The 69,440-nt window shown below is 38.3% G+C and overlaps 1 protein-coding gene across 2 annotated transcripts; it reads right to left on the reverse strand.

Annotated features, from left to right (window-relative positions):
- Positions 1-23,135: 23,135 nt before the first annotated feature.
- LOC106637010 (ovarian-specific serine/threonine-protein kinase Lok) lies at positions 23,136-27,186 on the reverse strand. 2 transcript variants are annotated; one of them, XM_014349629.2, is made up of 8 exons: positions 27,130-27,186; positions 26,910-27,030; positions 26,265-26,814; positions 25,055-25,333; positions 24,705-24,970; positions 24,396-24,599; positions 23,979-24,317; positions 23,138-23,874 (listed from the first exon to the last, which is right to left on the reverse strand). In XM_014349629.2, exons 3-8 carry the CDS (start codon positions 26,632-26,634, stop codon positions 23,671-23,673), a joined length of 1,662 nt encoding a protein of 553 aa, XP_014205115.2. In that variant the 5' UTR covers positions 26,635-26,814; positions 26,910-27,030; positions 27,130-27,186; the 3' UTR covers positions 23,138-23,670. The 2 variants fall into 2 exon arrangements, with proteins under 2 accessions (XP_023248646.2, XP_014205115.2); XM_023392878.2 differs by lacking the exons at positions 26,910-27,030; positions 27,130-27,186 and having other exon boundaries at positions 23,136-23,874; positions 25,055-25,377; positions 26,279-26,870.
- Between the last annotated feature and the right edge of the window lie 42,254 nt (positions 27,187-69,440).

Raw genomic sequence — 69,440 nt, forward strand, 5'->3', positions numbered from 1 at the left:
ACTGGTAGGTTTAATAGATGTTTTTTTTTTTAATATTTATTGTTGCAGTTGATGATTTCGGTATTTTTGATGATAGTATTGGAAGACGTAATTCCGGCGCTGTTTTAACAGATTCTCCCGCTTTCATGACGGCAATTCGCTGTTTTGACTGCTGAATATCCCTCAGAATATTTACTTCGGAAACTTTTGGCGCCAAGGAGTTTGTACCACGAAACTTAGACATTGTGGGAATACTGAAAAAATCATCAGTGCCAGTCAAACATCTTACAATTGTATTCTATACAATGTATAATACACAATATAGTACTATGTAATATTCTATACAATGTTTTTTCATAAAAATATATATACAAGCTAGTAAATGTTATTATTATGCAAAATAATCCATTACAAGATTAGAATCCAATGGCGAGAGATGTAAATCTCAATATGATATTAATTTGTAAGTATTCAACAACATATCTTTCATGTTAATAATAGTATAAGGAATAGAAACGCTGATAACAACATCATAGATACTAGACAGAAACAACAATTGCCTATACTTTTTATATTGAAGCAAATAGTACAAACTTTTTACTTGATAAGTTGAATATCAAGAACTAATAATTTTGATGTACTACAATACGACTGCATAAAATTGAATGTGACAACAAATACTATTCAAGATTGTCAATATTTGCCTCGAGCACAATTTCATAACAGCGCCACCAAACGGGAGACTCAAGAATGATTGACTTTGACGACCATACCAGTGCTCTCAAATTAATGTGACTGGCAAACTTTAGGGAAATTCAAATTGGCTACATGGCGCAACCCACAAATACCCAAATAACTCCACAGAACTTTATGCACAATAAAGGGAGGAACTAACCGAATGTGTCACAAACTAATGCTAAAGCACTGTCAACGTAGGACTTGTGTACTGAACTTTTTTGTATAAAAATGAACATCTCCTGGTGCATTTACTTTGTGGTTCATGGTTGTGAAACATATGAAAACGTATCGTCAACTAGCAGATGGCTCTTAACTATAGCTATACGAATATGTGGAAAAGCTTTCAGTAACTATTTTATTGCATATTATGCGTTTTACAGCCATTTATAACAAAAAAATGCTCTGGGTTCTGCTTATTATTACAAAAAAGATTCAATACGCTACACAGGCTAAAATTTAATAAAAAATTTAAGTAATTCAATAAAATTGTTTCGAAGCTCTATGGTAATATGAATTTGTGCAAGTATTTGACCGGTCTATAAATACAACTTATAATTACCTAAATACAATTTTACATAAAAAAAAATTTAATACTACCAAATACGAATAAACATTATCGTATGACTTAATCAATTATTAACGTGTGAAGATAAAAACTTAACAACAACATAATTTTGTGGAAGACACTTTGAAGAGGGAAGTTCCTCCCAATATGGCATTCTGAAACATTTGCTTTCGATTTCAGTGAATTCGATCATAGTTGAATCTATTGACAAAGAAGAACAATGAAAGATACCAACATGAGACGAAGAACAATTAGTTTCGAAAAAATCATTTTTTTCAAAATTTTTCACAAGGCAAAAGAGATTACCATTATGCAGCTGTAAAAAATTTTATATAACACAAATGGTCTCATTACGAAGAATAACTGTATTATCTTGTTTGTTTATCGAAAGATACAATTTTCCGCATTGTAATTTTGAAAACTGACGAAAATTTTGAAAAGGACCTTGAGGGAGAGGCCCAGAATGATGTTCACCAGATAGTTTAAGGGAATTATCTTGTTTTTTTATTGAATTCACTTTCTTTTGCTCAGCATTTCTTCTCTCAATTTGTTGTAAGTGTTGGTTAGGTTTTCGACACATTTTTCGGAAGTATGTCATATTATTTTCATAAGGGAATGCTGAAATCGAATCTAAATGCCCAAATGATTTAACATCTTCTACTAAATGTAAAATAGCATGAATATTATAAGATAAAAATGTCGAACCGTAAATTTCTTCAGCTCTATCGACAAATATTCGATTGCACTCTTCTGCCAGCACTATATCATCATTTGTCATATAAGGATTCGTAAAAATTCTTATCGCTGTATTTAATAAAAGAAAATGTATGTATACCGTAGGATTTACGATTCCGCGAAAAATAGATGGTCCGCTGTACAATAAAATTTGACGATGTTCAGTAGCCTTATAAGATCCATGTTTATCTGCTCTTTCGGGTTTTCTTGCAAAATCTCTAGGACAATACTCTTTCACCTGTTGCATTCTATCAGATAACATCTTCACATAGTTTTTTGGAATTTGAGTCGACTTTTCATATTTACCATCAACAATAGCCTGAAAAATTTTTTCCATTACACCTAAACAAACCAAGTGCATGTAATCGAATACTACATTTGAGATCAGACTAATTGGAAGTTTGGAAATCGGCGATTCTTTGTCTTTATGATGTTCACCATCTAATTTTAATAAATATTCTGCATCAGTTCTGGGCCTCTGATGAATCCCCTTATAAATCATTACCCCTGGTCCTAAATATTCTCCAGTTATCCAACATTTCGAACAAGGTGCATAAGAATTATGCCCTGCATGACATAAAATAAAAGCACGAGCGGGCGCATCAGCAATGAAACAACGCAACTGGATCGATCTCGTAATACCAAGAAATTCAATACCACCTTTTTCTAAACATTGTAAAACTTCATCAACAAATGGCTTAATAACATCTTCAGCATTAGATGGTTTATGAGAACCTTTATAAATACCTACTACTTCGAGAGCTTCATGAAAAACATTTGCTACTCTTATTTGGACTGGCCACATAATAATTTTGCTGGCTTTATCAAGAGAAGCCTCGTCAGTGCTGAAATCTATCATAAGGACATCAGGAATGGATTCAGGAGGTACTGACCGAAGAATCTGAATAACTCCCTCTTTAAAACCTAAATGTAAGTATTCACCTTCAGTTAATTGAACAATCGATGAAGAATGTTTTGGAGTGCCTAACAATGTTCTTGGGTCTATATGAAAACTTTCAAAACAAGGATGTGTTCTGAGAACTCGTAAAACTGCTCTAGATTGTTCGTAATTCATATTCGTATCTATCATTGCATGACCAAGACGAGTTTCAAAAATTTTTAAGTCATCCTGAGGCTCGCTGTCACATAAAGAACTTGAATCAGATTCTCGAAGAGTACCTGGATCAAAGAGAGAACCATTTGATATATCTTCATCAACCAAATTAGAAAAATCTACGTCAGGGTCACCAATGGAATCTCTATCCCTATTTTTTGTCATTTATGTCATTTAAATGTGTTGGCGCATCTAAACTAGGATCAGAATTATTAAAGTCAGACGAAACATTATTTTGTACTGTAGAATCATTTGAGACATAATGGCAACTAGTTTCTTGTAATGCATCATTTTTTGCGTTTAAAAATATACGTTTCATGCGTGATTTGTGCCATGGAGTACACTGACTCAAGGGCTTTCGTGAACGATACGATTTTAATCGAAACATTATGATTCACATAAAAGAATAAACGAATTTACTTGTAACGTACCCGGTGCAGGGCTTCCTCGTCAAGAAAGATGATAGATGAGACGTCTGCAATGTTTTTTAAGAAGACATCGAAACTTAAAAATTATTTACATAATAATTAACTGCGATCTTGCATAAAAATATTCGATATGGTTCGTCAGGTATATTAGCGAAATATATTAAAAGGAGGTTTGGGAGTATCATTCAGAGAGGCGAGGAACGAGAAGTCCCCCCGGCCCACACAGGTATACCCCCTTTACTGTGCACGGCCTCCTCTTGCACTCAACAAACTTGAATATTTACGACTGTAATAGGTTATATTTTTGAAAAATGCCTGGTGAGTCATGTTTTTTTTTTTTGAGCATCTTCCTTTTGTACTAAGGAATCTATAAACCCGTTTTTTCATTTTAATACATTTATAATATATCCAAATTTTAATGAAAAGGCAACTTAACCTCGTTCTCTAATAAGAGACCGTGTTGAACTTACAATATTGAAAAAATTTTTTTCTCAAAAATTTCCCTGGTGAAAAATCTGAACGAATTCAGGTATACTCCTGATATGCTCAAATATAGCATACATTTTTTTTGGCACGATTCTACATTTTAAATTTTCTCCCAAACCTCCTTAAATACGTATTTTTTCGTTTCCACATTAAAAAAACTGACGAAGACAGAATGCTTGTCACCCTTCATGAGAACAGTTAAAGACTTCATAGCTCAATATTTAAAATTTAGCAAATAAGATGATCAATTTCACTAGCTCAAGAAAAAACATTGCTATTATTAAAATTTCAGGTAACATTTAACGCTCTATGTTTTCAGGTTATTAACATTTTTTTATTATTACAAGATTTATAATTAATTATAATGTTTTTATCATAAAAAACTTATATTGTCATTTTAATATAACATATTTTGATGTAAATATCAAAATAATGGATGTTAAAAAAAAAAAAAAATTCAAACGGAATGCTGGTGAAACTATTTAAAAATAATGATCGGCTAATGTAGCATGAGACAACAAAAAAATTATACAAAGACACATAGAGGCACGACACTAATCACACGAACACCGATACAACATATATTTATTATATAGATACTTAAATTCGAAGTGTTTATTTTTCGCGGTTTTGTTACATGACAAAATTAACAAAATCAATTACATTACATTGATACTAGGTTCATGACTTAAGAATTCTTGATAACCTGGTATACAGGTACAGATTCATTCAAAAACAACAAGCTCGTATAGAATAATTAAGAATAGTATCAAAATATGAATGTATTATCTCAAACAAAGAAAGAAAAATCTTAAAACTTATTTTATTTGCAACTCTTGTACATTACGACAACATTCTCTACGATGCTTTCAAACTACTAATGTGCGAAAAACGACCTATGTGCTCGTCTCGATAACATTAAAACTCCATATAGGTTACGCTAATAGTATATACATAATTATAATTAATTTATCTAAAAACGAGAAAATGCCTTTTAGAAAAACAAATTTTATTGAATGCAGATGTACGCGAGCTGATTAATGCAGCTTGAAAGCAATCATAACCTCAAAAATTAGAGAGTACGTGCAAATTTGCATTTAATGTGTTTGATTGTGAAAAAACTTACTTCTTTTTTGGGACTGTGACTTCCTAGCTGCAATGTTTCGAATTGACGATGGTTTTTCACTGTACAACCTTAATAATTGTAATCACAAATGAAAAATATCTGGATCATGCATGTGCATGAAAAATACTTGATCATCCGCCTCGCGTGGGAAAGATTGTTTCCACACGAAATATAATTATATATTTACGGCCTAAGGTACAACGTTAAGTTTATCTGGAGCACGGCGTACCTGCAGAATGCGCTCACAGGCTACCGTACGGCGTACTTTGTTTTTGCTGCAGACTGACTGCACAGCGTGCTAATACACGATGTGACGGCACCATGACCACAAACTGACAGCACAGCGTGCGGTCACCACTAGTGCACGCCTTGCTCTCCACGTGATGCTATCTGGGATACCGAAGCAGAAACTGTCGTTATTATGTGGGTCGGTGCTGTAGGAAACAGTTACCATGTGTTACAGATCAGCTGAATCTATTACCATATGCATCGACGTAGTACGTAAACCAACTAAAATGTCAAAAAAAGCCTACCCAGATAGCATCACGTGGAGAGCAAGGCGTGCACTAGTGGTGACCGCACGCTGTGCTGTCAGTTTGTGGTCATGGTGCCGTCACATCGTGTATTAGCACGCTGTGCAGTCAGTCTGCAGCAAAAACAAAGTACGCCGTACGGTAGCCTGTGAGCGCATTCTGCAGGTACGCCGTGCTCCAGATAAACTTAACGTTGTACCTTAGGCCGTAAATATATAATTATATTTCGTGTGGAAACAATCTTTCCCACGCGAGGCGGATGATCAAGTATTTTTCATGCACATGCATGATCCAGATATTTTTCATTTGTGATTACAATTATTAAGGTTGTACAGTGAAAAACCATCGTCAATTCGAAACATTGCAGCTAGGAAGTCACAGTCCCAAAAAAGAAGTAAGTTTTTTCACAATCAAACACATTAAATGCAAATTTGCACGTACTCTCTAATTTTTGAGGTTATGATTGCTTTCAAGCTGCATTAATCAGCTCGCGTACATCTGCATTCAATAAAATTTGTTTTTCTAAAAGGCATTTTCTCGTTTTTAGATAAATTAATTATAATTATGTATATACTATTAGCGTAACCTATATGGAGTTTTAATGTTATCGAGACGAGCACATAGGTCGTTTTTCGCACATTAGTAGTTTGAAAGCATCGTAGAGAATGTTGTCGTAATGTACAAGAGTTGCAAATAAAATAAGTTTTAAGATTTTTCTTTCTTTGTTTGAGATAATACATTCATATTTTGATACTATTCTTAATTATTCTATACGAGCTTGTTGTTTTTGAATGAATCTGTACCTGTATACCAGGTTATCAAGAATTCTTAAGTCATGAACCTAGTATCAATGTAATGTAATTGATTTTGTTAATTTTGTCATGTAACAAAACCGCGAAAAATAAACACTTCGAATTTAAGTATCTATATAATAAATATATGTTGTATCGGTGTTCGTGTGATTAGTGTCGTGCCTCTATGTGTCTTTGTATAATTTTTTTGTTGTCTCATGCTACATTAGCCGATCATTATTTTTAAATAGTTTCACCAGCATTCCGTTTGAATTTTTTTTTTTTTTTAACATCCATTATTTTGATATTTACATCAAAATATGTTATATTAAAATGACAATATAAGTTTTTTATGATAAAAACATTATAATTAATTATAAATCTTGTAATAATAAAAAAATGTTAATAACCTGAAAACATAGAGCGTTAAATGTTACCTGAAATTTTAATAATAGCAATGTTTTTTCTTGAGCTAGTGAAATTGATCATCTTATTTGCTAAATTTTAAATATTGAGCTATGAAGTCTTTAACTGTTCTCATGAAGGGTGACAAGCATTCTGTCTTCGTCAGTTTTTTTAATGTGGAAACGAAAAAATACGTATTTAAGGAGGTTTGGGAGAAAATTTAAAATGTAGAATCGTGCCAAAAAAAATGTATGCTATATTTGAGCATATCAGGAGTATACCTGAATTCGTTCAGATTTTTCACCAGGGAAATTTTTGAGAAAAAAATTTTTTCAATATTGTAAGTTCAACACGGTCTCTTATTAGAGAACGAGGTTAAGTTGCCTTTTCATTAAAATTTGGATATATTATAAATGTATTAAAATGAAAAAACGGGTTTATAGATTCCTTAGTACAAAAGGAAGATGCTCAAAAAAAAAAAACATGACTCACCAGGCATTTTTCAAAAATATAACCTATTACAGTCGTAAATATTCAAGTTTGTTGAGTGCAAGAGGAGGCCGTGCACAGTAAAGGGGGTATACCTGTGTGGGCCGGGGGGACTTCTCGTTCCTCGCCTCTCTGAATGATACTCCCAAACCTCCTTTTAATATATTTCGCTAATATACCTGACGAACCATATCGAATATTTTTATGCAAGATCGCAGTTAATTATTATGTAAATAATTTTTAAGTTTCGATGTCTTCTTAAAAAACATTGCAGACGTCTCATCTATCATCTTTCTTGACGAGGAAGCCCTGCACCGGGTACGTTACAAGTAAATTCGTTTATTCTTTTATGTGAATCATAATGTTTCGATTAAAATCGTATCGTTCACGAAAGCCCTTGAGTCAGTGTACTCCATGGCACAAATCACGCATGAAACGTATATTTTTAAACGCAAAAAATGATGCATTACAAGAAACTAGTTGCCATTATGTCTCAAATGATTCTACAGTACAAAATAATGTTTCGTCTGACTTTAATAATTCTGATCCTAGTTTAGATGCGCCAACACATTTAAATGACATAAATGACAAAAAATAGGGATAGAGATTCCATTGGTGACCCTGACGTAGATTTTTCTAATTTGGTTGATGAAGATATATCAAATGGTTCTCTCTTTGATCCAGGTACTCTTCGAGAATCTGATTCAAGTTCTTTATGTGACAGCGAGCCTCAGGATGACTTAAAAATTTTTGAAACTCGTCTTGGTCATGCAATGATAGATACGAATATGAATTACGAACAATCTAGAGCAGTTTTACGAGTTCTCAGAACACATCCTTGTTTTGAAAGTTTTCATATAGACCCAAGAACATTGTTAGGCACTCCAAAACATTCTTCATCGATTGTTCAATTAACTGAAGGTGAATACTTACATTTAGGTTTTAAAGAGGGAGTTATTCAGATTCTTCGGTCAGTACCTCCTGAATCCATTCCTGATGTCCTTATGATAGATTTCAGCACTGACGAGGCTTCTCTTGATAAAGCCAGCAAAATTATTATGTGGCCAGTCCAAATAAGAGTAGCAAATGTTTTTCATGAAGCTCTCGAAGTAGTAGGTATTTATAAAGGTTCTCATAAACCATCTAATGCTGAAGATGTTATTAAGCCATTTGTTGATGAAGTTTTACAATGTTTAGAAAAAGGTGGTATTGAATTTCTTGGTATTACGAGATCGATCCAGTTGCGTTGTTTCATTGCTGATGCGCCCGCTCGTGCTTTTATTTTATGTCATGCAGGGCATAATTCTTATGCACCTTGTTCGAAATGTTGGATAACTGGAGAATATTTAGGACCAGGGGTAATGATTTATAAGGGGATTCATCAGAGGCCCAGAACTGATGCAGAATATTTATTAAAATTAGATGGTGAACATCATAAAGACAAAGAATCGCCGATTTCCAAACTTCCAATTAGTCTGATCTCAAATGTAGTATTCGATTACATGCACTTGGTTTGTTTAGGTGTAATGGAAAAAATTTTTCAGGCTATTGTTGATGGTAAATATGAAAAGTCGACTCAAATTCCAAAAAACTATGTGAAGATGTTATCTGATAGAATGCAACAGGTGAAAGAGTATTGTCCTAGAGATTTTGCAAGAAAACCCGAAAGAGCAGATAAACATGGATCTTATAAGGCTACTGAACATCGTCAAATTTTATTGTACAGCGGACCATCTATTTTTCGCGGAATCGTAAATCCTACGGTATACATACATTTTCTTTTATTAAATACAGCGATAAGAATTTTTACGAATCCTTATATGACAAATGATGATATAGTGCTGGCAGAAGAGTGCAATCGAATATTTGTCGATAGAGCTGAAGAAATTTACGGTTCGACATTTTTATCTTATAATATTCATGCTATTTTACATTTAGTAGAAGATGTTAAATCATTTGGGCATTTAGATTCGATTTCAGCATTCCCTTATGAAAATAATATGACATACTTCCGAAAAATGTGTCGAAAACCTAACCAACACTTACAACAAATTGAGAGAAGAAATGCTGAGCAAAAGAAAGTGAATTCAATAAAAAAACAAGATAATTCCCTTAAACTATCTGGTGAACATCATTCTGGGCCTCTCCCTCAAGGTCCTTTTCAAAATTTTCGTCAGTTTTCAAAATTACAATGCGGAAAATTGTATCTTTCGATAAACAAACAAGATAATACAGTTATTCTTCGTAATGAGACCATTTGTGTTATATAAAATTTTTTACAGCTGCATAATGGTAATCTCTTTTGCCTTGTGAAAAATTTTGAAAAAAATGATTTTTTCGAAACTAATTGTTCTTCGTCTCATGTTGGTATCTTTCATTGTTCTTCTTTGTCAATAGATTCAACTATGATCGAATTCACTGAAATCGAAAGCAAATGTTTCAGAATGCCATATTGGGAGGAACTTCCCTCTTCAAAGTGTCTTCCACAAAATTATGTTGTTGTTAAGTTTTTATCTTCACACGTTAATAATTGATTAAGTCATACGATAATGTTTATTCGTATTTGGTAGTATTAAATTTTTTTTTATGTAAAATTGTATTTAGGTAATTATAAGTTGTATTTATAGACCGGTCAAATACTTGCACAAATTCATATTACCATAGAGCTTCGAAACAATTTTATTGAATTACTTAAATTTTTTATTAAATTTTAGCCTGTGTAGCGTATTGAATCTTTTTTGTAATAATAAGCAGAACCCAGAGCATTTTTTTGTTATAAATGGCTGTAAAACGCATAATATGCAATAAAATAGTTACTGAAAGCTTTTCCACATATTCGTATAGCTATAGTTAAGAGCCATCTGCTAGTTGACGATACGTTTTCATATGTTTCACAACCATGAACCACAAAGTAAATGCACCAGGAGATGTTCATTTTTATACAAAAAAGTTCAGTACACAAGTCCTACGTTGACAGTGCTTTAGCATTAGTTTGTGACACATTCGGTTAGTTCCTCCCTTTATTGTGCATAAAGTTCTGTGGAGTTATTTGGGTATTTGTGGGTTGCGCCATGTAGCCAATTTGAATTTCCCTAAAGTTTGCCAGTCACATTAATTTGAGAGCACTGGTATGGTCGTCAAAGTCAATCATTCTTGAGTCTCCCGTTTGGTGGCGCTGTTATGAAATTGTGCTCGAGGCAAATATTGACAATCTTGAATAGTATTTGTTGTCACATTCAATTTTATGCAGTCGTATTGTAGTACATCAAAATTATTAGTTCTTGATATTCAACTTATCAAGTAAAAAGTTTGTACTATTTGCTTCAATATAAAAAGTATAGGCAATTGTTGTTTCTGTCTAGTATCTATGATGTTGTTATCAGCGTTTCTATTCCTTATACTATTATTAACATGAAAGATATGTTGTTGAATACTTACAAATTAATATCATATTGAGATTTACATCTCTCGCCATTGGATTCTAATCTTGTAATGGATTATTTTGCATAATAATAACATTTACTAGCTTGTATATATATTTTTATGAAAAAACATTGTATAGAATATTACATAGTACTATATTGTGTATTATACATTGTATAGAATACAATTGTAAGATGTTTGACTGGCACTGATGATTTTTTCAGTATTCCCACAATGTCTAAGTTTCGTGGTACAAACTCCTTGGCGCCAAAAGTTTCCGAAGTAAATATTCTGAGGGATATTCAGCAGTCAAAACAGCGAATTGCCGTCATGAAAGCGGGAGAATCTGTTAAAACAGCGCCGGAATTACGTCTTCCAATACTATCATCAAAAATACCGAAATCATCAACTGCAACAATAAATATTAAAAAAAAAAACATCTATTAAACCTACCAGTACTAAAAACACCAAAATCAACTTTAATAACTCAATAGATAAAAGATAAACTTTTATTACACCGTTCACCATCACCATCACAAAAACCGCACACAGTAAAATTTGCAGAACAATCGAAAGAAAACTTGAAACAACTTCCTGAATCACGTACATCAAAAAATATCCCTATGAAAAGTAATATTCGCGTTGTATTGCCTGCCAAATACATTAATGGGCTTCAAAAATCAAACATAAGCAGTGCAACAAGTAATGTCTCTAACAAAATGATACTCGAAACAATTACTGCTCAAACAAAACCAAAAGATAATTCTTCTCGTGAAATACACCATACTTTTTTAAACTCCAAAAATCAATTAGTTTCGAGCTCATCAGAGACTATGACAACTTCTGATCCTGTAAATACCCAAACACAAATCCCACCAAATAATCCATTGTTAATTACGACGAAATCCTTAACACACACACAACAGCAGCCAACAACAAACAATATTACCGAGAAATTGCAAGAAATTATGGAAATGATTCAAGCTACAAATTCATGAGTAATTTTTTAAAATTGTAATGTAACTGTCTTAATTTTATTAATAGTTAAAATTTAGTGTTGAAAAAGAATTCTATTAAGAGTGCTTATGAAAATAATTCAACGTGAGGACCTCACAGAAAAAAAAATGATTCAGAATCTTACTCATTTGTGAAAAAAATTTTTTTTATTAGTATGCAAGTGAATGAATGGGAAAAAATCTTAAATCTTCAAAATTAATTTTATGGATAACTTTTTTGTGAATTTCTAATTTCTCCGTAATAAAAACATATTACAAGATTCAATAGTATGTTAATAATCTACTAATCTTCACATTAAATAATAAATAACACACCAAGATTTAGTAAAAAATGCTCGGCTTCGCCTTCGGTGGCAATACACGTGCAATCTGAGCATTTTTACTCATATAGTGTAGACAAGTTTTTTTACCACTGTGGAACGAGAGTGATACTTTCATCCCACTATGTGAGACAGAAGTACTCGCTTCCGTTACGCAGGCACGAAAAAAATTTTTGCTCTACGCAAAAACATCGAGAATGTATACCATATTTTTGAAAGTTAAGAATAATTCTAAATCGCTTCATTTTCATAAGAAGTTAAATCAAATTATTGTCCATGAAAGGTGAAAATAAAAATTTATTTACTGATGTACCCTTATTAATTTTTTTTTTCTAATTCTAGTCATATGGTAATCATAAATGAGAAGTTGGACCATCTTGAATCAAAAGTAGAGTAAGTGTACATGTAAAAACAATTAATAAAATAATAAATACGGTATTTTAACTAAAATGTATACATTGCAGATCTAATCATCAGTTGTTAGAGCGATTAACAACACAAAGGCGTGGTGGAATGAAAGCAGTACCTCAATTTTTGCCTTTTAAAACTCTTCAACATCTTCTTGATTTTGACCGTGCTGCCGATGCTACATATGATGAGTTGGTAAATAATAAGCCATCAAAAAATTTTACTGATTAGAAATCTGTAGTATTATTAAAAGATGCTCCTAATTTTTTTAAAGCTGTAAAAAAATATGTGTACAAATTGTGTTGCATTCATAAATAACTTTTACTTCAAATACAGGTCCATTACTTCGTGTACCTTGGAGGCGCCAGTGCAGTTGATTGTGCAGCAATATACTTTAAGCATGTTTTTGCCAGTGACGAAGAAATATCTCCATATATTTCTTGGCTCGGAAAAGCGTTACGAAACTTGACTTCGTTGTCGCGAACAAAATTTGCTAACGCTTGTGAAGGTTTGTCTCATGTAAATTCATATCAATACTTTTGAAAAAGAGTATAATCAATTAAATTTTTACTTGGTGTCTTGGTGATTAACTGTTTTAGATTACTACTGTAAGCATACTTTTTTTTTTTTTTTTTTTTTTTTTATTAATTTTATAACATTTTACGAGTACTCCTTAAAATGCCAAAAAAAATTAAATTTAAAATTTTATCACAATTTCACTTCTGTATGATTTTATTACTATATTTAAAAAATTTCATTCATTGTTCGAATTAAAAGTATTTTTTTTTAATATTTACAAATAAAAATAGATTCGGATGAATTTCTATTAGATAACCGTTATTTTTAATAAAAGTTATGTTACAAGTCATTTTATATGAAATTGTAAGAATTTATACTAATAATCATTTTTTTATTATATTTTTATAAGCATTTGAATGATGAATTACACTGACAGTCATGCTTTAAATCACAATAAAACTATGTACTTAAAAAGGTTAGAATAACAATGCATACCAACAGTCATAAAGTATTTATTAAGTGCTGCAAAATAATATAAAAAATCGTACGATATGAAACAGGATAAAAAACAAGTAGTGAAAAGCACGCACCATCTCTCTTACTTTCACTCGTTTTTCCCACTAATACTACTTGACATTTTTAATAAAAATCAATCTATAATTACCTATTGGTACATATTCAATTACAAATCTATGTTTTTTAATATAGAGGCTATGAAAATCAGCAAAAAAATATCAGAAAGCAGCCGGGATAGTTTTATTGATGGCATGACAAAAGCCTTAAAAAGTTTGAAAGAAAGACGTCGGCGAAAAGAAATTAATCAGACCATCATGGCTCAAATAGAAAATGAGAATTTGGAAGACCATCACCCAAACGACCTTGGCGTGATACATATAAATGAGGAAGATAACTTAGAACAAATAGAAGATAGACGTTCTGTAGAAGATGATCAAGAAATTTCCAACGAGCAATTTGGACAGCAACATGATGATATAGTTCAGTCGGAGTCAGAGGTTGAGAAAGAAGACGAGCAAGAGATTGATGAGGAATTTCCGGATGTATCTGAAATGTTCCAACAACCCTCACATAAAAAAATTAGTAAGTTTTAATAATTAACTAAAGAATAATATATTGTATGTAAGCACGCGTTCATTGGCAGGATTCGTTGCTTATCGAAAAGAATATCCAAATGTCTTAAATATATTTATTACATGATCATAAACCAGTACAATCACATTATTTAAAAAGTTTTCAAATAAAAAGATATTATAGCAGAACTAAAAAAATATTTTTTTTACAGGACTTGAACAGGTGTGAACTTCAGTGATTCCATAATAACTACGTTGCTGAGTCTTTATTTAATTTTGTCATGGCAGTGTCAAATCTTAAGTCGTATAATTTTTCATTTAAGTAAAATGTAACTAATTTTTTCATTCAGTATTCACTTTCTTGTAATATGTAATAATTTATTTTTTGTGATGTGTGTTGCTAAATAGTTAATTTTAATTTGCATTGCATGATGTAATATGTATCGTAGGATTGTAACTGTAGGATAAGATTGTAACTTTGTGTTTATCATCCTGTGCAATTGAATTTAATTAATACAAATAAATTATTTTTTTTATAGTCGCAATGCTTTATTAATTATTTTAAAAAACTTAGAGGTTATGAGCGGCTACCCACGACACGCATCCCACCTCGCGTACACGCAACCTGCAGCTCTGGTGAATGCATGGTGAATGCAGTCTGACAGCATGACGTGCACTCTCCACGCCATGCTTGCAGTGTGCACTCAGAAATTGCTACAGCTGGACGTCAGAGTGCTTTCACGCGTGCTTCAGGCCGTGCTCCACGTTGCGGTCACAGTGCCGTCACGATGCTATCTGGGGCTATGGGATATGATGTGTATGTGGCCTATGAATCGGCTTGAGTTGGCAGTCCCATGGCTGCCGTGTCCAGGAGTTGAGGTTGAAGGTGAAGTAATTAAACGCTTGTTAACATTAACAAGAAAAGGTTTAATATTCACTGGTAAGAAAGGGCTTCTCAAAGAAGCTACAAAATGTGTGCTCGCAATGACGGTCGAGACTTCTCTGCTCGCGCGGCGGCCTGCACGGCGAGCAGAGACGCTGGAGAAAGAGAAGCGGAGGAAGGCTAAAGAGCCTACTCTTTTACCGACGGTTGCACAGCAGGGTCGGGTCCCCACACTACTCCCCCCTGAGACAGAACAAGTAAAAAGAAAGTGGAAGGCTGTGGCCATCGCAAACTGATATGAGTTACAAGAATAATAATAATAAAAAAAAAAAGTTTGAACGCAGCTTGACAAAAACATTACTGTTTAAATCGCAGTACAACACAAACTGGATTATTTTAACTTAGTTACAATTAACGTTGGAAACAATTTGTTTTAACGGAACAGAGTCTTGACACATAAGAGAAAAAAAGAAGAAAAAAATAATAATTTACAGAGTGTGTGTAATTACGCTGTGGCCGCGCAGGTGTAGGCCATTATAAAGTTGTAAGACTCAAATGATAAATATAATTACAAAATGTGTTTAGACACTACTTAAAGTCTATGTAGATCTGACTAATGATAAATTAGACGTAAAACATAAACGTTGCTAGCGCAAGTTAAGAAGATATTTAAAAGAAGTTTTACAGACTGTTTTCACAATTAACATTGACTTGACAATAACAGAGATATTAAAAACTATAAATTCGCAGTCTCTGAGTTACAATCGGCCAACGCAAGGCACTTTGGTGTGACTAAACATTAAATGTAACGCATTTTACAGTAATGGTATAACTGAGTAAATATAAAATCACAGTTGGCGTTAAGTAAGCTGAGACTATATTAATTAATTTTCCTTAATATTAGCAACCAGGTAACGAAGAGACCAGAAAACAAATTTACTTAGAACTATTAATGGATGTGCTGAAATGAACTTTTTTGTTGCATTGTTTATTGCACAGATAGGTTTTAAGTACAGGAATGGGCCTTGGAGGCAGAATGCAGGGTGTGGTGAGATCCACAGTGGGTGCCTCAAGGTCCTCCGGAACAAAGTGAGCTGGTTTGAGTTGTTCTGTTGAGACAACTTTGAGTGTACCGTTTGTATCTATTTTATAATCGAGGTCGGAAATTCGCTCGATGATTTTGTAAGGGCCCGAGTAAGGACGTTCGAGTGATTTGGCAGCTAGGTTACGACGAAATACATGTGAGCAAGTGCGAAGATCCTTAAAAAAGAATGGGCAAGCCTTGTGACGGTGTTCAACGGGCACTGGTTTGAGTGTTCTCATGTGTTCCCTGTAGTCCTCAATAAAAATTTGAGGATTTGCAAAAAAATTGTCAGGGATGAAGAATTCACCGGGCAGGCGTAAGGTTGTACCGTATAAGAATTCGGCAGGGCAGGCTCCCGTGTCAGTCCGTACTGCGGTGCGGAGGCCAAGCAGAACTGTGGGGAGAAGTTTAACCCAATTAGGATCATTGTGACACATGAGTGCGGCCTTGAAACTGCGATGCCAGCGTTCTATGAGCCCGTTGGCAGCCGGATGGTAGGCAACGGTTCTTTTGCGCTGGCAGCCTATGAAGGAAAGGTAGGCGTTAAATATGGTGGATTCAAATTGAGAGCCCTGATCTGTGGTCAGAAATCGTGGGGCACCGAAGCGAGCGACCCAAGTCTCTTGGAAGACACGAAGGACCGTGGAGGCTTGAATGTCCTTGAGAGGGACAGCCTCCACCCAACGAGAGAAACGGTCTATGATGGTTAAAAGATACGAGAAACCCTCACAGGTCTTGAGAGGACCAACGATGTCCATGTGAACATGACGAAATCTGTCGTCCGGAGCTATAAATTGACTGGGTTCGTTTTTAACATGACGAGAGACCTTAGATTGTTGGCAATCAAGACAGCCATGACACCAAGATTTTATATCTCGGTGCATGTTGGGCCAAACGTATTTTTGACGAATCAGTTGATCTGTAACTTTAGCGCCAGGGTGAGAGGAACTATGAAAAAGATCAAAAATTCGTTTACGTAAAGCTTTTGGAACGTAGGGACGAAGAATTTTGCCCGTGAGGTCGCAAAAGAGACGAAGATGCTCGTGACCTAGTTCGATGCTTTTAAGTTTTAATGAGCAGTCTAAAGACTCGAGGAGTGACTTTAACTCGACGTCGTGCTGCTGATGCTGAACAAGTTCGGGCATCTCGATATCAGTGGGTAGGCGAATCATGTCGACGCGAGAGAGAGCGTCTGCTGCGACATTATCTGTGCCGGGTAAATGTTCGATCTCTGTGGAATATTGAGAAATGAAGCACAGCTGTCGACACTGACGAGGAGAGGCTTTGTCAGCCTTTTGCGCGAAAGCATAAATCAGGGGTTTATGGTCAGTGACGATTTTAAAGCACCTACCCTCAAGAAAATATTTAAAGTATTTTATGGACGTGTAAATGGCGGTGAGTTCTTTATCATAAGCGCTATATTTGCACTGAGCCGGAGAGAATTTTTGCGAGAAAAACGCTAAAGGGTGCCAAGTTCCATCAGTCAACTGCTCAAGGGCTGCACCAATGGCAAAGTCTGAAGCATCGGTTACAAGACGCGTAGGAGCAGTGGAAGAGGAATGCACAAGATGACAAGCGTTAATAAGACTATTTTTGGTGTCCTCGAAAGCCTTGATGGATTCTTCCGCCCAATCAATTAGCCGGCGATCGTTTTTTTTGGAGTCGTGCGTGAATGAATAGAGAGGAGCCTGAACAGATGCAGCATTGGGAAGGCTGCGCCGATAAAAATTTACAAGGCCCAAAAACCTTCGGAGCTCGAGAACCGTTTTGGGTCTGGGGAAATCGGCAATGGCCTGAATTTTCTCTTTGCACGGCCTTGAGCCATCCTGATCGATGAGATGGCCAAGAAAAACGATTTCCGATTTGTGAAATTCGCATTTGGCTAGATTGAGGCGGAGGCCGAATTTTTTGAGACGATCAAAGACCGTCTTGAGATGAGACTCGTGTTCCTCGGGAGAGGAAGAAAAAACTAAAATGTCATCAAGATAAACAAAAATAAAGTTCAGATCACCCAAAGCCTGATTGATATATCTTTGAAAGGACTGCGACGCGTTGCGGAGGCCAAAAGGCATGAAAACATACTCAAACAAACCAAACGGGGTCGTGACTGCAGTCTTAATAATGTCCGTAGGCGCGATAGGGATCTGGTAATAGGCTCTGTAAAGGTCAAGTTTTGAAAAAACTTTTTTACCCTCTAAGAGAACAGAATAATCGTGAAGGTAGGGTATGGGGAACTTATCGGGAACCGTGCGAGAGTTTAGACGGCGATAGTCCCCGCAGATTCTCCAAGAGCCATCCTTCTTACGCACCATGTGAATTGGGCTGGCCCAGGGGCTCTTGGAGTAGCGGCAAGTACCATTTCTGACAAGCTGCTCGAATTCCTCTTTGGCTATTTGGTATTTTTCGGGATCGAGACGACGCGTGCGTTCGGTGACCGGTGAACCGTGAGTTTCTATATGATGAAAAACGTCTTTAGCCGTAATAAACTGAGCAGGTTTTTCACCTGTGACTTCAGGGAAGTCAGCAAGAATTTGAGAAATTCGAGAGCTAGAGGAAAAGAGACTGACTATGGGCGAGTCGGCCTCTCTGAGACAGCCAATTGAGTAGAAGTTCGAGTGAGGGTCAAGAGCCTGCGGCGCGAAACGTCAACGATAAGACCATACAAGTGCAGGAAGTCTGCCCCCAAAATAGGGCTAGGAACGTCGGCACGATGGAATTTCCAGGGGAAACAGCGTTTCAAGCGCAGATTAAGCGCCAGGTCTACCTCACCGTAAGTGTGGATTACGGAATCATTGGCTGCGAACAATTTAAAGTCAGTGGGTCTAGCTGAAGGATCAGTCTTGGGCAGCAAGGAGATTTCTGCTCCTGTGTCAACAAGAAAAAGTAAACCAGACGAGATGTCGCGGATATGGAAGCGTCTTGCTCCAGAAGGAACCTCGCTCGCAGCTTCCACGCGAGGAGGAGAACCTAGTTTTCCTGTGCCTTAGGCCAAGAGCAGTTGCCCTTGCAGCGAAAAGCCCTAGCGCCATACTTGCGATGGATGTAGCAAAGACCATCAGAATTGGGGCCGGGGTTGGACTCGGACTTAGTAGCCTTGTCATCATTGCGGCGAGAGTGGTCGTTACGATTACGCGACTTTGAGCGGCCGCGGGAGGGGCCGATCCAATTTTTACCCATAAGGAGATCGACACTTTTTTTTAAGGTATCAACATTGTTTGATAATTTTTCAAAAAGCTGAAAGGATCGATCATCCATGGACGAAATCGAAGGGTTTGCTACCGGGCTAATGGGTCGGGTCGTGGCTTGGGCATGAGTTTTGACAGCGGAGATATTCGTGTGTTCGGAGGCGAGGGAGTCACAGTACCTGTCTGCTGCCTCTGCTAAAGCTGTCAGGGATGTGATATTATGGATCGAAAGGGCTGCGCGACAACCGGGAGAAAGTTGCTCCAGGAACACGATCCTGAGGACCTCCTCCCCACATCCTGTCTCCAAGGCACGCATTCTGCTCAAAATCATGGACGGTTTGCCTTCTAGCGAAACCTGGTTGCGCAAAAGCTGACGGAGACGCTGTTCCGACGAGCCCCCAAAAGTAAAAATCATGCGTTTTTTAATTTGCTCGTAAAGATCTGGAGGCCTCGGATGCAAATTTAATAAATCAAGAATGGACATCATAGAATCCGCATCTAATTTTTCGGCAATGTAATCCGCTTTGGTCGCGGAGACCGTGATACCGCAATTTCTAAGCGTAATTTCGGCTTGAGCAAACCACGCCTGAGGGTGAGAACGCATAAAGTTCGCTATTTTGGGTGCTCTCGCAGCAGCCACTACCTGAGGTGTCGGATTTTCGCTGTCGTCACCTCTTGCGTTTAAATTGTTAGATCTATCCTGCACCTGTAGTTCGAGCTCTGCGATTTTGTCCATTGCTTGCTTGAGCGACGCTTGTAGTTCTTCGGCGGACATGATTAAAAATTTCAATATAACAAGCCAAGTGAACAAACAAAACAAAAAAATTTTAACGCAAAATGCACGACGAGAGCGTAGGACTGCAAGGGTTTTTAAAAAAAAAATGGAGTATTTCAATTAAAAAGAAAAATAATAACGTTAAAAGTCTGAAAATACGCAGAGCCTCATGTTAAAATCGTGTTGAACGAGATAAAAATAAACAACAGCAAGCACGGATTTAAGCGAAACACGAGGTGATTCCAGGAAAACGCTGAGTTGTGCACGCGTGCGCGCGTCGAGACACGACATATAATACGCAAGTTCACGTGGGCCCGCGCAAAGGCTGTAATTGTAAACAACGCGAGAAAAAGTATATATGTATATACAAGTAATCAAGCCGGTACGCAAAAAAAAAACAAAGCATGCAAACACTATTGAATCACCTTAATTATAATTACAAATGTTCGGCGAAATCGCACTTCGCAAGGTCACGCATGAGTACCTGCAGGAGCTGCGGCAAGACGATGAGCTGAGGGCCACTGCAAGCTGGAACTGGTATGATGAGCAGCATCGATGATGGGCTGTTGCTGGGCAGTGCCGTTGGCCGGCGTAAACACGCAAGAATGCTGCACGCTCAAGATCACTGTACTGGAAGCGTCCGGAAGGGCTCGGATGGCTCGGTGATGGTGGCGTCGAGAGGCCGAGACGATATATTTCGGGAGAATCATCGACGAGGTGTTAGCGTGCGCCCCAGGAAAGCTGGCTCTCGATAGGCAACAATAATGGCTGCCTAAACACAAACTTGCTGCTTACATCTTCCGGGAAGTATGATGATACCTTTCTTCTTCCTCGAGACAGTCGGGGTCACCAATATGGGATATGATGTGTATGTGGCCTATGAATCGGCTTGAGTTGGCAGTCCCATGGCTGCCGTGTCCAGGAGTTGAGGAGGAAGGTGAAGTAATTAAACGCTTGTTAACATTAACAAGAAAAGGTTTAATATTCACTGGTAAGAAAGGGCTTCTCAAAGAAGCTACAAAATGTGTGCTCGCAATGACGGTCGAGACTTCTCTGCTCGCGCGGCGGCCTGCACGGCGAGCAGAGACGCTGGAGAAAGAGAAGCGGAGGAAGGCTAAAGAGCCTACTCTTTTACCGACGGTTGCACAGCAGGGTCGGGTCCCCACATACCTCCGACGCTAACGCCACCTGCCTTATGGGGTACCTAACTAAATGTATGTGCCTCAAAAGTTGGAAAAAAGAAAAGGCCTGCCCTGGCCTTCTATACTTAAAGATATATATTCTATATTCTCTGGTCGTACTGTATAATGGTTTAATAATAGGTACATAATCAAACATAACCTAACTTATTTAGTTGTCCGTATTATAAAACAAACTTTTAAAATGAAATTCAATTCCATTACAACTAACTAATTGGCATGAAATGCAATCGTATCAAAAAAAAATCGTGTTATTTGAGCAACGTACTCCAAATAACTTGAAATTAGTACCCACAAATTACTTTATTCAGTGAGTTCCATAATTGGGACATGAATTATGAAACACTGGGACAAGCCTTTTGGTGTTTTTTTTCATAGTAGGGACATATTAGATGTTTTAATTTTATTAGAAAAAAAACAGTCTATTTTGCATAAAAATAATATTAAAAAATTATAATAATTTACTCAAGATGGAGTAATTTAAGAAAAAGCAAAATCACTAGCATTAAAGCACGTCCGCTTTTTTTTACCACAATACAGAAAAAAAGTGCGAAAATTTGTTTCATAATTGGTACTTTTACCTTACTAAAATTTAACTAATTAAATTTCGGATGTAAGATTGAAGATTTTGTTAATCCTTCTCGATTACAAAAACTTAAATGTCAATTCCATGCTAGTGACACATTTTATACACGATCAACTTGGCCAACAATATTAAAATATACAATACTCACATCTGTAACACATTCGATTTTCATTTAATTTTGAGTATTACAGTGTTTTTTTGCGTATTATAAATAATTCTCTTCAGTTTTTTTGTCTTTCTGGCTTGTTGAAACGATGAAAAAATTTTTCTAGCTTTTTTTGAATGTCTCCATACATATGGACGCTGCTCTGATTATATACACGAATTTCGAAATTTATCAAAAAACATGTGCCAAACAATATATTTCATTAAATAAATTATTTATTTCTTTAATGTATAATCACCGGAGAATTAATACATAGTAAGTAAAAATCTACATTAAAAATAAGTTGCGAACTGTAAAATAAAATAAAGTAATTGGTTATCCATTGTCCGGCCTATTCATAGCAGAGTGGGTATTCGCTCCGAGCCGATGCAGAGGTTGCGCTGCCTCTAGCCAAAATCAGGCAAAATTTCTTGCATGTAAACAAACGGCTTAGAGCATATATACATGCGTACAGCTGCTTGTGATTGGCACTTGGCACTCTTGGCAGGCTAGAGAGAGAACGACGATCCTCTCCTGCTGTCTTATTCAGCCAATCACAAGCAGCTATACGCATGTATATATGTTCTAAACCATTTGTTTACATGCAAGAAATTTTGCCTGATTTCGGCTAGAGGGGGCGCAACCTCTGTATCGGCTCGGAGCGAATAGGAGGTTTGCCCAGTATGTAAGAAGTAAGGGGTTCAAATCTACTTATTCGGGATTTTTTTTTTGTTATAAAAATTGGTCAAAAGAAAAAATAAGTAAAATTCAAAATGTGTAGAGTGGTGGGATGATGTTGTGTAGCGCGGTGTGGTGTACTGGGGACCGGAAGTACGTCAAGGCGAAGGAAGAGATGAATCAAGCAAAATCCACTTCCGTTACACTTTTTCTTATGGTCACCAATCTGAAATCGTTGATTTACTCCGTAGGGCAGAACGCGCGCATAGAAGCATAACTTGAACAATAACGCATAACTTCGTCGAAGTATACAGTTAAGGATTTTATTGTACGTATTATGTTTCAAATTTGTAGCCGAATATTACACTATTAAAAAAGACCTTTACTTTTTAATACTGTGGCACTTTGACAACTGTCGAACTAGCTAATTGTACTTTGTACTACCTTTACTACATTTTACCGTTACTCCTATTAAAGCACAGATAATTTCAACACAAACCAAACATTTGGATATCAATAAAAAATTCTTCATACAAAATAAATCACGTTTTTATTTTTAACTATGTAAATACATGTTACATTTCTTTGTACTTTTGCCTTCTACAAACAAAAATGACGATGTAAACATTATTCTTAATTTAAAGCACAATTTTTTTATTCTAAGGCACACAATCGTGTAACATAACAAGGTATTATCTAGGCTCTTGATATTAAAAAATTTTAATCTTATACTTACAAAACACTTTAATGTAAAAAATTCTTTCGTACGAAATTTTTTTTAATTTTTTTGCAATCTACGTCAATTTTTAAACAAATTAAATTCAAAATTAATCTGCCTTATTACTGTAAAGCATTTTTTAAAATTTTTACTTAATCAAATCTCGACTATTTAAACTGCGTGCAAAAAAATAGACCAGAAAATAAAGATGTCTGTAATTTTTTTAAATGTTTCATTATGTTGGAAATAATGTATCATTCCATGCGCGCCCGCTTATTTGCAAAAAAGTTATTAGGAAGGATGTTATTGACACTACTTGGTGAAATATTTTCACAGTCTGAAAGCCCCAGCAATTTATTAACTTTGGTTCGAAGTACTGAATCATTTAACCAAGGGTGCCTCAGAATAGTAGTTGTAGAGATTCTCTTAGATGGATCAACTGTCATCATTTTTTTTATCTGAAACAAATACGTCATAATCATGTAAAAATAATACACACTTTGACAAAAAATTTTTTATTTTGTGTTTATTAGGTAGACGTAGTTTTTTATTTTTACTTTACCAAGTCTTTAGCACTAGATGAAACAGAAAAGAATTTGGAAGAATGAAAATTGTAGACTCCATTCTTAATTTGATCATACAACGAAAGATTGTTGTCATGCATTCTAAATGGAGTGAGTCCACTTAAGCAACAATACAAAATCACTCCTAAGCTCCAAACATCGACTTTACTGCTGTAACTCCCTTTACCACCTGTTATTAAAATTTCAGGTGCAACGTACATAGGAGTGCCACATAACGTTTTCATCATTGTTTGAGAATCTACAAATTTGGACAAACCAAAATCAGAAACTTTTACTTGAGTCTCATCTGCGTCATCTGACAATAAAATATTCTCTGGCTGAAAAATCATTTAGAAAACATGTGGTAAAGTGATTTTAAGCTTTAAGACATACATAGCAGAATATGAGTCAATTACCTTTAAATCTCTATGTGTAATACCGTTTTCATGAAGGTAGTTAACAGCTAACACAATTTGATAAAAAATAAATTTGGCATTTTCTTCTGATAATCCATTTTTTTTCTTAATTCTTTCAAAAAGTTCTCCACCTTCCATTAGTTCTAATATGATATATACCATGGAAGGACTATCAAAAAAATCTACGATCTTTATAATACATGGCTGAAAGTAATAGTGTTTTTTCAAGTGACTAGGATGTTACTAAAAAAACAATAGGAAAAAAGAAAACAAAGTTGCATGGATGACTGTGTCATGTTGTAAACTTACATGTTTCAATTTCTTACATATGTCCACTTCGTTCATAGTATGCTTTTCGTCAGTAAATGAATTTTTGTGACCAGTCGCGTCCATTTTGATTTTTGATATCAATTTCATTGCATATTTTTTGCCTGCATCCAACCCACTTTTAGAAAAACACAGCTTTACTTCTCCACAAGCTCCAGCACCTAGTGTCCTCGATACAGCATATTTGTCTTTCAATTCTTCTGATAAAAAAGAATCATCATATCCACTGGTACTCATGTAAACATACACTAAAAAAATATTTAACACTTAGGAAATAGAGCTTACACAACAAGCTGATACATATTGTATGTGAATGTGTTATTACACATTACCTTTAAACGAAGTTCTGGATGTGGCTATTAAATCATTATTAACTAATACAACTGTTTTTCCTTTACCCACAAGTTTATTGTTAACAAAGGTACCATTGCGGCTTTCATCTTTGAGATAAATAATACCATCTTCAAGGCCAGTAGAGGTTCCACACTTTTCTCTGAATATTCTAAAGTGAATTTTACTAATACTCAATTCCTTTGAATGTGGTAACATATCTTTCACACAAACATCACAATCTCCAAAACGTCCAAATGAAAATTCATCGTTTATTAATTCTGAAAGACAAAAATAAATCAGTGTTGCAAATTGAATAATTTCACTAGACATAACAGTGATAAACAAGGATATTGAAGAGACATGTTTCTCTTTTAAAAATTGTGTCTGGCAACTAGATTTCTATATTTCAGTACACTTCTAATTTATGTATTCCTTACAATATAAACATGTAGGCAAATTGGAGTAATTTAAATAATTGTAATACAGTCGATACAAAGAATAGAGTAGAGGAATATTATCTCACCGATTTTCAAATCAAACAGATATTTACATAAATGTTTTGTATTTTATTGTATAAGATTCCACTTGTATTTATTTATACCAAATTTTTTATTTCAGTGCTGTACATGCTACTCTACTGCTACTCAAGATTCTCGGCACTTGACCTCGAATGCATGTGACACATTAGCTACTTAGGAAGCAAATAGTACCCAATATTTACAGTATAAATACCAAATGTGGAATCTGAAGGCCTCAAATCAAGCTTTTCATTAAGCTGAATCTAGCAGCTAAACCGTAGCAATGGAACCATTGAAAACCAAATGCGACAATAGGTACCGTTAAAACTAAGGCAGATACTCCTTTATTTTGCTGAATTAGAATAGTACCTAGTCCAGTTTAGGTTGCCTAGAATAGAATTTGTTACTTGACGGTATCACTGCTGCAATTTAGCTTCTTATTTCAGTTTCATAGGCTTCTTGGGTTCAATGTCATTTATGCACTTCAGAGATACATTATTGCACAAGTACTCAGGAACATTTTATGCGACTAAGCTAGACAGTAGATTCATCGGATGCAGAAAGATAGAAAAGTAATAAACAAATCAAGTAAAGAGAAAAAAGTACTAAAGTAATTGAGAGCTTAGTTTGATTAGTAAATTTTCAAAAATTATTATATTGATTGCCTTAAGTACACGCTATCTCCACTTACCAAAGAGCGGAAGCTTGTCCAGTGGCCACAATCGGCCCCAGATATGCTCAGAGTTGACCTCGACAATTGTATCTTCAGATTGGGTACAGCACTGAGAGTCGAAGTTCTGGGTGTCCGGCAAGCTTTGCGATAGTGTTGGCTCCTCCATACTCACAATTTTTGTTTTTTGGTCGTCTACTCTATTGCCGCTACCGCTGTTGCTTGTGCAGTTGTTGCCAGCAGTGCTTGACTTAATACCATGGTTCATGCTGAATGAAACGCTGCTGGGCTCCTCGATTGATCTCCAGCTCCAAGAAGACACACTAACTGCACGGCTTGTTTGCCCAAAAAAAAGGCTACTGTTACCCTGCTCGGGCTGAGCTTGGCCCATAATCACATGAAGGCAATCAGCCACGTCAATTTACCTCGTTACACTTCCAAAATTACGACGCAACTTTTACAGTGATATTTTACAATGATAACCACTAAGTCAGTGATCAGTTCCTGTTTATGCTTGTTACGAACGGCTCGATCGGCTCATCGGAGTTATCGGCTATCAACGCCAAGAATGCTAAAGAATGCAAGTAAGTATGCAAGCACGTGCAAAAGTGTGTGACTACGTGACTAGCCAAGAGCTCGGGTACATATAAAGCAAAAAATTAATACCTGCCGCCAATCTCACAAAAGTTGTTAATAGATAGTTTGTGGGGATCCAAAGTGTTTTTGCAGTATACTAAAGTTTGCGATAACAAGTAACATCGATACAAAAAAGGGGCAGTGACGTCACCTGAAAAAGAAAGACGGCATTCCATGTGTGATTACTTCTGTAATACCTTCAGGAAAGCCATGTGACATTACATATGGTTTTACGTATGGCGTTACTTACATAAGGAGATTCAGCACACAGCACATGGGACCTACTAAGGGCGCGTCTACTTTCTCGTAAGTGCATTGTTCCTTTAGTTTATAGCTCCGCCTGACCATACACTTTTATCCAACCTCTCACCAACCTAACAAAAATTTTTTAAACTACTTCCTTAACCTTCACCCACCCCACGGCCTCGACCATCGCCACGGCCGCCGCCATAACTGGCAAATTGCCGTCGGCTAATGCTGACAAGGCCGATTCTCCTCTCTTAGTCATGGTCAAATCTAAATCTAAAAAGCGTAAAAATAAGCGCTCAACGAACTCCTCAGCCCCTTCCAAAAAACTTCAAGTAGGCTCCGAACCCTCACATTCAGACAACCAAAACGACATGGAGCGACATGGAAACAGAAGACGCTTACATAGATGGATACGACTCTGAATCCTCCTCTGCCTCCTCCCACGCCTCCTTGACCCTTAAAAACAAGCATGCTCCTTCCCCCGATACAAAAAACAAAATTCTGCTCAAATCTCTCTACGAAGAATCCTTTGGCACTTTTCCCGCTAAAACCAACACAGCTGTAACCTCCAAACTGACCCTCACAAGCCCCAATACACAAGCTCCTACTTCCACTCTCAACGCCCAACAAAATCTCCCAGCAGCCACCCTTTCATCCCTTGATTTTAATAAAGCTGCACAACTCTCATCAGAAAACAGAACCCCTCCTTCCCCCAATCATATGCCTCCTCATATTCCCCTGGCCAGCAACTTAACTATCACAACCAACACTCCTCTCCCCTCGATCATAGACAATCTAACGGCAAACACCATTAGCAAAAGCTCCCAATCACTAAACCTGCAATACAGCAAAACTCACCAAGGCCCCTTCGTTGTTTTTCTTGAACCTATCGACTCATCCAAATCAACAGGCAAGCTTCACCCTACCACAGTAGGAAGACTAATAGCAGCCACATACAAAGGAAAAATTACATCCATTGCCTCTTCTGGACCTCATGAGATCTCTGTCACCATGATCGACGGAATATCTGCCAACCAACTTCTCTCAAACCCGCTTTTCTTTCCAGAAAACCTCAGAGCGTCAATCCCAAACCACTGCATCTATAAACAAGGAATCATAAGAGATGTCCCACGCGACCTTTCAGACGATGAAATCCTCTCATGTCTCAATGCTCCTCTCGCCTCTTCTTCACCAGTTCACTCAGTTAAAAGACTTAACCGCCAAGTCCTTGATAAAGACACCAATACCACATCCCTTACCCCTACCTCCTCCATACTAATCTCCTTTATCGGTCAATCACTCCCCTCACACGTCTATCTCTACAGTGTCAGCCACACCATAGAGCCATTCGTACAACCCATCAAGTCCTGCTTCAAATGCTTTAGATACGGTCATATCCAAAAGCTCTGCCTCTCTAAAAATACACACTGCCTACACTGTGACCTCAATGCCCATCCCAACGGCGCAACCTGCCCCAAAATCGATTCTCCCACATGCATCAACTGCAAAGGCCCCCATAACCCACTACACAAAACTTGCCCAGAATACATCTTCCAACAAAAGGTACACCAATTCGCCGCCACAAACAACATATCTCTTAAAGATGCTAGCTCTTACTTGAAAAAATTCTCTCCACCATCTCACCAAGGCCGCCAATCTTTTATCAACCCTTCCCATCCTGCACACCACATCCCTCCTCTACTAAACCAATTTTTCCGTCCTTCTTTTCCCACTTTTCCACATTTCCCTAGCAACCCACTCTCCACTTTTCATTCCCCACCCCCCATATCTCTCCCTCTAATGTCACAACCACAACCTCATCCCACTTTTACCTCTACTCCTCCTACGCCCAACTCCCTTTCACTATCCCCCTCCGTATCTTATGCCTCAGCAACTGCAGGCTTCGGGTCAACGAAGTCAAGCACAACCTCAATCACAACCTCGACACCACGCCCATCGTCACCATTGCCTCCTCCAGCTCTCAACCAAAGCCTCACACCTCATACACCAGACAAACTTACAGAGTCTCTCTTAAACCCAGCCTACTCCCGACACCAAAACAAACCACCCACTCTCCAAATCCACAACAACTCTTCCACACCACCTACCTCCCTCCCCGGGTTCGCTTCACCACTCTCTTCAGCAAGCTCTCTCAACTCAGTGCTAACCTCATCTGATTCCTGCTCTCTACCCCTCAAGACAACTCACTCTTCACCTCATATACTCTCTCCCAACAATAATAACACACTTCAAAGCCTTACACAAATTATCTCTTCACTGAAAGAGCTCGTCAATAATATCCTCGTTCCACTATTCTCCACACTAGGCCAATCCCAAACACTATTACCCATCACTTACTCCCTAGAACTCCTCAACAACAACTTAAACTCCTATGGCTACACAACTCAACATTAGACAAGGTCTCCGAATTCTCTAGTGGAACTGCACCTCTTTCCACCAAAAACGAACCCATATCCAGCTACTCTCTCATAAATATATCATCATCCTTCAAGAAACGAGACTGTTCCCTCATCACAACCCATCTCTGAAAGGCTTTACGATTATTAGAAAAGACAGGGTCGACGAGGACGGCGGTGGCATAGCCATCTGCATCCGTAACAACATTACTTTCAGAAACCTTGACACCTTTCATAAACCCAGGATCTTAGAAACCCTAGCCATCTCCATCCACACCACTAACCAACCTTTATACATAGTTGCACTCTACAGACCCCCCTGTAGACCACTAAGGCCCTTCTTCAACCATTACTAGAATTCTCTCTTAAGCACACTACCTGACCTAACCCATTTTATCATCTGTAGCGACTTAAACTGCCACAATCCAGCATGGGGCAGTTCCCAGTTATGCCCAATAGGCGATTTCACCCTTAAAACATTCTCCAACCTCAACCTTCAATTCCTCAATGATGGTTCCCCAACATATACAAGCCGCTCCAACCCACTTTATCAATCCTGCATTGACCTCACATTCGTCTCTCCATCTCTCCACACCATTAGTAACTGGAAAACTGTGTGTGATAACTTCATAAGCGATCACTTCCCAATCGACATCACTTTGGGCCTAACCCTCCCTTCTACCCCTCAAAACTCCCACAGATTCAACTTCAAAAAAACAGGCAAAGACGACTGGCTTACCTTCAGAAACAACCTTCGGACGTTCACGTTCGATGATGCCCCTTCACAATCAACCCTAGACAAATATAACTTTCTCATCTCAAAAATTACAGACGCCGCCTCTCTCATTGCTAGTCAACCTCCCCCTCCTCCAGCCACACCCAACGCCCTAAACCTATCCACCCCCCCATGGTGGAACTCTGAGTGTGCAGAAGCCGACAAAAATCGGAAATCTGCCCTCAGAAACTTTAGACGCAACCCCAACCTATACGATTCCCTTGTCGAAGCCGAAAGATTCGCCAAGGCCACCTTCAAAAAACATAAATTCGAATCCTTTAAAAAATTCTGCGAAAGCCTTTCCCCAACATCCTCACCAACTGTCATTTGGAACACTGTCAAAAGATTTCGGCACAGAGCCCTTCTAGCCTCTTCCTCACCCACAAACCAGTCAAACATAGATACTATGAAAAACCTCATACATTCTCTCTGCCCCGACTCATGCTTTTTCCCAAACTTTCCCTCCTCTTTCTCAGCCACACAGGATACCTTAGACTTCTTTTCCAAACCTTTTACTGAATCAGAAATTAACAGCGCTATCAAGAAAACCCGTTCCAAACCTAATTCCGCTCCAGGCCTTGACAAAATTGACAACATTATCATCAACAACCTTCCTAGCAACATTATCACATCCCTCCTCGAACTATTCAACGAAATATTTTCCCAAGGTCTCTTCCCAAAAGCCTGGAAAGAGTATCTTATCTTTTTCATCCCAAAAAATGCATCCAACAAATATAGACCAATATCTCTAGTCTAATCTCCTCTTAAACTCCTTGAAAGAATGATCCATAGTAGACTCACATGGTGGCTTGAACACCATCACCTCCTTTCCCCCCCCTTCAATTCGGATTCCGTAAAAACAGATCCTGCATTGACAACCTCTCCATTCTCACCTCCTCTATTTACTCCACCTTCGCCAACAATGGCTATACCGCCGCCCTCTTCCTTGAAGTGAAAAGTGCCTTCGACTGTATCGACCCAGGCACACTAATACACACACTGAAAGACATTGGGCTACCCGAGAATATCTGCCAATTTTTCTACAATCTCACCTCCTCAAGACTCATCACCTTCGAAATTAACGGTGAACTATCAGGCCCCTTCCACTCCTACCAGGGTCTCCCTCAAGGCTGCATCTCCAGCCCAACCCTCTATAACATAGGCACCAAGGACCTCGCAAAACACCTAGACCCACCCTGCAAACTCATTAACTTTGCCAACGATATAGCCATTTTTGCCTCATCCGATGACTCCGAGTTTTGTGTAGACACTATTGAATCCAACCTTCCTAAAGCCAACAGATATACCTTAACAAGCAAGGCCTCTCTATCTCTCTTCCTAAATCCTACTTAGTTATATTCACTGAAAATGTAATAGATCCGTCACAATTCTCCATAAACTTTGAAAACTCCTCCATCCAAGCATCCAACTCTGCTAAATTCCTCGGGGTTCATCTAGACAGCAAACTCTCCTGGTCCAAACACCTCAACCACCTAACCCTAAAATGCTCCACTGCAGTCAACCTCATTCGCAGTCTTCGAACAACCTGGTGGGACGCCCACCCATCAACACTCCTAAACATTTACAATGCCCTCTTGCAAGGCTTAATCGACTATTCTCTACTATGCATTTTCCCCCCTAACAGCTCCTTCATGCACAAATTAGGCGTTATCCAAAGACAAGCCATTAGAGCTGCCCTTGGTCTATGCAACTCTACCCCAAACAGAGTTGTCTACGCTGAATCTAAAATCCCCCCCTTACCCTTAAGACAAGAAAAACTAGCTCTTAATTACATCACCAAATGTCTCTCAATAGACAACCACCCCTCCATTTCTTCAATCACCACACTTCTTCAAAACGCATCAAATTAAAACTGTACCAGACTCCTTAACCACCCCCTTATACTCGCCCTCAACAAACTCTCCCCACACAAGTCTCACATCTACTCCAACTCAGTACCCCCTTGCTATTTTTTCTCTATAGAGAGCCAACAATTCATGCCCCACATCATTTTAACAAAAGGCTCTGTCATCAACAAAGCTCTTGACCCACAATCAGAATTTCTGCACCAATTTAATAATATCATCTCTACTCACACCCCATTCTACACTGACGGCTCCAAAATTAACACCACATCCAATACTGGCCTGTCTTTCACTGTCCCTCTCCAATCAACTATACATTTAAAGGCTGCTTATCCCCACCAGCCTCTATATTCACGGCAGAGGCTCTTGCTATTTACCTTACCCTCGTCTATATATCCTCCAAAGATCTTAACAACGCAATCATCTTTACTGATTCACTCAGCAGCCTCGGATCCTTAGCTGACACATCCCCCCTAAACGTATCACCCCATGTAACCATTCACCGTATCAAAAAAATCCTCTACGAACTACACTCCTCAAACATTTCAGTCATCCTAGCCTGGATCCCCACATCCCCAGCCACAAAGGCATCCCGGGCAACACAAAAGCTGACCTACTTGCAAAAGAAGCCATAGCCGATAGCCTACTACTGGACTACCCTCTCCCTTTCTCGGATTACCAGGCCCTATTCAACTCACAAATCTCCTCAAAATTCATCCAACTCCTTAAAGATGACGACTCTGAAAAAGGTCTTTTCTACTTCGACATCAGCTTCAAACCCTCCGCAAAACCCTGGTTCCATTCTCTCCCCCTGTCAAGGGACCAAGTCACATCTTTCAGCAGAATGCGTTCCAACCACTACAATCTGACCTTCAGCTTTCATCGCAAAAACCTCATCCCAGACCCCAACTGCCAATGCGGCAATGACATTGAAGACCTAAACCACATTTTTTGGTCCTGCGAACGCTTCAACCCCCAACGAGCTCCTCTCCTCAAAATACTCTCCAAACTAAAGCTATACCCCCCTACACAATAAACTCCTTCCTCTCAGCCACCCCATCAGTCAAACTCATTTCAGTTCTGCACAACTTTCTCCGCAAATGCAAAATTTCTCTCTAAATTCATCGTACCACTACCTACTAATGTACTAGACCCAAGCTCATCTCCCACAGTATTACTTTACTTCCCAATAATCATCCCGATACGGCATTCTTCACACCCACCCCTACATCTACACCCTCTAACCCCTCCAATGCACTTACATTTTATTTCTAATCCGCGCGCTCTATCACGTCCCGCAGTCCACGCCCGTCGAGGTCGGGTCTTCGCGCTCTCTAGTCCAGTGCGATGAGGCGAGGTTCACCACTTCGCTTCACTCAGGCTACGTATACATGGAGTCTTGAATATCCAGGACAAGCCCATGTGCCCTTGTGAGTGCGAAAAAGAGAGTAATATGTTCTTGCTTCTCACTCGCACTCACACGGGCTTATGGGCTGGTCCATTTAGTTCAAGACTCCATGTATACGCAGCCTCACGGCGGAGGGCGCCAGGATTCTTCCCGCTGGGCGCGGGCTAGCGAGACATTGGGATCAGTTTCATTAATGGCCGTTCGGATTACGCTGCTAACAAGCAGCCAAACTGGAGCCACTAAAACCCCCTAAGAAGAAGAAGATTACATAAGGGGTTTTAGCTTGGTAGTGCCATATGTAATTCTATTTAAAAAAACACATAGAATTACAAATTGGAAGAAGGAAAAAAATTTTGTCATCTAGAAATAACTGCAGAATACTGTAATGCGTCATTTACTGTGAACAATTAGTGTTACCATCAGGATAATAACTCCAAAACAAGGGGATTCAAGTTATATTTCAGGAATAAAAAAAAAAAATTGAAAAATTAAATTTTTTTATATAGAAGAAAAATCAGCTGAACCCCCTTGTTTTGGAGTTATTATCCCGATCGTGAGATAAATTGTTCACCGCAAATAACTTATTATGGTATTTTTCAGTTATTTCTAGATGGTAGAAATTTTTTTTTTTTTTAATTAGTAATTCCATGTGTTTTTCCATATGGAATTACATATGGCGTCACCAAGCTAAATCCCTTTATGTAATGCCATATGTAAAACCGTGTGTAATGCCATATGGCTTTCCTGAAAGTCTTACAGAAGTAATTCTACATGGAATTCCGACATTTTTTTTCAGGTGGAACGCCCAGATGCCAGAGGCTCAAAAAACAGGTTTTTTTCGTTGTTGGAGGGAATTTAACGATATGTTGCAAAAACTATAGATTATTGTCCATATAATAATCTTTTTAATAAGTTGGAATGAATCTGGCTAGGAAGATCATATCTTTTTTTAAGACAAAATAACTTTAAAAACCGATTTTTTTTCAGTTTTTGCACAATATTTCAGAAGCATTTTATCGAAAACAGTTTCATACAAAAGTTGTTCGACTGATGACTTTACATTTTTTTAAAGAGCTAAATATTGTTTATTCTTACCGAAAACATGCGGTAAAATTGTAAAATGTTAAAAACAAAGGGATATAAAAAAATAAGGGAAGAAACTGTTTTTTATTTTTAATATTTAGATATAAGATAGGTATTAGTATTTATTAACAAAATGCACCAGGTCCACTTTTTCAAAAGCAATATGGCGATTTACTGCAAAATTGTTAATTTTAAAATGTAGAACGCTGTAAATCCTGTCACAGAAAGTGGATCTTCATGAAACCGATTGGAATCGGTAGGTGTTAACATTATCTATCATTAAGCCGATTTTCAAAATTTTTCAAAAACTTTTTTTTGTTATTAACAAAAAACCACTTTTTGTGGTTCGTAACTTCGTTAATTTGCAAGATAGAGCTTTGGAATGAAAAGCATTCAATTACACTTATTTTTTAACTTAACTTTTTACAAAAAAAGAAAATTTATTGCATGCCCAACAGAAGCCGAGATATGACACTTTTACATTGCAATTAAGCATTTCAGTGACGCCTAATTGGGCCAAATATTAGTGAACTTCGAAGGAGTGAGGACACACCGATGGGACCGCTGCTGATCGGTCAGCCGCCATTTGAGGCTCCTGGGGACTTTAGTCATATACTTGTATACATGTATTTATCGATACATACATAGATGTACATCGTGACGTATATATATGCTAAATACTGCGTTTTCAAGCTCACGCCTTTCCTCATGAGCCTCAAATGGCGGACATTGTCTCCTCACTCCCGCGAAGCTCACTATCAAATATGAGCGTGATGTCGGTACATATAACAAGTGCGGTGTTAGACACCTTAACGCAGCAGAGCGACTAATTACTTTGGCTGACGTACAAATTGCCTGTAACAAACAATTTCTAAATAAATATTCTGGCAATGAATGTTTTATTATTTTAGTCGAGTACCTTGGCATTTGCACAATTAGTTATCCCAGTTTCAATCGTCTACGTGCATTACATCAGGCTCAACAACTACAAACGTAAAAGTATTGTACTAAGCCGCAGCAAAATTTTGTTGGGCGTGGAATGGATTTTGTTTTGTAAATTAATTTAAAAATAGGTGTAATTGAATGCTTTTTATTCCAAAGCTCTATCTTGCAAATTAACTAAATTACGAACCACAAAAAGTGGTTTTTTGTTAATAACAAAAAAAAAATTGTTAAAAAATTTTGAAAATCGGCTTAATGATAGATAATGTTATCACCTACCGATTCCAATTGGTTTTATGAAGATCTGCTTTCTGTTGTGGGAGATTGAGACGTCAAAGGCTTGTCGTTGAAGCTGGTTGCTGAGCAGCCCCACTACTGCAGTGTTCATGTAGAGGTCGAGGATTTGAATGGACGAAGTCTTACTTGAGCAAAATAAGTTTTTATTCTAGGTTAAAGCAAATTATAAGGTACCTCGCAAGGCACAACGTCTAGCAGCGTCGGTAGACGAAAAGGAACTGAGCGGCTGTGCGAGCTAACGTGTGTGCGGCGCAACGGTCAAAAAGAGGGAGAAAGAGAGAAGACGCGGTGTAGGAGAGAGAAATCTCCAAACACTCCCCCCTAGAGAACGCAAAAACTGTTGAACAATAATTTAGAGGCGTTGCGATATAATTGTAACGCTAAGGAGTTACAGGTAAATGCTCGCACGCCGATTATTACAAATGTATCAGTATTAAATCATTGTTAAACGTATCTTAATAATTACTTAATACAAAAATTTATCAAAACTTACAAAGGAGGACATAAACATGTAGTCTTACTAATATATAAAGCAAAGTCGCTAAAACCGTTGTAATCGCTAACCGCGAAAACTACTGAACCGATTTTGCTGAAATTTTGCACACTGATTCATGATACTTCCTAGATGGTTTTAGTATAGTTTTTATCTTAAAAAATTTAATAACAATAGCAATAAATGAGCTCAAAGTTTTGCAAAAATACGCCAGCTTTTCACTTTAGTTCAGTAAAATCCGCTAGGTGGCGTCGACATAAAATCGAAGCTACCTGCAACATAATTAAATAAGTGTGGTTATAATAGGCCGGAGCGTATCGATAGCTGTATAGTCGAGCTTCGGCAGCTCATCAAGCTGTTCAGACAATGCTGGTGATAGTCCTGCAGCTGGGTATCCCGGTTACGGACGGCACTCTTCTCTAAGGGGGAAGGAACCCAAGTGTCCCTTCACCCAGAATCTCGACGAGTGCGATCAAAGGAAAATAAATTAATTTCAACCGATGCCGTCTCTGCCAGAATACCAGGAGACATATCTAGCCAGAGCACAATCTGCACCAACTCTTCAGAGTTGTGAGGCAGTCCCACCATCCCACCTGGTGTAGTTAAAGAATTTGAGGCTACAAATGTAAGCAAGGAAAAACAGCTCTGATGGGCACGGGCAGCCACAACGGCTACATTCTTGGTAGTCGCGACGTCGCGTCTCCAACGCGCGCTTACCCACATGTTCCCGTCTAAAGATGAGCAATTGAGCAGTTGGTTATCCGGGGAACGACCCGAGACGAGATATTCTTTGGTCAGCGGCGTACCTCCCTCTGGGAAACCCGGTGACCGACGACTCTATATTACCCTCTCGACTCTAAGCATTCAACCAGGAATCACTGATCCTCTCCAAGGTCTGCGCTGGGCAAACCTATAACAGCTATAAAGGAAAAAAAAACTTGAGCCAACGGGACAGCCTCCACTGGACAAGTATCACTAACCAATCTCCCCATCTAAGATCACCAAAACAACTAAATCTGCAAAATAAAAAAGGTGCTTTAGACACCAACGTCTTTGACGTTATACCGGGAGACGTTGGGAAAGAGCACTACAACTAGCCCCAAAGCTTCGGACTTTGTAATTTTTCTCCCAATCAGTCTGGGTCTTCAACAGTAAGCCAGAGAAGATCACCCTGAGGTATCCAGGCAGTCACAATTGCTGTTAACTGCAGTCAAAAAAGAGTTAACTTAAGAAGTTCACCGGTCTTTTTTAGGGCCATCGGACGTCGAACTACCTTGCCAACAAATGTATTAAAATTAACAAAGTTGACTGAAAATAGCCTTTAGGGGTCATAAAAGTCGTAAGCATACCAATAGTCGCAAAAGGGTATATTGGAAAGAAAACCTCAAATGTATCTAATGAATACAATTTGAGGCGTCAAGAAACTGACGCAGAAAATTTATCGAGATTGAAACAGCAGCGTCAAAATCGTCAACTTAAGAGTCCATTACGTGAGAGATCAGCTTTTCATTGTACCCTCACAGCAATCTCTGAAATCTTTAAAGATCCTACTTCAGATTTTTTAATGAGTAGAAAATGTATTTGTGTTTTTGTGTCAATAAAAATGTTGGGTTTAAGGTCCAGGACTTTGTTGCTCTGGTAATAAAATTGTCAGATATGAGAAAAAACAATTTTTTTTTAATGTAAATTTTTTGGGGGTTTTAAATCTTAACAGCTTTAAAAAATAGCCCTTTTCGTGAATTACACAGAAGAAACCAAATCAACAACTTCTTATAGCCATCGATTATTTTATGGCATAAAGAACGCACAATACTTTTCAGCATAATTATTTTTTTGAATTTGTACACCTTATTATTTGACCAAATAAACTATATGGATTCCGAAAAAATATGTTTTTAATAAGAAGATTTTTGTTCTGAGATGTATCGGGAATATGTGTAAAATTTTCTAACTAAAAATGTTTCACATTACGTGTCAACACACTACAGGCTTTTATTTAGTAAGTCTCGGGCGAAGCCGAGACGGGGGGCTGCTAGTCACAAAATATAAAAATGTGGAGTCTTGTTACAAAATCGCCTTTGGTAGCAAGATTTATTAAATACATAAACTTAGAATGAAGTTAGTGTTTACAAGAGTAGTATGTTGGCTTAGTAATTAAAATTCAGTCTCAATGATATTCAAGATACCAAATAGGTTCACAATTAGAAAAAAAAGATTTGGCTACAGTTTATAAAACTAGTTACACAAATATCACAATAGTAGTTTTCTAATTAACTAGACTGAGACTAGTAAAGCTGATTGAACATACTAAGTAGAGGTCTTGCCAGGAGTGCACACAAAAAATAAAGGAAAATAAGAGTAAAAATTATTTAGAAGTAATTAGAGGAGCCTGAAAATGAACTCTGTTTTTATTTTGGTACGTTTTTAAACTAGATGGTGGCTCTGGAGGCTGGGCGACGAGAGAGGAGTAGTCCAGGATCGGAGTACGGAGGTCTTCTGGAACAAAGTGAGCTCTCGAGTTGCTCAGTGGAAACTTCTTTGGGAGTGCCATTGACGTCGATCCTGTAATCAAGGTCTGAAATTTGTTCAATGACTTTAAATAGGCCATTGTAGGGTCTTTCGCAGAGTTTTGGCTGCTGGAGAGCGACGAAAAACGTGAGAACAAGAGCGGAGATCCTTGAAGAAGATCGGTCAAGGCTTATGACGATGTTCCACAGGAACCGGCTTAAGCTATCTCATATGCTCTCTATAGTCTTCAGTGAGTATTTGAGGATTGGCCATAAAGTCGTCAGGGATGAAAAATTCATCTGGAATTCGTAGGGTAGTTCCGTAGAGAAATTCAGCAGGAGAAGCTCCAGTGTCACTGCGATCAGCTGTGCGAAGGCCTAAAAGAACCGAGGGTAGAAGCTTAACCCAGTTGGGACTGTTATGACACATCAAGGCAGCCTTGAAACTGCGGTGCTATCGTTCTACCAGGCCGTTGGCAGCGGGGTGATAAGCCACGGTTCGTTTTCTCTGACAACTGATGAACGAGAGATATGCGTTAAAGAGAGAGGACTCGAATTGGGAGCCTTGGTCTGTCGTGATGAATCTAGGAGCACCGTAACGAGCGACCCAGTTTTCTTGAAACGCACAAAGTACAGTGGAGGCTTGAATATCCCTAAGAGGAACAGCCTCAGCCCATCGGGAGGAACGATCAATGATTGTTAATAAATAAGAGAAACCTTCACAGGTTTTGAGAGGGCCAACTATATCCATGTGGATGTGGTGGAACCTGTCATCAGGCGCAACAAAATGGCTGGATTCATTATTGACGTGACGAGATATTTTAGATTGCTGACAGTCTAGGCAACCCTGGAACCAATACTTAATATCACAGTGCATATTAGGCCACACGTATTTTTGACATAGCAACTGGTCAGTAACTTAGGGTCCAGGATGCGACAAGGAGTGAACTAAGTCAAAGATGTGTTTGCGCAATGATTTTGGAACGAATGGTTTTAGAATTTTACCAGTAAGATCGCAGGAGAGGCTTATCTTGTTGTGACCAAGCTCGCATCGACACTCTTGAGATTAAGTGAACAGTTTGACGATTTGAGAATCGATTCAAGCTCTGCGTCAGTTTGTTGATGTTGAGCACGCTCCGACATTTCGAGCTGAGTAGGAAGTCGAATCATATCAATGCGAGAAAGAGTGTCTGCCACTACATTGAGAGTGCCGGAGAGATGTTCGATGGAAGTCGTGAACTGAGAGATAAAGGAGAGTTGTCGTCGCTGACGAGAAGAAGACCCTGTCTGCTTTTTGGTTGAAAGCGAAGATCAAGGGCTTCTGATCAGTAACGATTTTGAAAGTTCTGCCTTCCAAAAAATACTTGAAGTTTTTGATTGCCTCATAGATTGCTGTGAGCTCCTTGTTGTAAACAGCATAGCTCAACTGAGCTTTGGAAAATTTTTTAGAGAAAAAGGCTATTGGCTGCCAGAAGTCGTCGAGGAATTGTTCAAGCTCGGCACCCATAGCGAATTCAGAAGCGTTTGCGATGAGATGACTTGGAGCATCTACAACCGGATGAATTAAGAGTGCGGCATTGCCGATATTGGTCTTGGTCTTCTCAAACGCCTGTTCGGCTTGAGGAGGATCATTAAGAATTTTACAGAAATTAGATTTCGTTTCAAAGAGGCTGATGGCAGGAGAGTTGACACATCTAAGGGAGCCAATGGTGAATGTGTTCGAATGAGGGTCTATAATTCTGTGACGTGAGACTTCGACTATGAGCCCGAAAAAGTGAAGGAAGTCCGCACCCAAGATTGGGCTTGGGACTTCAGCACAAAGAAACGTCCAAGGGAATCGACGTTTAAGGCGAAGATTTAAGTTCAGACGTTCCTCACCGAATGTCCTGATGACCGAGTTGTTGGCCGCAAAGAGTTTGAAGGTGGTCAGCTCGGCAACAGAGTTTGTGTTGGAGAGTAAAGAAATTTCACCTCCGGTGTCGACTAGAAAGGTCAGGTCAGACTGTGAGTCACGGATATGGAAGCGTTTAGACTTGCTTCCCGCACTCGAAGCTTCCGCTTCGGCCAACACAGAGAGAGCTTCAATTCTGTGAACAGAGAGCCGCGCGACAAGCAGGGGATAATTGTTCTAAAAAGAAAACCTGAAAGATCTCATCGCCACAACCAGTCTGCAGAGCAGGCATCCGATTTAAAATTAAGGAAGGTTTACCTTCTAGCGAGACCTGATTACGCAAGAGTTGTCGGAGGTGCTCCTCCGACAAACCACCTAACACATCTAAAATTCGCTTTTTTACTAACTCGTAGAGGTAAGCTGGTCTGGGTGTTTGGTTAAGCAGTTCTAGGACGAATAAGATTGCATCACCCTCTAGTTTTTCAGCAATGTAGTCTACTTGTGTTATCGGGTTAGTGATTTTCGCATTACGCAGCACGATCTCAACGTGTGCAAACCAACCATGAGGATTTACTTGATTGAACATAGAGATTTTTGGAGCATGGTAAGCTGCCCAGGATTCACGAAGGCATTTGAGGTTGCTGCCTGAGACAAGGCTTCAAGAGCACTGATTTTTGCCGTCGTGGCCAGTAGCGCAGCTTCGAGGCTAGCAATTTTGTTGTCAGTGGAAGATATGCTTAAGTGTTAATATTAACCGTTACAAAAAATGCACTTTTAAGAGCGCTGCAAAAAAACTAACACTGTAATGTAAAATCCACAACAAGGTTTTGGTTTGCACAAGCTTGTCTAGAAAAGAGATGAAACGCAAGTTACTAAAAATAAATGTAAACAGAAATTAAAATTCAAGATAAAAATTCAAGATAATTTTCAAAACGTTTGTTAGTGAGAGAAAACGCAGTAAAAATTTTAATGAGTTGTTAAAAGTAGAGGTTGGGGTTGGACGACCTTGTGTAGGGAAGTGTGGTGGGAAGAGATCGGAGTCACTCTCAAGTGTCTCAAGCCTTCCCTTTAGGTTAAACAACGATGGTGGTACTATGTCCGATGTTGTTGGTGTAGTGGCTCCGTTTGATTCCTCGGAATCCAACTCATCGGAGGGATGTGGCGTTTGAGCAGTGATGCGTAGAGGCCTCGATAGGTTGGTCGCCAGGTTGACCAATCGGTATTTGTTTTTTTTTTTTTTTTTTTTTTTTTTTTTTTTTTTTTTTTTTTTTTTTTAATATTACAAATTTAACATATAACATGCCACCATCTCTCCTACCCTCGCCGAGGTCTCTTGGACTCGCCTCGGTGATCTTCTCAAGATCAAGAGGTCTCGGGGTTTTGGAGTAGAGGTAAAACCTGGACGACACTCCGGATGAGTGGTTTGGAGTCCTCCACCACCTCCGGGCTCGTAGCAGGCGAGGATGTACTGGGTGGAGGTGGTCGTCGAGGAACAAAGGTACTCGGCTTTAGCGGGATGGTCCGAATCCTCTGGGTGGGATCACTTCTATGCTGACCGGTGGAAGGAAGGGTTATACCTTCGAAGAAATCCTCCAGGAACTGGATCGCCACGTCCCGAGTTGCCTTCCTGGGTTGGAACTCTATGGGGTGTTATTCGCAATCGCCGCCAGCAGTTACATATGTACGATGTGACAACGTTGCGTGGTTGGGGGCGCTACTGTCGATTTACTGGTGATGTGATCCGCAATCTCACCAGCAGTAAAGCAGACGACGTCGGTCCACTAGCTCTTTTTCGTGACATTTTCTGATTGTAAACAAAGCAAAGCAGACGATAGAATGTCGGAAAACGTCACGAAAAAGAGCAAGTAGACCGACGTCGTCTGCTTTACTGCTGGTGAGATTGCGGATCACATCACCAGTAAATCGACAGTACCGCTGGCGGCGATTGCGGATTACACCCATGGAGGTGACAACTGCATATCCCTGGGTGATACAATCGTCTATTTGTTGGCCCAGGGTCAACTGTCTCCACTCCTGAGTTACAGGGGGGGAGGTCATGAGCACCCAGAGCCGAAGATAGGACTTAGGAAGAGGCTTTTGAGGGAAAAGAAGGTGTAGATAATTGTCTTATATTAGTGCAGTGATATTTATTGAATATGTACGTTTAAGCAATTGAGTGGCTTAAGAGGTATGCATTACACGTATTTGCATAACTCGGATCGATATCAATCAGTCGTCACACAGTCCTTCTTATATACTTTACGTCGCTTTCTTACTTGCGATTTTCGTTAAAAACTAGTGGTCACCACCTGGCGAGCGATAGGTGGTACTATCAAGTAGTAGTTGGTTGGAAGTCGGTGCTGCGCGCGAAGTTTCAAAATTCAAATTTATGTAGAAACGATCTAATTTAAGAAAAATGATTATTTTAATATACAATAATTAATAAAATAATGCCCCGGATGGTAACAGAGTTTTCAAAGCAAAAAGCTTAAAAATTGAAACAGGTTTGCAAAAAAGATAATAATGGTTAGCTGAAAGATCCACGCGCACTTAGAGTTTAATAAAAAGTCACTTCACAACAAGAACGGCGAGAAAAAACGAAAGCGTCCTAAACAGTTCTTGGAAACTAAGGCGTCCTATACACTGTGTAGATATATAGTAGTGCGTGTTGTGTGAGTTCATATGTAAACAACGCGGTCACGCAAACGAAATTCAACTGAAAGTCCCTCCTGACAAATCTCATCCGAGATCTTATCTAATATCTCATGTGATTTCTCACCTGAGATCTCAGGTGTGTTCTCATGCCAAATTCTCATCTGAGATCTCAGGTGAGATTTCTGAAAGAAAAAGAAATAAAAAATTTTGTGCAACGACTATAATCTATATATATAATCTATATATACGTTAATAGAATGATTACCTAAAATATCAACAGTTATAGAAAAAAAAAAAAAAAATTCAGCTACTAGTAGACCCGAACTCGATCCTCGATCCCCCAGTTAAACAGGCAAGCATATTACCGTTTGGCCAGAGAGAATCAGATACCACTCCGACAATTTACGTCTATATATAAAGTGTAAGTACCATGTGTTATTGTTTTTCTTATTCACAACTGAATCATACAATTATTAATAGATATAATTTTTCCCAATCTTAATTCTGATAGTTAACCAACTAGATAATATTCAGGAACATTATTTTTTTTACAAACAATATTTTATATCTTAAAATTACTTTTAAGGGGGCTTTATATCCAAGTAAGGCATAAGTTTTTAATAATTATTGTAAATGTTTATTTAAATGTAATGATAAAGAAAAACTACAATACAAAATAGGGGGACTTAATGTGTTGTGAATAGATTATTTTAAAAAAATCCAAATTGCTTGCGTGTATATTATCTTATTTTATAGAAAACACTTACAAAAGTTTAAAAATCTTAAAGCTATTCATGTTCCAACTTTTCAAAGCTTATTTTTTTAATTACTTTTCTTTCAGAAATCTCACCTGAGATCTCAGATGAGAATTTGGCATGAGAACTCACCTGAGATCTCAGGTGAGAAATCACATGAGATATCAGATGAGATCTCGGGTGAGATTTGTCAGAAGGGGTAGGCGCGCAAATTGCCACTTAACGCACAAATCTGTACACTGGAGTCTAAAACAAAAAGATCTAGGTGATGATCTCCAGGTGAACCCGTGAAAACCACTGCTGAACGTCGACGGTTGAACTGCGACCAGGTTAATGTCTGGATCAAAAAGCACGCGGCCGTGTAACTATACAGGTGGGCGCACGTGCCGTGAGCGGTGAGGCCGATGAGGTGAGAGCCTGCACGTACAGAAAAGAAAGCGATGAGAGTGCGATGGACCAGGCCAAGGAGAAGAGAGCACGAGGTGTACTTGCCTGTTACAGTGCTGTTGATGGTGGTTGCCTGGCGTTCGCTGCATTACTCGTATGGCACCAGGAGTCCCTTTTTGTCACCGAGGAGCCAAGAAAATCCAAGAAGTAATGGTCGGGGTCACCACCCACCTAAATAAAAATGTCGGAATTCTATGTAGAATTCCTTCTGTAAGACTTTCAGGAAAGCCATAAGGCATTACACATGGTTTTACATATGGCATTACATAAAGGTTTTTAGCTTGGTGATGCCATTTGTAATTCCATGTGGAAAAACACATAGAATTACTAATTGGAAAGAGAAAAAATTTCTATCATCTAGAAATAACTGCTAAATACCATAATAAGTTATTTGCAGTAATTAATTTGTATTACCATCGGGATAATAACTCCAAAATAAGGGGGTTCAGCTGATTTTACTTCTATATAAAAAAATTTAATTTTTCAATTTTTTTTTTTATTCCTGAAATATAACATAAATTTCCTTGTTTTCGAGTTATCATCCAGATGGTAAAACTACTTGTTCACAGTAAATTACGCATTACAGTATTCTGCAGTTATTTCTAGATGACAAAATTTTTTTTCCTTTTTTCAATTTGTAATTCTATGTGTTTTTTCAAATGGAATTACATATGGCATTACCAAGCTCAAACTCCTTATGTAATGCCATACGTAAAACCATATGTAATGCCACATGGCTTTCCTGAAGGTATTAAAGAAGTTATCACTCATGGAATTGCGTCTTTCTTTTTCGTATTGCAATACGGGAGTTTGAGACGTCAAAGGCTTGTCGTTGAAGCTGGTTGCTGGGCAGCCCCACTGCTGCAGTGTTCATGTAAAGGTCGAGGATTTAAATGGACGAAGTCTTACTTAAGAATAATAACAAGTTTTTATTCTAGGTTAAAGCAAATTATAAGGTACCTTGCAAGGCACAACGTCTAGCAGCGTCGGTAGACGAAAAGGAATTGAGCGGCTGTGCGAGCTAACGTGTGTGTGGCAAAATGGTCAAGAAGATGGAGAAAGAGAGAAGACACGGTATAGGAGAGAGAAATCCCCATACTGTGACTGGATTTACAGCGTTCTAAATTTTAAAATCAACAATTTTGCAGTGAATCGCCATATTGCTTTTGAAAAAGTGGACCTGGTGCATTTTGTTAACAAATACTAATACCTATCTAATATCAACAATAAAAAACAATTTCTTCCCTTATTTTTTATATCCCTTTGTTTTTAACAATTTACAACTTCACCACATGTTTCCGGTAAGAATAAACAATATTTGGCTCTTAAAAAAAATTTACCATTACGTAAAATTATCAGTTGAACAACTTTTGTATTAAACTTTTTTAGATAAAATGCTTCTGAGATATTGTGCAATAACTGAAAAAATCGGTTTTTCAAGATATTGTGTAATAAAAAAGGGAAATTCTGACCAGGTTCATTCTAACTTTTTTTAAAGATTATTATATGGACAACAATCTATAGTTTTCCCAAGATTTCGTTAAATTCCCTCCAACAACGAAATGAAACCCTCTGACTTCCCGACTAATCCACGATACTCGGTTCACGTTTCACGATATCTAAAAATGTCAAGTCACCTTTGACCTTAGAGAATATATACACGGAGGAAGCATTGTATGCTCCGACCGCGAGACGAGATGAGAGAGACAAAAGACAAATAGCAGTACAACCTTTCTCTCTCTTACACGCCTCTGATTGGTTGGCCCCCTTCCGTATATATAGGTATAGTCGTATCCACGAGTGGCGGTCGTGGGGGAACAGAGCAGATATATGTAACCTAAGATCTGATCAAAAAAAACTTATACATTACCAGAGAATATAGAATATATCCTCTTTAAGTATAGAAGGCCAAAGCGGAATTCTGAGCAATACACACTAAAACAATAATCTTTCATTACAACATAATTAAAACAACAAAATTTGAATAAAAATTTCCAATTTTAATTAAAGCCCTCATACCTGGTTAAACAGTTCATGCTTGGCTAATGACTCAGTTGGAATGTTTGTCTTCGATAGCTGAGTGGTCAAGAATGCTCGATTAGCTTCTGCGCTCTGGGCTTCGGATCTAACCCTACCGCCGCCAAATACAACTGCTGGCTTACGCCTAGCTCTGCGAACTCCGCGAGCAACTTGCTAATTTCGACTCGAAAAAAATACCCAAAACTGTGGAATCGTTAGAAACGTTTGCAACCGCTTTGTAAAAAACTGTCGGATCAAGCAGTTTTGCAAAAAAAAATAAATTTGATACCGTCGTGCGAGAGACATAAAAAGTATCTCCTCCACCCTTTGCAGTGTGTCTATACTATCAAAATTGATATCGATCGTTTGCAATTTAATTGTCGTTTATGTTGAATAGTTACAAATTGTCATATTTTTATGTATAGCAGGTAAAATAATTATTTTTGTCAAATGTGGAATGTGCGATTTTTTCTCAATACAATAATATACAATAATCATAATACATTACACCTTAGAGAGCAGGAATGGCTGGTGAGCACGCAATCGACCGAGCGTGCGTTGGTATAGATTTATGGGTGCGATAGCCAGGTGACGAATACCATATGGTATTTGTTACTGACGGTGGGTAGATGTCACTAGACGTGACAATATTATGAATTACCGAAAGTAAATATAATTATTTACATGATAAACTCATAGTTCACAACTTTTTTATTTGAAAGATATTGAATGTAATCTTTAATCATACGAATGGTAACTTATAAACAAAGCAGGCGAAGATGTCACCTACTATCATTTACGTCATACCCGCGTAACTTTACGGTCGAGATGAGTTTGTTCTGCTTCGATACTTCAATTTAAGGTGATGTTACTGGCGTAGATGGTGTTTTTTTTCAATAATTCGAATGTCAGTGGAACTTTTTGCTTTTATATTGTATATAACAGGCAACTAGGATACTTAGATTTGTTGAAATTATTGTTACTTTCACGTTTGCTGTCGTAATACATCCGTAAACTTGTGATGTTTTGCTATTTATGATGTACTGGATCCTCTTAAGTCCTGAAATTACGCACCGTTTCACCATCAGAGGGCGCCAACACACTTGCGCACAGCGAATATATAAGCTGATGAGCATTGCTTATATGAAAGAATGCAATAATAGTGCAGACAAAAGTGGGCGATTACTGGGCGAAAGTTATGACAAGTCAGGCCAAGCTGGCTGGGCCCAAGTCAGTGTTGTATTACAAATCCACTTGTGGCTAGCGGCCAGGCTTGGTTAACTCGTTTGGACCATGCTTTCACTCTGGGCTGCCCACTTTCAATTTTTACTCGGGACATGGTATCGGGAACATGATCCTAATTCGTATACTCCCGATGACTAGAAATTTGATTTAGTGGAAGGTCAAGCATAGACTTGGCTGCACTGGAGCTAACATTTGCTTAAGCTGAGCTCTGAAACGGAGCGCTGATTAAGGCTCGTAATGGCTCTGGACCTACGCCAAGCAATTGTTAAAATTTATGTAATTGCAGTTAAAAATTTTTTGTATTTTGCGGTGATTATTAGTACACAACGTTGTCACGTCTCACATATGTAACTGCTGGTGATGATTGCGGATTACACCCATGAGCATACGAAATCCGGCCGTGGCTTGAGTGACGCTTGACCCATTCCAGCCACGCCAGAACCAAGTTGCGAAGATCGAAGCGATCAGATGTGGCCGCTGGATTGTACCTTTGCCCTTCGCAAAAAAACGGTATTAGCGACGAATAAGGAAATAACGGAAATAAGAACAAGAAATAAGGAAATAATGGGAATAAGCGCAATACTGTAGTGATGTATTATACTTTTCCAAAAATATCAGGGTGACAGCCCCGACTGATGTTTTCTAAAAAAGTATAGTACTTTACTACGTTTCTGCGCTTACTCTCGCCGTTATTCCCCTTATTCCCTACATTTCCTTTTTTCCACGGTGTAAGATGTACAAGTGGTATCATTGTCTATGTTGCCTACAGAAAATTTTTAATTATTTTATATCACTTCTACTTTTTTACACCAGGTCTCGCACAAGACACTCACACTGAGCCGACTTAGTAGTATAAGTATACATGGTGGTGTTCGCTCGCTCTAGTAGTATAACTATATATAGTATTTGACACTCGTTCACCTTCACCACCAGATTAATTCTGCTGGAATTTGAAGGTAACAGCACAAATATTTCACAAAAATTACGCCAACATGGGACAACCTGTATATCTTGCACCTTGCTTATTTATATTCCTGTCAAGAATGTGATCCGAAGGCTGAGACCAGGGCCTGGCCAGGCAAGCCTTACATCGATGCCAGGACCTGGGCAGGCTTAAATCTAGAGTTCATCACACGGTATAATAAGTTTTAGCCCAGGCTATGATTAGGCCTGGCCAGGGCATACGCATATACGTATAATCACAGTTTATACAGTTGCGACTATGCCAAGAGCTGAGGCCGAAGGGCGAAGGGTGGTCAAAATTTTAACCAGCCACCACTCTCACTAGAATTGAGGAACTTAGCGAGTCGTAGAGATCCAAAATATTTCGGTCCTATCTCATAGTCATAGAGGTATAAGAATAGAGGAGAAAAGGGGGCGTGATATGCGACAGCAGAATTCGCTACGTAACGAGGCATCTGTCTTTGTCTGGCAGTTATGTTATTGGTCGAGTCATACATGAGATTGAATCAACTGTAGGATTCAGAACGAAGAAGTAGCCAATAACGTGGCTTTGGCAACAAGGACAGATGCCCCGTTACACTTAGTTATGCTGTCGCTGCCGCTAATGGGCTAGTATAGCGCTTTTCCCCTCTATTCTTATACCTCTATGCTCATAGTGGTCAAGAGTGTGGTGCCATATAGTCTTTCTTATTAACTAGCCGCAACTTCAACCAATGGATGGAAAATGTAAAGTTGTTAATGAAAGTGCCATTTGCAACAAGATTAGAATGCATCTTGTACCCAAAAATCGACCTTCAAAAAAGTATACCCCCTACCCGATCCTATTTATGACACTCATATAAGATAAAAGATGAGACATTAAAGATGACGTTATAGATGGGAATACAATAAATAAATTTTTAGAGGTTAAGTTTCGGATACAAGATGCATTCTAATCTTGCCACAAATGGCACTTTAGATAATAACTTTACATTTTCTATCCATTGATTGACAATGCGGCTGGTTGATAAAAAAAAGTCATCTTTAATGTCTCATCTATCATCTTATATGAGTATCATAAATAAGATCGGGTAAAGGGTTTACTTTTTTGAAGGTTGATTTTCGGGTTCAAGATGCATTTTAATCTTGTTGCAAATGGCATTTTTAATGACAACTTTACATTTTCCATCCATTGGTAAAAGTTGCGGCTGGTTAATGAAAAAAAATATATGGCACCACACTCTTGCCCACTATGAGATATGACCAAAATATTTTGGATCTCCACGACTCGTAAGGTTTTTCAATTCTGGTAAGAGTGGTGGCTGGTTAAAATTTTGACCACCCTTCAGCCTCAGCTCTTGGTCTACTACTATCGCTCTACAGTCTTACACAATAGTCGCTAGATGGCAATCACATGCATCGCGTGTAAGTGTAGGGCAAGCGTGCTCGAGAGGAAGGGAGAGATATTACTTGGGCAAAAGAAATAGACGTTAGGTATTGCGTGTACTGTACTCTCGTTTATTGAACTGTGGTCCGACTGTTCAAGTTGGTAGGCGCAGTTAGACTGACTACAAGTGTGTAACCCACTCTCTCTCTCTCTCTCCTCTGCTAGACTCGTGATTCTAGCCTACACTGAGCTATGTGGTAGGGGGAGTCCCTATACAGCCCCCTTCAAGTTTTAACGTAATTTAAAACTTATACTGTACAAACCATTCAACTTAAATTTTTATACATTTAACATGTGAACTGAGAGGAGAGAGTAGTTGTAAGTACAAACTTTTTTACAATACATTTAAATGCGATTTTTTCGCTCTTAACAACGTAAACAATTATTTACAAGATTGAGTACCAATACGACAATCAAAAACTTTCTGCTCACTCGACCGCTTACATTTAACTAGCAAATCGTCCTTGCCGGGGCGACCATACGATAATCCAGTAAAAAAAATCGACAAATTCTTTTTTGAAGCGCTTAAACGCTTATACGGGCTAATCAAGATTGCTGAACACTGTTAATTTGGATGACGCCTGACAGAAACGATATTTACATATGGATTTTGATTTTTTGCTTTTAAACCTAATCACGGTACAATCCTTACGCACGCATATGCACAACTATTTACATAAGTTCGCTAGTCATCTGCACTCGCCTCGCTAAAAGTCACTTTTTTATTCTGACTAATTGCAGGTTTTTTTCCTGAATAAGTTTTGAGTACAGGGCGTATAGTTGGGGGTAGGTTCGGTACCTTAATTTCTTCCGGCAACGGTTGCCACTGCGAATTTTCGAGTACAAAGTGCACAGGTTTTAACAATTCTGTGGTCACGACCTTAGGTGTGCCATTTACATCGATTTTAAAATTCAGCTCGGACAGACGCTCAAGCACTTTGTAGAGTCCCGAGTAGGGCCTTTCGAGAGCTCTCTTATTTAGATTGGTGCGCATAAAAACGTACTCGCATGTGCGCAAATCTGTATAGTAAAAGGTGCGTTTTTTATATTTTTGCGTAACCGGAACCGGCCTAACATACTCTCTCGAAATTCCTCCAGAAAGCACTTTGGATCGGGGGTAAAATTATCGTGGAGGACGAATTCTCCAGGTACACGTAAAATGGTTCCGTAGAGGTACTCGGCGGGCGAGCCCCCGGTGTCCAGTCGCACGGCTGTGCGCAATCCTAACAATACAATCGGCAACTGGTGCAACCAGTTTTTGTCGTTGTGGCACATTAACGCTTTTTTTAACTCGCAATGCCACCTCTCGATCATACCATTTGCAGCTGGGTGATAAGTCGCAGTCCTAATTCGCTGGGTACCGAGCATACTCAGTAGTGCTTTAAACAACTGCGATTCAAACTGAGACCCTTGATCGATGGTCAGTGTCTGAGGAGTGCCGAAACGTGAAACCCAATGCTCTATTTTTTTTTTTTTTTTTTTTTTTTTAACTTCTTGGCAACATCGGCATCAGGAGTCGATTTCAGCCAAATCCCATTCTTTGCTGCTCGTTCAATGCTCTGGCTTCCGGTCGGGTCGTTACAACACTTATAGCCGTGCGTTTACCCTCCAAGGCAATGGAGTGGTCAAAATGTCGGACCGATGTAGTTGCGGTCTTCGTCTGGCTTTGTATGGCGTGGCGAGGAGGGGAGGTGCGGCCGATGGGTGAGTTCGGTATGAAGGAAAGGAGGGAGGAAAGGAGTTGTACTAAGATCTGTATATATGTTCATACATTTTTTTTTTTTTTTTTTTTTTTTTTTTTTTTTTTAATTTTATTTATTTATTCCCTTAGTAAATGTTTCTCTAAAGTCGTCATTACTCGCTAAAGTTTCATATACTAAAGTCGTTTGCAATAAAAAATCTTGCTAAAATTCTCATAACTCTTATATTGTTCCCACAAACCATTGTTTGTACATCAAAATTAAGATCTACCTCCTCCCTTCGCAAAGATCGAGTCATATTATTCCTATATCTGTTTAGTTTAGGGCAGTTCCAAAGTAGGTGCTCCAGTGTTTGCGCATTGTTGCCACATGTGCACTCGCTACCGCTGACTATGTTCATTCTGTGTAAGTGAGCTCCCACCCTGGCGTGGCCAGTTTTCATTCTATTAATGCATGTTATTGCTCGGCGCGAGAGTCCGCTCCGTGAAAACCATGTCTCTGTGTCGAACGCTCCCGAGAGTTCTACGAATTTTTTGGCTTTATTATATTTGAGTATATACCGCGTCATAGATTCAAATGTTGATCTTTTGAGTGTTCCTTTGAAGTTGCTCCAATCGGTGAGAGGTATGTTTATTGTATGTGAGATCGATGCAATTTTAGCATGTCTGTCGGCACTTTCGTTTCCTGGGATGCCTTTGTGTCCAGGTATCCATGTAAGTTTTATGTTTAGAGCTTTGACTCGCGTCAGTTCGAAAAGTTCTGATCGTATGGCACCAATATATGGGTGCATATATGACTCGAGTCCTGTATTTTCTATCTTACTTAAAACCGACCTCGAGTCTGAGAAGATTATCAGGTTATCTATATTGTTTGCGCTTGCATACTGAAGGGCTTTGAAAATTGCGAAGGCTTCAGCTTCATAGATTGAGGCTTCTTTTAAAAGCCTGAATCTGGCATAATGTGTCGTTTTCTTATGCGTTGGAGACCAGACTACAAATGCGCAGCCGCAAGCGTCTTTATGCGTGTTTTTCGATCCATCAGTGAAGATAAATTCATAGTCGACTGGGGATGGGGGAGGATTTGGAGGTGGTATCAATGGGTAAGTGTTGCGGCCTATTTGCCAATCAATGGTTTCTTTCAGGAAGGAAGACCAATGCTCTATGAATGCACGCGTTACACGCGTTATGGTCCTAGCCGAGATGTCTTTTAAAGGGATTGCCTCCGGCCAACGGGAAAATCTATCGATCATTGTCAAGAGATAAATATAACCGTCGCATTCGGGCAACGACCCCACGATATCGATATGTACATGGGAAAAACGTGTGTCGGGGGCGACGATTTCCCGGGGCATGTTTTTCGTATTACGCGCAATCTTTGAGGCCTGGCAATCTACGCAATTTCTGCACCAGGATTTGATGTCGGTGTGCATTGAGGGCCACACGTAGCGTTGTCGTATAACTGCCCTGTTGTTGCGGTCTAATAAAAACCAATAAAATTTTACAATGGGATTTTTCTATTAGTTTCTTATCGGTATTTGCACCCGTAAATCCAAATAAAATCCGAAATGGTTGAAAATAGATTTTCTATATCATTTATTATAACTAGGACATGATTGAACAAAAATAAATTGACAAATTTATGTCATACCATCCGGATGGTAACATCAAAACGGGGGGATTAGAGTATTTTATATGTAAATTGAAAGAAAAGTTAGTTGTTAATTTTTATTAGAATTTTGTAAAAAATACTTTAGTCCCCCCGTTTTGGTGTTACCATCCGGATGGTATGACATAAATTTGTCAATTTATTTTTGTTCAATCATGTCCTAGTTATAATAAATGATATAGAAAATCTATTTTTGACCATTTCGGATTTTATTTGGATTTACGGGTGCAAATACCGATAACAAACCAATAGAAAAATCCTATGGTAAAATCAATGAATTTTTTATCGGTTTTTATTGGACCGCAACAATAGGGTGTATCGATGAAACAATTCTATAACACGTCTTCGTAATAATTTTGGTATGAACGGTCGGAGCGCGTTAGCGGAAAAATCACAATATACTTGGTGGTGATCTTGACTCCATTCGATGCCTTTAAGATTCAGAGAATGTTTGCTCGGGTTTGCCAACAACTCAGCCAATTCGGGATCTGCACTTTGCAAATTTGACAATTCCAACAAGTTAAACTCCACTGGCAATCGAATGAGGTCAATCCGTGAATGTGAATCCGCGACTTGGTTTTCGATACCTTATATGTGTTTGATCGAAGTGGTGAACTGAGAGATAAAGGAAAGTTGCCTACTCTGTCTGGGTGACGCTTTTTCCAATTTTTGGTCGAATGCGTACATCAGAGGTTTCTGATCGGTCAATATATAAAAATCCCGTCCCTCGAGCATGTGTCTGAAATATTTAATCGATTCGTAAATCGCTGTCAACTCTTTGTCGTAAGTACTGTATCGCGACTGAGCCGAGGAAAATTTGCGCGAAAAAAAACCAAGCGGTCTCCATTCACCGTCGAGGTGTTGATCGACTACTGCGCCCATCGCAAAGTCCGACGCGTCAGTCACCAACCGCATTTCAGCACTGCCAGAGGGATGAGATATAGTCGCCACGTCTGCAAGACCCCTTTTCGCTTTTTTGAACGCCGAACGGGCCCCCTCGCTCCACTGTATCGTACGAGTGTCGTTCTTTTTTACTTTGCCGCAGGTGTATTCATTTAAAAGGGCGTAGTTCTCCGCCGCGTGCGGAATGCAACAGCGATAAGCGTTTAACAGACCCAAAAATCTTCTCATTTGAACCCCTGTTTTTGGTTTAGGGAAATTGACCACCGCGGCTATGCTCTCCTGAGAAGGCTTGGAACACTGGCCGTTTATTGTGAACCCTAGAAAAGAAACCTCCGGGCTGGCAAACTTGCACTTTTTAACATTTAATTGCAAGCCGTATGATTTAAGACGCTCCAGGACACTTTTTAAATGACTGAAATGCTCGTTGCGGTTTTTGGAAAAAATTAGAATGTTATCTAAATACACATAAACAAAGTTAAGACCGCTGAGCGCACGGTTAATGTATCGCTGGAACGTCTGGCAAGCATTTCTCAGCCCAAATGGGGTACGTACAAATTCAAATAACCCGAAAGGCGTGGTTATGGCCGTTTTAGGTACGTCTTCCGATGCAACAGGTATTTGATGATAAGTGCGGCACAAGTCAAGCGTGGTAAAAATAGTGTATCCGTGTAGGGCCACAGAAAAATCGTGCAAGTGAGGTAACGGGTATTTGTCGGGCACTGTTGCACTGTTTAGCTTTCTATAGTCCCCGCACAACCGCCAGGTTCCATCCTTTTTTTTCCTAAGTAGCAATGGGCTGGCCCAAGGACTACTCGAATGTCGGCAATAACCATCATTTACTAATTTTTCGATTTCTTTTTTCGTGGCGTTGTATTTTTCACCATCAAGCCGACGTGTACGTTCAGAAACAGGCGGTCCGTTTGTAATAATATGATGAAAGCTTTGTTATTGGTTTCGGGGTAGCTTCGCCGATAACTTCCGGGAACCGCTTCAGTAAATCTGAAACGTCCCTAGAAGCTAATGAGTTAATACTTGAGCAATTGATCCCCTTAATAAAACCGTACGCGCATTTTTGTTCGGCCAGGCAGACCACTCGGCTTTTTCTGATATCCACCAGCAAATCAAAATGTTCTAAAAAATCCACGCCCAAAATAGGGAAAGGGACGTCGGCAATGCGGAATTTCCATCTGAGTGCTCTGCCCAACCCCAAATCAATTGTTAACTCAACTTCACCATAAGCCTTGATTAGTGTGTTGTTCGCCGCGACCAAACCGATCTCCGAAGGCACAGACACTTTAGTTTTATTGTTCTTAGGCAGCAGAGAAATTTCTGCCCCCGTGTCAATTAAAAATATTAAGTCGGAGACGCGATCCTTAACATGGAGCCTTTTTGAACTGCGTACTTCACCTATTGCTCCCTTGTAGGCGAAGCTTTCGAGTTTCCCGACGCGAAGCTCCAAGCACACGGTCCGTCGAAACGATAAGCACGAGATTTGTATTTACGATGGTAGAAACAGACACCAGGCGAGCTGCCGCGCTCACGCGACGAGCTACTGTTAGTCGAAGGACTTCTGTGTTTACCTGAGAATCTCTTTGTATCTCTGCGTGACTCACGGCCCGAGTTATTCGTGCGTCTATTCAGAGAGCCCCTGTTATTGTTTTTATTGTATTAACGCTCGCGAGCGAACTCAGCTTGAAGGTCACTAAGTTCTTGCGATAATTAATTTATTTCGCGCGTTAAATTTTCTAGCTGGTTCGCCCCTTCGGAGACCGACGCAACTGAATACGACACAGGACTCGCTGCTTCCGCGTATTTGTCTGCCATGGCCGCCAGTGTATCAAGATTCTGCTCTGTCGTTATGGAAAGTATGGCGCGACAATTAGGTGGTATTTGCTCAAGGAATATCGACCTGAGAATTTCGTTGCCACAGTCGACATTAAGCGCTCGAAGTGCGGCCAGAATCGCGGAAGGTTTCCTTTCGGATGTTACCCGACCCTGTATTAGCCTTTGCAGACGCTCTGCGGAGGAGACACCATACAAATTAATTAACCAACGCAATCGTAAATATTTGCAGGCACCGGTCTGATGCGAAATATGTCTTGAACGGCTTGTAGGGCTTGCATGTCGAGCTTCTCGACGATAAAGTCTGCCTTAGTGGCTTGATTCGTGATTCCCGCATTTTTGAGGGTTACCTCTGCCTGGAAAAACCAAGCATCAGGGTTTTCACGCGAAAAACCGGGTATTTTTGGTTGTCTATAAATAGCTGTGATGTTTTGGGAGTTTCGGTCGGGATTCTCATTTGAATTATCTCGCATTTATGCCGTAATTCTCTGAATTTGCGCTTCTAGCTGGGTAATACGATCATCGTCCGCCATCGCGATTATCCCCGTAGAAAAATACACAACGTTATTGTTTGCCTGTGAAAGAGCTCCGCAACAAGGTCGATTCTCTACTAGTATTTAATACAGAGTCAATCTTCTGATCAACGCGACAATAATGCGCAGGTTTAAGCGAACGAAATAACACAGCACAAGACGCGTAAACAAAGCAAACGCTTCGCTCCCGCGGCACGAGTGAGTAACGCAGCCAAGGTCGACTTTCAAAACGTTTCCGATGTAATCATACACCACACTTGTTTTCGGTTTTCTTACTTTTGTTGCTTGCTAAAATTGAATTATTTGATGTTTTGGTAATCGATTTGCGATCCAGCGATATACATAGTTTTTAGAAAGCGAGATTTAACGATTTTTTGTATTATTCGATAGCTTTCTAATTTTGTTGTAAAGATTGTTTTGGGACAGTATTACACGACTTACTTGTACAATTAACGCCTAAAGGCAACAAAACGAAGTTTGATTTTGAACGCTTGCGACGCTTTCAGTTCTACGAACTGAACTCTTGTACTCACGCCGCCCTGACGACGCGCCTCACGATGCCACGGTGACCCTCGCGTCGACTGTGCACTTGCCGACAGCGATGATCGTTGATTTGGCGATTAGCCGGTGGCGGTCGTCCCGCTGAGCAGAGTCGGAAGCGTTTCAGTTGCCGGTAGCCAGAAATCCCGTTTGTCCTTGACCTCTCACCGACGAAGAGTTGCGAACTCCCAGGTCCACCTTTTTTCTGATGTTGCCCTGATGTTCGTAACGTTGTTGAACGTCGGTGGTAAGCGTCAGGGTCACCAAATGTAGGGCAAGCGTGCTCGAGAGGAAGGGAAAGATAACCTGGGCAAAAGAAATAGACGTTAGATATTGCGTGTACTGTACTCTCGTTTATTGAACTGTGGTCCGACTGTTCAAGTCGGTAGACGCAGTTAGACTGACTACAAGTGTGTAACCCACTCTCTCTCTCTCCTCTGCTAGACTCGTGATTCTAGCCTACACTGAGCTATGTGGTAGGGGGAAGTCCCTGTACGCGATCGACTGCCCTTCCACACATTAAGTACGGGCTTAATTTTTTTTTTTTTTTTTAACAAGCGCACTTTCGGAATTTTTTCTTTTAGCCGTCTAAATTTCTCACTCATGATTCGTTTAAAGCATAATCATATAAGTAATAGACTGCTCGTTCTTATGTACTACGCTGAAGCACTAGTAGAAAGAGACACAACGTCGAACGTGTGTAACTGTTTCTCTCGCACGCTGCCAACGGTGAGGGTTAGTAAACTAAGGCGAGCTGATGCAACCTTCCCAGTGGAGAGTCCCGGTCCCCACCGATGGCAAGGTGTGAGAGAGACAGACATACACGTTTTATGTTGTGTCTCTTTCTACTTGTGCTTCAGCGCCGTACATAAGGACGAGCAGTCTATTTTTTATATGTCTATGGTTTAAAGTGTAAATAAAGAAACGAATGAACGAGCATAAACAAACTTAATGGAAGCGCGTGTGTATGAGCATGTTTGTCAGGTCTCAAAGATTATACATCTATGCATGTATTCTGATACATACAGCACTAGTTATTTGTTGGTTTTTTTTGTATCACAATCAAGAACCTATTAAGTGCCTTACTTTGCTACACATTGAATGCCGTAACTATTGTAGCATTTTTCATTTTATTAACCAGTGGATAGTAAGCGCCCTGGGTCATGTAGTGATAGACGCTTAGGATTTAAACTTATATTTGATTTGTTAATAAACTGGCCAGTAAGCGCCCTGAGTCATCTGGTGATAGCAGCTCAGTTTAATTTAAAAAAAAGTGGCCAGCAAGCGCCCTGAGTCATGTAGTGATAGACGCTTGGGATTGTAATTTATATTTAATTAGTTAATAAACTGGCCAGTAAGTGTCCTGAGTCATCTGGTAATAGCAGCTCAGTTTAATTTAAAAAAAAGTGGCCAGTAAGCGCCCTGAGTCATGTAGTGATAGACGCTTGGGATTTTAATTTATATTTAATTAGTTAATAAACTGGCCAGTTAGTGCCCTAAGTCATCTGGTGATAGCAGCTCAGTTTAATTTTAAAAAAAGTGGCCAGCAAGCGCCCCGGGTCATCTGGTGATAGGCGCTTGGGCTTTTAATTTATATTTGATTTGTTAATAAACTTGCCAGTAAGCGCCCTGAGTCATCTGGTGATAGCAGCTCAGTTTAATTTTAAAAAAAGTGGTCAGTAAGCGCCCCGGGTCATCTGGTGATAGGCGCTTGGTCTTTTAATTTATATTTGATTAGGTAATAAACTTACCATGAAGTGCCTTGGGTCATATAGGGATATGCGCCGTAGTTATATGTTATATTTTTATCAATAAATTAATTGGATATTAAGCTCCCTGAGTTATTTGGTAGTTTTCTCTCATTACATTTATGTGTTGCAAGTCGTTTGGATCTTTATTTTAAAGATTTTGCAATCTGATGAGTATGATTTATGTATACAGTTATAAGTTGAGCGTATATTCAAAATATTGTTAGGTTTTATTTATTTGAAGTATAGGGTTATTTGGTTTAAGAGGTTTTGGGTACTGAGTTATTAGGTTAATTAGCTTGGGATTTAGTTAGTTGGTTTAAGCACATTCGAATTTGCCGCTTAGCGCGCGTTAACTCTCGCCGCAGAGCGTCAGTTCGGGCGGCGGTACCATGACGGTCACGTCTTCGGTTTTCTGCCGCAGTCGAGAGCACTGGTCCGTACCATATAACTATTTTTTTATACATCGGCCTATGTTATAACATAGGCCTGTGAAGCAAAAAAAAGTTATATGGTACGGCCCCAGGCCCTGGCCAGTATTGTTACAAGATTATGGAAGGGTATGGCCAGGCCCTAATGTCAGAATACATGCATAGATGTATAATCTTTGAGACCTGACAAACATGCTCATACACACGCGCTTCCATTAAGTTTGTTTATGCTCGTTCATTCGTTTCTTTATTTATACTTTAAACCATAGACATATAAAAAATAGACTGCTCGTCCTTATGTACGGCGCTGAAGCACAAGTAGAAAGAGACACAACATAAAACGTGTATGTCTGTCTCTCTCACACCTTGCCATCGGTGGGGACCGGGACTCTCCACTGGGAAGGTTGCATCAGCTCGCCTTAGTTTACTAACCCTCACCGTTGGCAGCGTGCGAGAGAAACAGTTACACACGTTCGACGTTGTGTCTCTTTCTACTAGTGCTTCAGCGTAGTACATAAGAACGAGCAGTCTATTACTTATATGATTATGCTTTAAACGAATCATGAGTGAGAAATTTAGACGGCTAAAAGAAAAAATTCCGAAAGTGCGCTTGTTAAAAAAAAAAAAAAAAATTAAGCCCGTACTTAATGTGTGGAAGGGCAGTCGATCGCGTACAGGGACTTCCCCCTACCACATAGCTCAGTGTAGGCTAGAATCACGAGTCTAGCAGAGGAGAGAGAGAGAGTGGGTTACACACTTGTAGTCAGTCTAACTGCGTCTACCGACTTGAACAGTCGGACCACAGTTCAATAAACGAGAGTACAGTACACGCAATATCTAACGTCTATTTCTTTTGCCCAGGTTATCTTTCCCTTCCTCTCGAGCACGCTTGCCCTACATTTGGTGACCCTGACGCTTACCACCGACGTTCAACAACGTTACGAACATCAGGGCAACATCAGAAAAAAGGTGGACCTGGGAGTTCGCAACTCTTCGTCGGTGAGAGGTCAAGGACAAACGGGATTTCTGGCTACCGGCAACTGAAACGCTTCCGACTCTGCTCAGCGGGACGACCGCCACCGGCTAATCGCCAAATCAACGATCATCGCTGTCGGCAAGTGCACAGTCGACGCGAGGGTCACCGTGGCATCGTGAGGCGCGTCGTCAGGGCGGCGTGAGTACAAGAGTTCAGTTCGTAGAACTGAAAGCGTCGCAAGCGTTCAAAATCAAACTTCGTTTTGTTGCCTTTAGGCGTTAATTGTACAAGTAAGTCGTGTAATACTGTCCCAAAACAATCTTTACAACAAAATTAGAAAGCTATCGAATAATACAAAAAATCGTTAAATCTCGCTTTCTAAAAACTATGTATATCGCTGGATCGCAAATCGATTACCAAAACATCAAATAATTCAATTTTAGCAAGCAACAAAAGTAAGAAAACCGAAAACAAGTGTGGTGTATGATTACATCGGAAACGTTTTGAAAGTCGACCTTGGCTGCGTTACTCACTCGTGCCGCGGGAGCGAAGCGTTTGCTTTGTTAACGCGTCTTGTGCTGTGTTATTTCGTTCGCTTAAACCTGCGCATTATTGTCGCGTTGATCGGAAGCGCTGTTAATAATTTTCTATAAAATAAAAAAAAACCATATTTCATATTGATTACCTTACATCGCGTGTAAGTCGCACTAAAATTATTTCATAATTTTAATAAAAAATATGAGTTTTGTTTACGTGTTATTTAATGGAATACGGTTTTACGTCGAATTTTAGTGGAGTGTTTGCAATATTCACATCGTGCATAACAGGATTAAAAGTATGAGAAGCACTTATAACACAAACACACACACACACGTGCGTGAGTGAGTATACACATTTTTATACATGTATAACTTTTCATAATACTGTTACGTACGATTAATACATAAATTTTACGACGACGTTCTTATTTCATTTTAAAAAATTGCAGCGTTACAAGCTAAAATCAATGAAAAATTGTCTCTTGTCTCACATTTATATCATGTATTTATAATAAACATTAGTAAGTCACTATCTAAGTCGATAGTCCAACATTAATCAAACATTTGAAGCGTTACGGGCTTTTAGCAAAAAAATAGTGTTACGGGCTCTTATAAAATCGTCGAAAAATTGAGATTGTAACGCACCAAATGAACATTTAACTGTACTCTTGCTCTTATATCTTGCTACTATATAAAACAGCTATATTTTAACCCGCTACCTTTCGAGTCGATAGTCGAAATCTTCAAGAAGTTATATGACATTCTTTAGCGTTACGGACTTTTATTTTTTATTTAGAGGACACCAAATTTACTTATTTGCGAGCCTGTAGCAGTCAAGCAGTGTCTTCGTGGGATCAAAAAATCAGAAAAAATTCCTGAAAAATCCTAGACCTCCGTAGAATACAAAACTTCCCGATTGTCGTTCTAACATAAGATATTTATAACAAAATTTATAAGAGGGCTGACGAATTGTTTTGTGGTGTGGAATATAATTTTATTATTTGACATTAGGTAATACAATATAAAATTCACTTGGTTATATTGAACTATAAAAATAATCTCCAACGATAATTCTATAGGTAAAATTATATTTTCTGCTCAGACAACCTGTGGATTGATCATACCACACATGCGAGACGAAATGATTTTCATTAACCATTAGTTATGAGTGCGGAGATCCGAAACTTCCAGGTTAATGTGTATTACAAGAGACATGAGTTTAACCACAATACTTATTTTAATAAATTATGTTATCATAGTTTATTGAGTTATTCAGACCCTGTATGTCAATTTGTTCTTGCACGATGAGAATAAGTTTTTTACATTTTCGAAATAATGATCTCGTAAGGCAATGGTAAGACGTCAGACTATAGAGTGCCGCAGGTTGAGGGTGCGATACTCTGGAGTAAAAACTTTTTTGAAATAATATTCTGCTTTTGATGAAATATTAACAAGTATCTGTATTATTTGCTCCGAGAATGATCGCAGCTCCCTCCGCTCATAGTCAAAGCTGACGACCTAAAAGTTGCTCGCGTACCTTTTAGTACGCACATGAAAAAAATAAAGTTTTAGAATAAAGGATCACACCATTCATAAAGCTGATCTACAAATACTTAAATTTAATGATTCTCAACATTATCACACTATTTTGAGCATTGGGCATGCACCGAATAGCATACTACGGCTATTTATTACTTCCCACTACAAAGGTTCGAGTACAGTTTAGAGAATGAGAAATTATCGGACTTACTACCACACTCGTACGTTTGCTAAGTATGCACAATGACGCAGGTGTGTGCAACGCGTCGAATGTTAGCACTTAGATTCTTTTAAAATTAATGATTACTCGCAAAGTGTCCACATTACACCAACTATTATGATAAGCTGGTTCCCCTTGTAGGATTGAAAATTAATTTTTCCCAATTTAATTCCGATTTTCACAGATAGTTTATAAAAACAAGTGCTCAAATTAGATTTGTTGCAGTAGCGTACCTTCACATCGCAAGTTAATGCCGCCATGGACGCTGGCGTAGATTTCTTCATCCCCGTCAACTTCATTTTCGGAGCGATAAATTATAATATTTTTAAGCAATACATATAATTAATTAAAAATGATTAATATGAGATAGAAATTTAGATACAATTCTTAATACACCCCAAATATCGTTAATTCGGTATAATACAACAATCCGGCAAATACCAAAAAAGAATCCTGGAATTAATAAATTTTTTTTTTAATAATTTTATTCCTGGTAACTATTTAATTTCCAATATTGTTTTAAAATTTTAATGAAGCATTGAATTTGAATTCAAAAAGTAATTGAATTTTGAATTTTATACGTCCTATCATAATTTCAAAATGTTTTTGAAATATCAGTCAGGAATAGTTTCCTTTTTAACAAAATAATTGTATTTTTAAGTAACAGACTTTAAATTTAATTTAAATACGTACCTTGAAAATAATATAAATCATTGAATTAAATGTATGACTGCATCTTAAACATTTTAAAAATCGTATTTTCAAATCAAGTTACGGATATTTGTATTAAAGCTAGAAAGCTGAAACTTTAAAGACAATTTACTAATACATCATATTTCAGTATTTAATTATTATAAATGAGAACTTTAAAGCTTTGTAACTCAATTTTTTCGAAAATATATCAGCACTTTTGAAATCAAATACTGAAAATTAAAAATTATAACTCATAACTAATAAACGTTCTTGGAATGTCAGATCAGGTGTTTTTTAAAGTACATGCCTTAAGAAATAAGTGGATTAAATTTCAAAAATACATTTTAAAACACTTCCCAAGTAATAACGAGTTGAATGTAAAATACCATGAAAACATTATTTTTCGAATTTTCACTTAAAATATATTTTAGACATGGACGCCCCATTTTTGGAAAAAAATAACATCTTTTTCATATTTAGCGACCTCGTCAACGAAAGCAATCCCTCAAAGAGCCATTGGGACCATCATGGTAACTTACTGATATTTCTAAGTGATTTTTTGGGAGATATCCTGCTTGCCTATATATAAAAAAAACGAAAAGCTCGTGACTCACAATTTGCTTGGGCTAAGTTCCCAATTATATACTGAATGCCTTCAGTGTGAAGCAAAAGCCAAGTACGGAAATTTGGGGCTGATACTTAATATTTTATAAAAAGTACGATCAACTACTAATATTTACTACTTTTCATGTTACTTTTACACCATCTGCATATGGCAAAAAAAAATATATCAGCTTTTTTTTTGTCGTGTTAGAAATACAATAAACATTGAGTAAAATGGAAGAATTGGGTTGTGCAAAGCAGTAGATACACTTTTTATTCGGATGCAGTTTTTCACGTGTGTTTTCTTTTATTTATTATTTTTTATTTTTAAGCAAAATTGGATTTTTCTTTGAAGTGCAATAACTTTGGCATTTACTTCTGGTCTTCTGAAATGCTGCCAGAATTCGTGTCCTTTGTTTTAAATATGTAGCCCCTACAACAACAACCATATATGTACAGGAGGACGGAAGAGATGTAGAAAATTCCCTCTCCCTGACACGAGATGATACAGACTAATTCGAAGAACTTATGTCTGTCTTATTGCGAGCATTATTGTCTTTGGCCATTGTGGCGATGATAATATATATGGCCAAGCCCATGGTTTCCTACGTGAGGGATTCATTGAATGGCCAAGCCAGCTGAGGTACAGACACTTGCAGCAATAGTCAGACTAAGCACACGATCCGGAGAACCCGGCCGGTGCATACACACGATCTGAAGAATCCGTTAGATTCGTTTTCTAAAGATTCCAATGAAATTTCAAGACGAATTATAATTTAGTACCCATACACGACATACAATAAGTATGCGTAAAAAAATTATATGAATTTTTAATTTCAAACCATGCGGTGATTTTTTCAAAAAACAAATTTTTTTCTTTAATTATTGTTGGAATTTTTAAAATATCTTGTTAAATGCCATTTCAGACGGCTTCGTGCTCTTTCTTACTACATACGGAGATATAACAATTTTAAGGCACGCGTATGGTGTATGTACGTAGTACCTCTTCCGCGCGCACTCATGTAGGCTCGACAGAGTGGCTGGTAAAAAATTTATGTGGCTTTTTGTTAAGATTCAATTTATTAAATTTCAAATTTTCCATAAAAATCAATAAATTGAATCTTAAAAAAAAGCCGGAGACATTAATAGTCAGCCGTCCTCTCAAGCTTAAGCACGCGGAGTAGCTACCGCGTACGTACTATAGGCCGAGCTATAGATGCACCTTAAAATGACCGTACCAAAAATATAAATATTTACAGAGATACGGCATTTCTCTCAACATTATTTGTGGGTCTAACCACAACTTATTTTAACTTTTGAATCTTAAGCTTCCAAATGAGATATCAGCTAAATATATAAATAAAAAGTTATGAGCGACGAAGGGTGGAAACACTGTGTTTCAGGGCGCGCAAAACACTGCAGCCGAGGGAATAAAATTTTTATATTATTTTGATTTCTACAGTATGGAGGTAAATACGGGACTGTTACAACTTTACAGACAGAATGCTTTGCATTTGTTAAAAATTAATACATACATACATTATTTAACAAATTAAGAACATCTTATGAGCTTTTATCGTACGAAAAACTTACCTACGCGTACAAAATTATTACAATGAGATTTATATGTTACGACCGAATAAATATGTAGTGCAATCACTGTAGACGTTTGTCGTGGAAAATATCTAATCTAGAAGTACTATAAAATAAAAAGAAATTTTTCAAACACCCTCATTTAGAATCATTTTTAGTCATTATTAGATACTTACGGTAGAATAACCCATGTACATACAACGTACACACAGAAACAACTTTGGATTGTAACAATTGCATGTAAAATTATTTATCAAAGCAATCAAGCCTAGCTATCGGATCATTTGTGATAAACATTCGTTAAAAACTTATTTGTACAGAAAATGAGTAACATAAAAATATATATCAGCACACGCCCTTGGTACGTATGTGCATGTGTGTGTGTGGATCAAGCACGATAAACACACATGCGCGCGAGCTCTCGAGCGCGGTGCCCCCCCCCCGTCGCGTCGTGCGGCAGCGGCGCTGCTCTCTCGCGCGCAGAGAGGTGGCTGTTTTTTTTTGTCTTCTCTCTCTCCTCTTTGCCGCTGGCTGTATCACATACAAATATATATAGGCAAACACGTGCAGTTCTCTCTCGCCTCGTATATACCCGAAATTGCTGAAAAAATATGTCTACCATGCAGAAAAGTTTTTCTTCTTTTTCGAAGTTGAAAGAATTCTTACACGAGCACGAACAATTACATGGTGTCAGCTTAAGTAAAGTGAATGGGCGAAAAATCGCAAATGAAGCTCTCGAATATTATTCGATCACGTTCCAGTGTCGCAGAACAGGAAAATTCAAGACTCGTGGAAGTAACATTCGCAAAGTCACTTCCGTGAAATGCGAGTGCCCGTTTAAAATTAAAATCAAACTTAATGAAGAAAAAAATGGACTAATCATTTGCGATAGCAGTTTTTGGACCCATAACGACACGTGCCGCGCCGAAAGCGAGAAAGAAAGAAATCTTTTAGAAGAAAACAAGCGTAAGTATCTAAATATCCTATGCATGCTGACTGTAAGATTGTGTTTCCGCGAAATTTCTAGAGATCCTATTGTTTGGTATTTACGTATATTAACGTGCATTGTCGATTTTCAAAAAGTTCGAATTCAGGAAATTTCTAATTTTTTCGCGTACGCGACAAGCTCCCTCTCTGTTTTACCGAATTCTTTTTTGCGCGTCTTAAAAGCAGGTACAATTAATAATTAGTCACGTTTGCAATTGATTTTCACTCGCGTACGCGATTATTAACAGTATAAACACGTGCACAAATATAAACAATCTTCGAAAATGGGAATACAAATTGTCGTGTACGCGAAAAAATTTTTACGTATGCACTGCCGCTAGGTGTAAACTTAGTACTTTAACCGCTGAGCCAATGGTAGCTTACATGTGTGTGTTTTTAAGTGTATTAAAGAATCGTTGAACTATTTTATTGAGTGCATAACAAATATTTTTTTCGTAGGTGTTGCGGATGATGGTGGTGATTTCGAAACGGACGTGGACACAAACGATGAGAAAGATAATGGATCACCAACTTTACCTGTTTTGAATGCTGAGACTAATTTGCCTGATGTCTCATGTTCCAAGAATGGTACGTTAAAGTTATATATTTCCTTTAAAAAAACTAATATTTTGCGGATTTTCTTTGAGAAAGTTAAAAATTTCAATTTTTTACGTAGTACTGGCCTAACGATGCCATGTATTTGTTTTATGGTATTACCGCTTACATGTCTTGTGCATCCAACACCCACGCACACACGAAAATAAGCCACTTTAACTCTCTCATTTTGCATTAACTTTATACGCAACCCCACCACTGATGAGATGCTACATACTTATATTGTTTCAGACTCAAAGGAACAGGATGTTGAACATCAAGACCGAAAATTGGCTGTAAAACCTTTCGGGGAAAAACAAACTGATGAAAGAAACCTTTTGCTTTAGTTCAAAGTATGTCATGGGTCTGACTTTTTTTTGGACATAATAAACAGGAAACGCTTCATTTCAACTGCAAACATAACTACATCACTTATCGATGACACTTTTGTAGACGAACTGGTGGATTTGAGGAGTGTCAATGATTTTTTCGACAAGGACGCTTATGCTTTTTTTTTGTCGCTTGTGGAAAAAAAAAAAAAAAAATTGGTCTTAAGTGTCAGGTGTGTAAACGAAGAGCAGTTAGTAATTTAATTCAGTGTGACAACTGTATGGTGTGGGATCATCTGTCATGTGTCAAAATCGGGAAACATGCTGCCGATAAAATGAAATTTTAATACTGCCAATTTTGCACTAAATTTTTTAATAATGTTTAAATTAAAGAAAAATGTGTTCAGAACAAGTGTTGTATTAAATGATACTATCTTCCTGTGTGACTATGTAGCAATAAAAATCATAAAATTTTGTTCAATGATTTGATAATACAATTTTCCTTTTTTAAACTGCTGTATCTTAATTTTTTTTTTGTACACTTATCTTCCAATTAGATTTTCAGATTTTAATAGCATACAGTTATAAGTTCCAAAATAACGTTACTAGCCATGAAATATTTATTTTTTTGACTAAATTATATCATGTCGAATGTTTTTATACGTACATGTCAATATTTTTTTTCAGTGCCCACCACCAGGCGAAGTTTTTCCCTTGTCTTGCAAGAATCTTGAAAAGTAAGTGTTTGGAGCCAAACTGTGTTTACAATAACTTGTATCTTTCTCTTTTTTTCTGAATGGTTTCAAAAAAATATTTTTATTGAAAAACAATTTAGTTAAAAGTCTCAAACTTTCGATCTAAAAGAGAAAAGTTATTGTCGATAAAGTTTGGCTTTTGTATGGCAATTCCACATTTACATAAATTTTTTGAAAATCTCTATAGCCGTCATTGTCTGTTTTTTAAAAGTTTCAAAGTTAAATACGAATAAATTTTTTTTTCTTTTTTTATGCAATTATTAATTTTTTTAGCGTATGAGCTTTTTTCTTTTCTGAACTCTCTTATCAAGGCTCTTGGTCGCTGTACTTGCCATACAGAGATGCGCGCATACTCTCGTGACGAAGACAACTCTTACAATTTTTCTCGCGGACGCGAAAATGAAGCATGAAGTGTGGGAGAATATATGCATATATATATATCTATATGTTCGTACTTCTCAGAAATTGAAGAGACCCCTCTCGACTGGTGACATATTTTCCATTTGCCTGCTTACCATTATTATATACGTTTTGATTTAATTTTATAAATTAATGTGATTACAAGTATGGAAAAAGCTGTAGATTTGAAGGGAACAAAAGGAAATAGTCCGTGGGTGTTTAACGGTTATCCTTACTATCGATATCAGGAGCAGAATGACTCCGTGTAAGTGTGTTGAAATATTCACCGCAAATAATTGTTAATCGTACCGTTGAATAGAAGTCAGTGTTAAATAATACGTTAACAGTTTACGTAAATGGATATGTTTTATTTGATACATTAACAGTTAACGTAAATAAACATGTTTGCTTACGGGACGACGACAGATATGCTAAGCTTTTGTTCAAGAGCGTCCGCGATAACCCTTTGCATAAAACACATTTACAGAACGTGATTTCTCGTGTAGTACAATTCGAGAGAACTAATATTTTTCTA

Source organism: Copidosoma floridanum, unplaced genomic scaffold, assembly GCF_036245765.1.
Source record: "Copidosoma floridanum isolate Cflo_tuat_1 unplaced genomic scaffold, Cflo_Japanese_pri ptg000034l, whole genome shotgun sequence".
Lineage (NCBI taxonomy): Eukaryota > Metazoa > Arthropoda > Insecta > Hymenoptera > Encyrtidae > Copidosoma > Copidosoma floridanum.

Coding starts and splice junctions, on each gene's coding strand:
- LOC106637010 (XM_023392878.2), bottom strand. CDS start 26,634: ATGGGCCAAGCTCAGCCCGAGCAGGGTAACAGTAGCCTTTTTTTTGGG. Junction 24,600..24,704: donor TATGTAAGAAATTGAAACAT/GTAAGTTTACAA, acceptor TATTACTTTCAG/CCATGTATTATAAAGATCGT. Junction 24,318..24,395: donor TTACACATAGAGATTTAAAG/GTAATTGACTCA, acceptor ATGATTTTTCAG/CCAGAGAATATTTTATTGTC.